The 72,089-nt window shown below is 39.3% G+C and overlaps 4 protein-coding genes and 1 non-coding gene across 5 annotated transcripts; 2 read left to right on the plus strand and 3 right to left on the minus strand.

Moving 5' to 3' along the window:
* Nucleotides 1-28,600: 28,600 nt before the first annotated feature.
* LOC104236955 (uncharacterized) lies at nt 28,601-30,493 on the minus strand. The gene is made up of 2 exons (XM_070155066.1): nt 29,846-30,493; nt 28,601-28,693 (listed from the first exon to the last, which is right to left on the minus strand). The coding sequence occupies exons 1-2, from the start codon at nt 30,491-30,493 to the stop codon at nt 28,601-28,603; spliced, it is 741 nt and encodes a 246-aa protein (XP_070011167.1).
* A 1,728-nt stretch (nt 30,494-32,221) lies between these two features.
* On the minus strand, nt 32,222-33,534 carry LOC138876164 (uncharacterized). The gene is made up of 2 exons (XM_070155067.1): nt 33,297-33,534; nt 32,222-33,246 (listed from the first exon to the last, which is right to left on the minus strand). The coding sequence occupies exons 1-2, from the start codon at nt 33,532-33,534 to the stop codon at nt 32,222-32,224; spliced, it is 1,263 nt and encodes a 420-aa protein (XP_070011168.1).
* A 962-nt stretch (nt 33,535-34,496) lies between these two features.
* Nucleotides 34,497-34,603, plus strand: LOC138876624 (small nucleolar RNA R71). Its single transcript, XR_011401968.1, has one exon. It is a non-coding gene; the product is annotated as a small nucleolar RNA R71 (small nucleolar RNA).
* Nucleotides 34,604-45,742: 11,139 nt separating this feature from the next.
* LOC138876165 (uncharacterized) lies at nt 45,743-47,275 on the plus strand. The gene is made up of 3 exons (XM_070155068.1): nt 45,743-45,823; nt 46,432-46,824; nt 46,928-47,275. The coding sequence occupies exons 1-3, from the start codon at nt 45,743-45,745 to the stop codon at nt 47,273-47,275; spliced, it is 822 nt and encodes a 273-aa protein (XP_070011169.1).
* Nucleotides 47,276-59,944: 12,669 nt separating this feature from the next.
* LOC104236953 (expansin-A1-like) lies at nt 59,945-61,594 on the minus strand. The gene is made up of 3 exons (XM_009791006.2): nt 61,294-61,594; nt 60,850-61,171; nt 59,945-60,494 (listed from the first exon to the last, which is right to left on the minus strand). Exons 1-3 carry the CDS (start codon nt 61,433-61,435, stop codon nt 60,185-60,187), a joined length of 774 nt encoding a protein of 257 aa, XP_009789308.1. The 5' UTR covers nt 61,436-61,594; the 3' UTR covers nt 59,945-60,184.
* Nucleotides 61,595-72,089: the final 10,495 nt, after the last annotated feature.

Raw genomic sequence — 72,089 nt, forward strand, 5'->3', positions numbered from 1 at the left:
GAACACTCACAAAGATAAAATTCATGTAGCCAATCAATCGGACTACTGAGATTTTCCACCTTTCTGAGATAAATGGAGGAGTTTTTGCGACACTACAAAGATAAAAATCTCTTTGGCAGTACTGTGAACAAGGAATTAAAAAAATGCTGAAATAGCACCGTTAAAGTTGAACTTACCAACTAAAATATTTTTGGACCTCCTTTACTATTACACTTGAAACTTAACTACATTGTATATATTAATGGGATTAAACAATCAAAATATATACATGTCACGACCCAATTTCACTGCAGGTCGTGATGGCGCCTAACGCCGTTGTCCGACAAGCTAACGTGGAAATATTAATAAGTTTTAGTTTTACTTTACTAAAACAATTACAACAATTTCTTAATTTAAATTTAAAACAAGTGATAGCAACGTACAATAATAATTATACAATCCCAAAAGAATAGTTTACCAATGTGTGTGCCAAGACCTGATGTCACAAGTATATGGGCATCTAGTAGAATATACAAAAGAATAAATCTATCCTACTGTCTGAAATAGAATAGACAGCCAGAAGCAAAGAGAGACTCCATCATGTTGCTGAACGGCATAGGAAGGGAGCAGCTCATCGTGGAATCTAGGACTATGATCAAGAATGCGCACCAGACTGGTAGCCAAATGTACCTGCCTCAGATCATATACAATTAAGTACAGAAGCGTAGTATGAGTACATAAACAATATTTACCTAGTAAGTATCCCGTCTAATCTCGAAGAAGTAGAGACGAGAGGTCGACTTGACACTTACTAGGGTCAAATAATATAAAAAAGTGTTATACTAAGCATGGATGTCACAAATAAATAACAATTTATAGTAAAAAGTGATAGGTCATTTCCTAGATAATATTGCAGTTAGCCATTTACATTTTAGGGCATTTAACAAAGTAAGTCGTGAATAAGATTTCACATAGATATCATGCGCACATTATGCCGAGGTCGTACGGTCCGGTCCAACAGAAAAGAAACTGTGCACTGCCAGAGGGTCGAATGTCGCGAACCATAGATGCGTCTATTTCTACCGAGGCTATCGGCTCGATCCACAAATATCAATTATCATCAAGAAAGTACATAAAGGCGCATTCATAGTCAAATAAATTCATACAAGTGTTCAAGCAAGTGCATACGTTCACATATGTTGATTTCCAAATCTCTAGCATATCCTAAGTGATCTCATTAGCATGAAAGGATATAAACATTTACAAGTATGGCATGATACAAGTCCTAAACTACCGGACAATTAACATAATAGCAGCTACGCACGGACTCTCGCCACCTAGTGCGTGCGTAGCCCCCGCATTTAGTGGCAAATTATTCAATTATTTTACCTATGGGGACAATTCCCTCTTACAAGGTTAGAAAAGAGACTCACCTCGCTCCAAAGCGTACTTCCAATACTAAGAACGTGATCAAACCCTCAATTTGGAGCCGAACGATCCAAAACTAATTAAACAAGGTAGGAACTAGTCAATACGAGCTCACAAGTTTGCATTCTAACTATTAAGGTAATTTCCCAACCCCAACCACAAGTTTCCTAAAATCCACCCCCGGGCCTACGTGCCCGGATTCCGAAAATTTTTGGAGAAAGTTGTTCTCTATAATCTAAGGATCAAGGATATATGATTTCTACTTTATTCCATAACAAATTTCATGGTTAAATCTTGTTTTTTATCAAAACCCTTTTTACTCTAATCCCATGATTTTTCACTAATCTTTGTGTGTTAATCTACCCAAAACCCAAGTATTAAACTTAAAATAAGTAGGAATAACTTACCTCAAGATGCTAGGTGAAAATCTTCTTTCAAGAGCCCCAAAATCTCCCAACTTATGAGCGTAAATGAGCCAAAAATGGCTAACGCCCGCAATAAATGAAGGTCACTGCTTCAGTGATTTCCGCATCTGCGGTCCTGGGCCGCACCGTGCCCACCGCATCTTCGGAAAAGTGTCCGCTTCTGCGGAAATTCCGCTGGGCCGCTTCTATGGGGAGAAAATCGCTTCTGCGGAAGATTAGCCGCTTCTGCGGCTTTGGGCTGGGCCTGCCTTGGCCACTTCTGCGAGAGCACAACCGCTTCTGCGGTCTCGTACCTGCGGCTAACCAACCGCATGTGCGGTTATGACAGAAGACTGGAGCTTCAACTCCTTTTTCAAATTTTCCAACTTCGCTCGAGCCTTGTCCGATTGACGCTTGGGGCCCCCGGGCCCCGCTCGAATATATCGACAAGTTTGAAATTATAAAACAGACTCGCTCGAACCCTCGGAACGCTCGAAACAACGTTAAATCTAAGAATCACCCCCTAAACCGATTTAATCAAACTTATGAACTTCAAGTTCTTTAATTTACTTCCAATGCGACGAAATACACTTATACTACTCGGATTGACGCCAAATTTTGCGTGCAAGTCTTAAATGGCAATACGAAACTATTCCCGATCTCGGAACTCCGTTCGGACCTCGATAACATAAAAACCTGCTCCAAACCAAATACTTAAGAACTTCTAAAATCCTTAAGGAATCAACTTCCACTATTAGGCGCCAAAACACTCCCGGGTCATCCAAAACCCGATCCGGACATACGGTCAAGTCCGAAATCATCATACGAACCTATTGGAACCGTGAAATCCCGATTCCGAGGTCGTTTACTCAAAATGTTGACCGAAGTCAAACTTGGACTTTTAGGCCAACTTTAAGGAGTCGATTGTTCCGATTTCAACCCAAACTCTTCCAAATCCCGAATCAACCATCCTTGCAAGTCATAAATCAATTAAAGCAAGTACGGGCAGTCTTAAATAGGAGAACGGGGTTCTAGGAAGCAAAACGACCGGTCGGGTTGGAAAAAAGATTAACTTATGCAAAATGTGATTTGGCGACAAAATGGATTGACAACTTATTCAGCCAATGTGGCTCCTCCATAGAGGGAGGGTGTGAGGAAAGGACTGAAGGCCTAGGTCTAGCTCGAAATTGGGTCTAATTTTTGGTTCTAGCCATGTAGTCGAGCTAACATCATTTCTTACTGAGCTCACAATTAATAGTTTTATACTACCAAAAATGATGGGCTTCAAAGTATGGAGGTCATAAATTTTACTATAATTGGTTCATTTTTACATTATTTGGTTTAGTCAAATAAATTTTCTGGATATGACGAACTCTCATATGCAATTCTACTTATCAACGTCAAAAGAAAAGTAAACGTACTCAAATTCATTTTTCATTTATCAAATAAATGAACTTGATATTCTGTATTAATTGGGTGGTTGAATAATATTCCTTTGATGATTGATGCCATGTTGTTTCCTTAAATCATGGTATGCGTAGAAAAAAAAAAAGGAAGAGAGAGGTGACTTTATCCTTTAATTTGGTCTGCAGATTATAGTAATAGAATAATATTATCGTCAAACAAGTACAGAACTAATCATCTTTACGTACGTAACTTTCAGCAAAGTGGCCATGTGCTTCATGCATTCTCTCCACCGTCAAACATAAAAGCAAGTTAATTATTCAAAACTTAATTTACTCTTACATAGATGCGGCCAATAGCCTTTTTGGTCAAAACTGCTTTCTTTTTTTTTGCCAAAAGTACTTTTGGCCAAAAATTAAGGTGTTTGGCTAAGCTTTTGAAAGTAAAAAAAGTATTTTTGAGGAGAAACAGAAGCAATTTTGAAGAATCAGAAAAAAGTAGTTTCTCTCCAAAAATATTTTTGATAAAAATACACTTAGAAACAATTTTTTAAAGCTTGGCCAAACACTAATTGCTGCTTTTCAAACTAATTAGTCAAACACAAATTGATTCTCACCAAAAATACTTTTGAGAAAATCACTTCTCAAAATAAATTGATTTTTGTAGCTTGGCCAAACGGGTAAATGTACATATAATCGTGTTGTTTTAACCTGTTTGCGTGTACATGTTACGAGACTTACGAGTATTGAATGTATATCTTAACTCTATATATGTTTATTTTTGGCCTCTATAGTCTATACATATGGTTTAATTCCGAGAAACTGGATTTTGCCGAAACAGCTAACAATATTTTAATCCATATATAACCGCAAATAAGGAATTTATGCAGAATGCTTCCAAATTAAGGATAGAATATATAGAACAGCAAAGCAAAAGAGTTGACCGTACAAAGTCATTTAAACAACTGCCAACTAACCAATTAATTAGAAGATACTCCACTATATATTAGTAAACGCCAATCATTAGGAAATCATACGACGTTAAACTTGGAATGGTTCAAGGCCTTGTAGCACGCTTGATTTCATTCGCATAGAAAAACGAAACTGTACATAAGTGCGTCAGGAATGACGAGATTAATAAAAATTTGTGATTATAGTGGCCCGAGATCCTATAGTTACTAATAGAAATCCGAAAAAAAACGATCACAAAAAGTGACCAAAGTTGATCGCTTATTGGCCAAAAAGCGACCAAATAGCGACCAAAATGGGCTGGTCGATATTAAGCTGGTCCCTTTACCTTAGGGACCAAAGTTGGTCGCTAATTAGCGACCAACTTTGGTCTCTAAGGTAAAAAGACCAAATATTCATGTAAAGAAAGTAGCGACCAACGTTGATCGCTCTATTATTTTAATAATATAAATTTGGCGACCAACGTTGGTCTCCAAATGTAAATTACGTTTTTTTTATATTTATTATTAATCATAAAAAGCGACCAACTTTGGTCTGCAAAAAATATTATATTTTAAAAATCTGGAAAATAGAGACTAAAGTTGGTCGCTTTATTATTAATTTTTATAAATATTTTTTAAAAAAAGCGACCAAAATTGGTCGCACTGCAAGAATTAATTTTTTTTAAATTATAAGCGACCAACTTTGGTCGCAATATTTCCAGAAATTATTTTTTTTAAATGGAATGGCGACCAAAGTTGGTCGCTTTTTTGAGAAATCTGGGTTAAGTAGCGACCATGGTTGGTCGCTATTGCCCAGAAAATTATTTTTTTAAGTGAAAAGCGACCAACTAGAGACCAAAGTCGGTCGCTTTTCTTGGTATATTTTTGGCAGAAACTGCCTATTTTGGTAGCTACACCACCTGCCAGCTTACCAAAAATCCTAAACAGGCATTTTATGCCAACAACAACAATAATTAAAAGCAACAAAGTATAAAGTTCAATAGAACTAACACATTAAGCTAACAAAACTAAGTTAACGCTTATTACAATCCTATTCGAAAACTGGTTCTATTGTCTAGTTCAAAGTATATAAAGTACTCAAAGAGTATTCTTTCAGCATCCTCGTCCGAAAGTTGGATTGCCTTGCCCGACTCATTAGGTGGATGACTGCATATGAATTCCCCCACATCAGCTGTGAAGCGAAACTATAAGAAAAATTATATTGAATTAGTATTTCAAAATTTATATAAAAGTAAATCAAAATACTTAATGAAAAGTAAAAAAGCTTACATGTATAGTCGAGGCTCGACCCTCGACCCACCTTTTTGAATCAGTCTCTTTCTTCTTCTTTACAATACGAGTTTCATTGAATAGCTCATCTTGCTTCATTGGCATCATAAAGCTGTCTGGTGGCTTTGGTGATTATCCTCGTGGTACTATTACTCGGGATGAACTTAGATACAGAGAATAACTTTGATACAGTACCTGACAGGGTGTGTCTTTGATCAATTGTTGTTCTCATTAGCGACAATGATGATGAGAAGACAATGGCATGTGTTTCAAATAGTGATGGTGTAGGTAGAAATTTAACATTTCCTAAGTAGATAAAAGAGGTTATAGAGGAATTCTCTACTTCATTTTCCAAGAGGAAAAGAAGTTTAATTAAGAGTGACAAGGTTGATGATGATGAAATGTTTTTCGTTGGTCGTGGCAGTTCCCATAAAACGGGGATCATAAGACTCTATGATGACAAAGACGAAAGGAAATTTTATTCTCAACTTTCTTCCAAATCTGATCCGTACAAGCTTAATGGGATTGGTGATATTTCTTCAGATTCAAACAATGATTTTGACTCACAAAAGTATGAAAATGCTAATAAAAAGAATTAAAGGTAAAACGTTTTTCTTGGTAGAGAAGGATGCTAAACTCTGCATGAACGTGAGGCATCCTACTCTTCCAAGAAAAATATTTTACCTTTAATTCTTTTTATTAGCATTTTCATACTTTTGTCACTCAAATCATTGTCTGAATCCGAATAAATATCACCAATTCCATTAAGTTTTTACAGATCAGACTTGGAAGAAAGTTGAGAATAAAACTTCCTTTCGTATTTGTAATCATAGAGTCTTATGATCCCCATTTTATGGGAACTGCCACGACCAACGGAAAACATTCCATCACCAACAACCTTGTCACTCTCAATTAAACTTCTTTTCCTCTTGGAAAATAAAGTAGAGAATTCCTCTATAACCTCTTTTATCTACTTAGGAAATGCTTCCTACCTACACCATCACTATTTGATACACATGCCATTGCCTTCTCATCATCATTGTCGCTAATGAGAAGAACAATTAAAGGCATACTCTACCGGGTACCATGTCTTAGTTATTCTTGGTGGAAGTTCCATTGCATGTCTAATAAAGTCATCAACCCCTTCTACAAAATCCTCCCGCAATCTAAAATTCCAATACATAAACCAAAATTTCAATTCATATCCTAAAGGTTCAACTCATATCCACAAAAGTTCAAGTCATATCCTAAAATTTCAATTTATAAACTAAAATTCCAATATACGAACCAAAATTCCAATTCATATCCTAAAAGTACAACTCATATCCACAAAAGTTCAAGTCATATCCTAAAATTTCAATTTATAAACTAAAATTCCAATACATAAACCAAAATTTCAATTCATATCCTAAAGGTTCAACTCATATCCACAAAAGTTCAAGTCATATCCTAAAATTTCAATTTATAAACTAAAATTCCAATACATAAACCAAAATTTCAATTCATATCCTAAAGGTTCAACTCATATCCACAAAAGTTCAAGTCAAATCCTAAAATTTCAATTTATAAACTAAAATTCCAATACATAAACCAAAATTTCAATTCATATCCTAAAGGTTCAACTCATATCCACAAAAGTTCAAGTCATATCCTAAAATTTCAATTTATAAACTAAAATTCCAATACATAATCCTAAAGGTGCAACTCTTAGGGTTTCTTCTCTTCAAACAATTTCTTCCCCAAATTAGTAGGTACAACTAAATATTTTGGACTAAATGTATTAATAAGAACCCTAAAAATTACAAATAATATATAACTTTGAACCCTAACATGGTTGAGCTAACTTTCAACCCTAACATGGAAAAATTAACTTTGAACCCTAACATGGAGAAATTAACTTTGAACCCTAACATGGTTGAACAAATAATATATAACTTTGAACCCTAACATGGAGAAATTAAACAAAATCATTGTATTTCGAAAAAAACAAAGAAAGGAGAGAGGAACCTACCTTGGGAATGGAGGTCGCCGGCGGTGGAGCTGCTGCCATCGGTGGTCGTCGGTGGCGTCGCTGCTGCTGGGAGTCGGAGGGGGGGGGTTTGAGTGTGAGAGAGAAAAGAGAAATTTTGGGGAATTTTTTTGAAAGAATGGGAGGGGAAACCCGGTTTTGACACTGGAATTAAAAATAATTTGGTAGCTAAATAAGTTTTGACCGTTTGACCAAAATAGTGACCAAAGTTGGTCGTTATTTTTTGATCGTTTGACCAAAATAGCGACCAAAGTTGGTCGCTGCTTCTAAAAAAAATTAAATTACTTTTAATTCAATTTAAAATTATGTACATATGTAGTATAAATTTAGGATTTTAATTCAATTTAAGCTCTATATATATATATATATATATATATATATATATATGAGTGAGTTATAAGTCGATAAATCAATTTACAAGTGTATCAATACCTAAAAGAATCTGTCCCTGTGTTCCGAGCGCTTCATATTCTTATATATATATATATATATATATATATATATATATATATATATATATATAGAGAGAGAGAGAGAGAGAGCGCTTATATACTATACTATATTATACTATATATATCGAATATACCTTGATGTATAATAAACTATACTATATATATAGTATAGTGTATTATATAATACACTTAGTATATATATACTATACTATACTATGCACTAAGTATTAGTGCATTAGCTAATATTATATCAAATATAGCTTATATATATATATATATATATATATATATATATATGCATATGAGTGGGTTATAAGTCGATAAATCAATTTACAAGTGTATCAATACCTAAAAGAACCCGTCCCTGTGTTCCGAGCGCTTCATGTTATATATATATATATATATATATATATATATATATATATATATATATATATATATATATATATATATATATAGAGAGAGAGAGAGAGAGAGAGAGAGAGAGCTTATATACTATACTATATTATACTATATATATCGAATATACCTTGATGTACAATAAACTATACTATATATATAGTATAGTGTATTATATAATACACTTAGTATATATAATACACTTAGTATATATAATATACTTAGTATATATATACTATGCATACTATGCACTAAGTATTAGTGCATTCGCTAATATTATATCGAATATAGCTTTTATGTATATATATATATATTGATATAAGTTGAAACATTTTAATTCATTGTTTATATATATATATATATGCATATGAGTGGTTTATAAGTCGATAAATCAATTTACAAGTGTATCAATATCTAAAAGAACCCATCCCTGTGTTCCGAGCGCTTCATGTTCTTATATATATATAAAGAGAGAGAGAGAGAGAGAGAGAGAGAGAGAGAGAGAGAGAGAGAGAGCTTATATACTATATACTATATTATACTATATATATCGAATATACCTTGATGTATAATAAACTATACTATATATATATAGTATAGTGTATTATATAATACACTTAATATATATATATACTATACTATACTATACTATGCACTAAGTATTAGTGCATAATTAGCTAATATTATATTGAATATAGCTTATATATATATATATATATATATATATATATACAAATATATACACAGAAGCGATTTTTAATTTTGACCATTGTTGACCTGAAAAGAGACCAACTTTGTCGCTAAATATACATAAATTTAAATTAGCGACCAAAGTTGGCCGCAAAATTTAAATCAGATTTATTTATATTTTATATAATATTTAAAATAATAATATAATTGTTAAACATTAGAAATGGGTCCCAGATTAGCGACCAAAGTTGGTCTCTATTTTTTTAAGCGACCAACTTTGGTCGCTAAATTTGAATTATATTTTATAATTTTTTAAATAAAAATATAATTATTAAAATTTTATAACTGTGTCCCATTTTTGGCGACCAAAGTTGGTCGCTATCTGCATACCCCTTAATTGGCGACCAACTTTGGTCTCTAATTTTAAATTATATTTATTTATATTTTATAATTTTTTTTAGATAATATTATAATTATTATAATTTTATAAGTGGGTCCCCCTGTAGCGACCAACGTTCTCAGTATACCTTTGACCAAGCAAGTCTGACCAGTCCGGTCAATATTTTGACGAAATTAGCGATCAAGTAGCGACCAACCTTGGTCTCTAATCTATATCAAATAATTATTTTATTATTTTCGCCAATTAAGCGACCAACTTTGGTCGTTTTTCTTTACAGACCAACTTTGGTCGCTAATGTTTGATCGCTTTTTTCCGGAATTCTAGTAGTGAGTCCATCATTTTACAAACGCAACTAATACAACTTCTCTGAAGCATGAAGACGGTCATCTAATTACTGGTGCTTTCTCACCATGATAATCTAGTTTATAATTACTCCGTCGATAGCCTATAGATCAACGTCTCAATATCTCAAAGCCCTGATCAATCCTTTTGCATTTAAATCCTTTTGCATTGAACTTTATCTTCTAGGCCATATTTGGATTGGATATATCCAACCCTATACGAAAAATGCATGCATATGCTTGTGCATCTATAGGTCATGTCCGATACAGTGACGGATCTAGAGTAAGATGCTAGTTTCCGGGAACCCAATAGCTTTTGCTCAAACTTTATATTTGTTTTAAATTATTCATTAAACATCTATAAATATTGACTGTGAATTCAGTTATTAACTTAAAATTGTTGGAGGAACTTATAAACTTCAAATCCTAGATAATCAGTATCTGGTCCAATATATTAATTGTTAGTACCAGTGTTTTAAAAGGCATTTTTGGGGCGAGCCCTGGGGCGAGGCGCACCCAAAATGCCCCGAGGCGATGATGTGGGGCAAAAGTCTCAAGAGGCGTCCGCCCAGCAATTTGGGGCATACGCCCGGGCGTTCGAGGCGTACGCCCCGGCGTCTGCGGCACGTTTTTGTAGTGAAGCGTAAACCCCAGAGACTTTTTCAAATTAAAACAAAATTTGTTGAATAAGTCCTTCATATGATATCCAAATCCTCGAAAGTCAACTTGTAATTATTCAAAAGTTTTAAAAAGGAACTGAAATGTATTGAATTTAAAAGTCAAGACCTTTTTTATTGATTGAAGCCCTAATTTATGGTATTTCCCAATTCTTTATCTTGTCCGCTAGTTTGCTAATATCTTCCAAAAGCAATGAATAATTTTTTTTTACAAATACAAAGAGAACTACATTCTCCTTCATAGCAGCAAGTTCAAAGTTCAAATTGCAGGTTAGTCATCCTTTTTGTTCCTCCATGTAGAAAACTTTATTCTTTTCGACTCAAGTTACTTGTGCTTGTAAGTATCATATAATAGATTATTTTGACTAGATTTTTATGGGGATGGAGCACCTCTGTCTATATATTTTTCATATATTTATAGTTTTCTTCAATTTTTATGCAATTTTACTTGTTTGTAAATATTTACTGTAATTATATTATTTTATAAAATATTAAAAATTAAATACCATGGGGCTTGCACCCCATGCTTCGGGGCTTAGGCCTCACTGAGGCATATGTAAAATACCTTGCCTTACGCCCACGCCTTTTAAAACACTGGTTAGTACCATTTCACGTGGGAGAGGACTCCTCTCCTTTACAATTCGATAATCAAAGTTGATAAGATTAAAAAAAGATTGTGCATGACTATATATACGGGCACATACCTAATTAGGTATGTAAAGGTATTCGAGTTTAATTAATTTGTCTAATTCTGAAGGTGAACATTTGCATCCTAACGGTATGAAAAGTGAGTGGGAAACTCTCTCTAGAATGAGCGCTCCTCCTCAGTGAAAGCTGACCATGGAGAGGAACACAAAATCCATAGGGGAAAAAAACACACAAAGTGGAGGCAATCAACAGTCAAGGAATAGACCTCAAACTGCAGATGCGAAGAAATTTAAAAATCAGATTGTGTTACAAGGGATAGCACTGGTGCCGATTGAGTATATAGTTACCTAGTAGGAATCAATCACACAAGGGAATTGTCTCAAACACCGGGACAACAATCATGGGCAGATCTAGTAGAAGCGGAGGCGAAAAGCTCAGGACAAGGTAAATCCCAAACCCTAGGATCTTCATGGAGTAAAATTGTTAGGTCGATCCCAGAGGAAACTGATAATGACTTGCATTAGGGGGAACAAGGGGTAATCAATGTGAAAATAATAATGGATGACATCCAGGAAGAAGTAGAATACTGGAATAGAGCAGCGATTTGCCATGTGCTTGGTTCCAATCTTCCCCAAATTGTAATGGAGGGGTATTTCCGCCGCATATGGGGTACATTAGGAATTGACAAAATTGCGCAAATTAGTAGGGGGTGTTAAGATTTTATAAGGCAGAGAATCAGAATAAGGTAGTGGATGGGGGAGTACAAATGTTTGATAGAAAACCAGTTGTGGTGAAACCTTGGAGGCAAAATATGGAGTGTACCAAAGAATCAATTGAGCCAATTCCACGCGGGTACGCTTAATGGCTTTAGATATCAAATATTATGGAAAAAGTGCTCTAACAAAAAAATTTGGTCTAATTGGCAACTCTCTTTGCATGATAGTGCAACCACAAAGAAGGAGAGGCCTACATTTGCAAGGGTACTGGTTGAAATGACTCCAAATCAACAGTATCCTTCCAAGGTGATGTTTGAAAATGAGAGGGGGGAAATAGTGGAGCAAAAGGTAATATATGAATGGAAACCGGTGTTGTGCACAAAGTGCAATAACTTTGGGCACACCATGGAGGAATGTAGAAGGAATGAAACAATGCAACGACAAAAACAAGTACACAATACTAATGATGGAGGCACAGCAGTGGCGGAAGCAAGGCTTTTGGTAAGGGGGTTCAAAAAAGGCTTAAGTTAAAAAAATTAATGAGATTGTAGCTTGTGGGAATTGAACCAATGGCCTCATAATGATTTTGAACCCCCTTGACCACTAAGCCATGCTTTTGGAATGTATGAAGGGGATTCAAAACATAATATATAAAGGTAAAAACCAGATTTTGTCTTATATATACGGTGTAATTTTTCGGCGAAAGGGGTTCGGGTGAACACCCTTGCGCCCCCCTAAATCCGCCACTGAGGCACACATAAGGAGATGATGAACCAGAAACGTGGGGAAAGTCATGCACAGGTAGAAGAAAGACACGAGAGAACAATTGATGGCCAGGAAACACAGAATAAATGTAATGTGAGGAATGAGAAGCAACAAAGAATGTAAATGAGATACAGCAAGCCATAAAGAAGCAACAAGTAGGGACAGATAAAGGCAAATCTCAGATGCTGTTAAATTGGCAAGTGAGGAGAGCAATAACAATAGGAAACACCTTTGATGCAATTGAAGAACACAGAAGAAATAACTGGAGGTAATCAAAAGTTTCAGGAAACAGGTACATCAAATTCAGGAGAGACTCAAATGGTAGATGGTCCAGGAACTGGGGGGGGGGGCAATGGATGTAACGACCCGACCAGTCGTTTTGCTTTCTAGAATACCATTCCCCTAAATGGGACTTACCGTACTTGTTTTTACTAATTTATGACTTGCAGGGATGGGTAGTTCGGAATTTGGAAGAGTTTGGATTGAAATCGGAACACTTGGTTCCTTAAGGATGGCTTAAAAGGCTAAGTTTAACTTCGGTCAACATTTTGAGTAAACGGCCTCGGAATCGGGATTTAATGGTTCCAATAGGTTTGTATGATGATTTTGGACTTGGGAGTATGTTCGGATCGGGTTTTGGATGGCCCGGGAGCGTTTCAGCGCCTAATAGTGAAAGTTGGTTCTTGAAGGTTTTGAAAGTTTTTTAAATTTGGTTTGGAGCGGATTTTTGTGATATCGAGGTCCAAACAAACTTTTGAGATCGGGAATAGTTCCGTAATGTTATTTAATACTTGCACACAAATTTTGGTGTCATTTCGAGTAGTATAAGTACGTTTGGGCGCATTGGAAGTAAATTGAAGAACTTAAAGTTCTTAAGTTTGATTCAATTGGTTTTAGGGTGTGATTCTTAGTTTTAATGTTGTTTCGGGCATTTCGAGAGTTCGAGTGAGTCTGTTTTATGATTCTAGTTTGTTGGTATGATCGGGTGGGACCCCGGGGGCCCCGAGGACCAATCGGACGAGGCTCGGACCAAGTTGAGAATTTGGAACAACAACTGAATGCACCAGATCTGTCATAATCGCACCTGCACTTGGCCCGTCGTAGGTGCGAGCCAAGCCTCACAGAAGCGGCCAAGGAAGGGCAGCCTAGGTTCCGCAGATGCGGCCCATCCTCAGCAGAAGCGGGACCGCAGAAGTGGTGCCCGTCCACAGGTGCGACGCCAGCCGGCCCAGGCCTTTTCTGCAGAAGCGGACTTTTATTCGCAGAAGTGAGGGCGCAGGTGCGGCCCTTTGACCGCAAGTGCGAAAATCGCTGAGGCAGTGTGCCTCATTTAATATGGGACTTAGGCATTTTTAGCTCATTTATTCGTTTTGGGGCGATTCTTGAAGCTCTTAGAGAGGGGATTTCACCTAACACTTTGAGGTAAGTAATTCCTACTTAATGTGAGTTTAATACATAGATTATGGTTATATTTTAACATGAAATTTTTTGAAAATCAAGGGTTTAGAGGAAAACCTAGGTTTTTGATAAAAAAAAAAGAGATTTGACCACGAAATTGATTATGGTACTTAGTATAAATCATATATTTATGTTCCTTAGGGTATGGGTAACAAATTGCTTCGAACATTTTCGGAATTCGGGCACGTAGGCCTGGAGGTGAATTTTAGAAACCTTACATCTAGGGTTGGGTAATCACTTAAATAGTTAGAATGTAAATTTTTGAACATATATTGATTAGTTTTTACACTATTTGAATAGTTTCAAATTTGTTCGGCTCCGATTTGAGGGTTTGAGCACACTCTTGAATTTGGAAGTAGGCTTTAGGATGAGGTAAGTCTCCTTTCTAACTTTGTAAGAGGGAATTAAACCCGTAGGTGAATTAAATAAACGTGTATACCTATTTGTGGGGAGGCTACGTACGTACGAGGTGACGAGAGTCCGTAAGTAGCTACTATTATGCTATTGTTCGGGTAGTTTAGGACCTGTATCATGCTTTACTTGAAATGTTTGTGCCCTTACTTGCTAATTTAATTACTTGAATCATGTTTGGATTTGATAAGAGAATTCGTAAAAGGTTAAATTCACTTATTTGAAGAATTGAATGGAGTACTTGACTGTAAATGAGAAATTTGTGTTTTCCTTAAAAATAATTGCTATTTGTGGATCGGGCCGAGCGCCTTGGTAGTAAATAGATACATCTATGGTTCGCATCTTTCTACCCTCCGACAGTGCACATTTTAAATATTATGTTGGATTGGGTCGTACGACCTCGACATAACTTGTGCTTGATAATTCTTTGGAAGCTTCCATGATTTATATTGCTTGAATACCTTGAAATGTAAAATGTTAAATGATAATACCGAATTTGAAATTGTCACGACCCAGTTTCTCCCTCCGTGAACTGTGACGACACCTAGTCTCTATGACTAGGTAAGCCTAATATTGCGGAAATAAAATGAAAACACAAATATGACAGCTAAGAGATATTGCTAATAAGCAGAAACGGTGCCACTCGGCATGTACAATAATCATTTTCCCAAAACCAAGAATGTCGCAAATCACAAGCTTCTAAGAGTTTCTATCTGCTCTATACATTAATGTCTGAAGAAAACAAGGGGGAAATTTAATACAAGGGGATAGAAGGGGACTCCGAGGTCTGCAGACGCGATCAGATATACCTTGAAGTCTCCTGAAGCAGCAACCACACAACTAGACTCGAGGCTGATAGTTAGCACCTGGATCTGCACACGGAAAAATATGTGCAGGAAAGGGCATGAGTACACCACAACGGTACCTAGTAAGTGCCAAGCCTAACCTCGGTCGATTAGTGACGAGATTAGATCAGGGCCCTGCAAGTATAAATATAATGAAATAAGACAGAAAGAAATATTACAGTAAAATAAATACGAAAATCTAACAGGAATAGAATTCAATGAAGCCAACAGCTCAGAACACAGTAATAACAACATGGGATCTCCCGGGATACCATCCCGTAGTTCCAAACATAAATATGTAGGGGGATCTCCCGGAATACCGTTCCGTAGTCCCAAAGCAAATAAGCAGTGCTGGGGGATCTCTTGAAATACCGTTTCGTAGTCCCAAAGTAAATATGCAGTACATGGGGATCTCCTGGAATACTATTCTGCAGTCCCAAAGTAAATATGCAGCTCAACCAATATAAACAACAGTTACAGTAAGGAAATCTATAGTTTAAACTAAGTTCACGTCAAAGAAAACAGGTAATTTCACTAAACATATTGCACAGAGTTCAAATAGGCAGTTAAAATAGGCATGCTTTTCTAATCTAAACAAAGTAGTTACATATGCTAGCGTAGTTCAAACAAGGAGAAACATGTTATGACTTAGTAAAAAATAGAGTTTTACAACAAATAACCCGTGTACGTACTTGTCACCTCACGTACACGGCGCTCATATATCAAACAATACCAAATTCTATGGGGAGTTCCCCAACATAAGGTTAGGCAAGCCACTTACCTCGAACCTAGCTAAATCAATTTGTCAAAATGCTCTTTCCACGAATATCCGGCTCCGGATGGCCCAAATCTAGCCAAAACCAATTACATACATAAATATAGCGACAAGAAACTAATCTAGCTAACGAAAGCAAAGGTAAGGAAAGAAATTAAAAAACGTCAAAAAAGCTTCCCTGGGCCCACGTCTCAGAATCGGGTAAAAGTCACAAATTATGAACACCCATTCACTCACGAGTTCACTCGTACCAAAATTATCCAAATTCGAGGTATAAATCCCACTCAAAATTCAGAAATTCGATTAGGAAACTTTTCCCCTATTTTCCCAACTTTCTCACTCAAAATCCTTGATTAAATGAAGAAAACAATAATAGATTAATGAAATATTGCCAAAACTAAGTAAGGAATCTTTACTCACAAGCTTCCTCTGAAAATCCCTTGAAATTTTGCCTCAATTCGAGCTCTCTAGGTCCAAAAATAGAGAATGAAATCAAACATTCGCATTTAGCCCTTTTCTGCCTAGTTATTCCGCATCTGCGGACTTCTCATCGCACCTGCAGAATTTCCATCACAGGTGCAGAAAATCACTTAAGGGACTGGGTCCGCATCTACGGACAATTAGCCGCACCTGTGCGTGCGCACCTGCGGGCCCATGTCGGCTTATGCGGTCTTCTTCCACTTCTATGGGTCCTGGAGCGGCGTTTCCCTCGAACCTGCGACCCCTGACCAATCCTTCCAAATCCGTTTTTGTGCCTGATCTTTCGCACATGCGAGTCCACACCTGCGGTCTTCCCTCCGCAGGTGTGAAAACACCAGAAACCAGCAAATCTCAACAATTGCATAAGTCCAAATTTCAATCCGTTAAGCATTCGAAACACACTCGAGGCCCCCGGGACCTCAACTAAATATGCCACCAAGTCCTAAAGTACCATACGAACTTAGTCGAGCCCTCAAATCATGTCAAACAACGCTAAAATCATGAATCACCCTCCAATTCAAACTTAAAGAACTTCAAACTTTAAATTTCCACAACCGATGCCGAAACCTATCAAACCACGTCTGATTGACCTCAAATTTTGCACGCAAGTTATATTCAATACTACGGACCTAATCCAACTTTCGGAATAGAATTCTGACTCCGATATCAAAAATTCCACTACCGGCCCAAAACTCAAAAAATTCGACTTTCGCCATTTCAAACCAAAATGAGCTACGGACCTCAAAAACACAATCCGGATATGCCCCTATGCCCAAAATCACTCAACAGAGCTAACGAAATTGATGGAACTCCATTCCATATTTGTGTTCATACAGTTCTGACTTCGGTCCAAATTTTAAGTCTTTAGCCTCTGTTTTAGGGACTAAGTGTCCCAAACACTTCCAAAAACCAAAATGAACCTCCCGGCAAGTTACAATAGTAGAAATAGATACGGGGGAAGTATTTAATAGGGGATTGGGGCTTTAACTCTCAAAACGACCGGCCGGGTCATTACATAAATTTATATTTGTGAAAGGACTTATTATTTCCTGTTTGACTTTTCAGTATTATTCACGCAATCCATGCTTAGCATAACCTTTTCATATATTATTGTCAGCCTTAGTGAGTGTCAAGTCGACCCCTCGTCACTACTTCTTTGAGGTTAGACTGGATACTTACTGGGTACATATTGTTTATGTACTCATACTACACTTCTGTACTTAATTGTACAAGATCTGAGACAAGTGCATATAGTTACCTGTCTGGTCCGCATACTTGATATTGGACCGAGATTTCACGGTGAGTTTCCCCCTTCTGAGCCATTCAGCAGCATGCCGGAGTCTCTTTTTTGTCTATTCTAGTATAGGCAGTAGGATAGTCATCATTTGTATATTCTACTAATTGCCCACATACTTGTGACACTAGATCTCGGCACATATTAGTAGACTTACGATTTTTGGATTGTATTTCTATAGTTATGATTTCCTTTAGTTGTTTCTGCCTTTGTTTGCCTTGAAAATCTGTTATTTATCAAATGCTTTAAATTAAGTAAAGTTAGTTGTTGGGATTGCTTAATAAAGATGGGAAATCACTAAGTTGTTCCTTGTTGGCTTATCTAGCAACGGTGCTGGATGCCATCATAGCCTGCCATGAAGTTGGGTCGTGATAATATGGTATCAGAGCCCTAGGTTCACGTAGGTCTCACAAGTTATGGGCAGACCTAATAGAGCCTTGCGGATCGGTACGGAGATATCTGTACTTATCTTCGAGGGGCTATGGGGTGTTAGGAAACTACTTTTTGCTCATCTTTTATCGTGAAGTTGATGGTATACTAAATTCTCTCTCTTATTATCTCACAGATGGTGAGAACGCATGTAGCAGACATTTCAAACCCTGGAAGAGCTGCTCCCCCTTTTGCTAGAGGTCGAGTCAAAGGTTCGGGGAGGCTACCGGCCCGAGGTAGGGGACGAGGACGTCCCGGAGTTGCCTCAGTTACACCACCACCAGATCTAGTAGAGGATCCCATCATTGAGGAGCAAGGCGAGGTTACTACAGCAGAGCCTTCCCCGGTAGATTTCATGACAATGTCGGGCTTTCAGGAGGTCATGGGCCGTATGCTTCGGTTCATGGATTCTATGACCCACGCTGGTTTATTTCCAACAGAACCAGCCACATCTCAGGCGGGATGGGGAGCACAGACCCCTACTACCCAAGATCTTGGCCATGCAGCTGCAGTATATCAAACTCTGGGTGCACTACCCGTGGGCGGAGCCCAGCCAGTTGCAACAGCTGCACCTAAGCCTAGACCAGCTACGAACGACGAGCTGTAGAAGCTATTGGATAGGTGGACTAGATTACACCCTCCTGTCTTTCGAGGCGAGCGTCATGAGGATGACCAAGACTTTATTGATATGTGCAGGGATAGACTGCACAACATGAGGATATTTGAGTCTCATGGGGTGGATTTCACTACTTTCCAGTTGGAGGGCAGAGACCGTAGATAGTGGCAGTCTTATCTTCTTGGTAGACGAGAGGGTTCTCCTCCCTTGACTTGAGGCAAATTCACACAACCTTTCTTTGGATAGGTATATTCCATCCTCTGAGAGGAAAGAGTTGCGGTATCAGTTTGAGCAGCTCGAGCAGGGTCAGATGCCAGTGACCGATTATGAGGCGAGGTTTTTTAAGTTGTCCCGCCATGCACTTATGATACTTCCTACTGACGCAGAGAGAGTGCGGAGGTTTGTTGCAGTGTTGTACTTCGGTATTAGGGCTAATATAGCCCGAGAGGTTGAGATAGGGACTCCTTATCAGCTGGTAGTGGTGATTGGTCGGAGGATTGAGGGTTGCCGTTAGAGGGGTAGAGAGAAGATGCAGCAGGACAAGAGGGCCTATTTCTATGTAGAGTTTAGAGGTGCTCCAGCTAGGGGCAGAGGTTAGTTTGGGAGGGGTCAGCCTAGCAGGCCCCCATATTCAGCACCACCACCTCCTCGAGGTGCTCCAGCACGCCCCTATTTCAGTGCCATGCTAGAGAGTTCTTACCGCCCACCAGCCATCCAGGGTTCTTCCAGTGGGTACTCAAGCCACCAGGGTTCTTCTAGCTCCTATTTCAGTGTCATGCCAGAGAGTTCATATTGCCCACTAGCTATTCAGGCTTCTTCTAGTGGGTCTTCAGGCCATCAGGGTCAGATATCAGGGCAGCAGATCACTACACCGAGAGGTTGTTTCGAGTGCGGGGATCTTAGTCACATGAGGAGATACTGCCCCAGGCTTCGAGGCAAGGCAGTGCAGTAGGGCCAACAACCCATGATTACAACACTGGCTGTCCGGTCGCCTAGAGGCGGAGGGTAGACTGGTAGGGACCGTCCTAGAGGTGGAGTCCAAGTAGGGAGAGGTCATCCAACTACTGTTCAGTCAGGCGGGGGCCAGCCAACCGGCGCTCCAACTAGATTCTATGCTTTTCCGGCTAGACCAGATGCATTGGCCTCAGATGCCATGATCACAAGTATTATTTCTGTCTGCGGTTGGGATGCTTTGGTGTTATTTGATCTAGGATCTACCTATTCATATGTATCCTCTCTGTTTGCTCATTTCCTGGATATTCCTCGTAAGTCCTTGGGTACTCATATTTATGTGTTCACTATTATGGGTGATTCTGTGGTTGTGGATCGGATCTATCGGTCCTGTGTAGCCATATTCTGTAGTTACGAGACTAGATCATATCTTCTATTGCTTGATATGACCGACTTTGAGGTCATCCTAGGCATGGACTAGTTATCCCCACATCACGACATCCTTAATTGACATGCCAAAACTGTTACTTTAGCGATGCTAGAGTTGCCGAGATTGGATTGGAAGGGTTCCTCTGTTAGTACAGCTAGTCGTGTCATCTCTTTTATGAAGGCTCGACATATGGTCGAGAAGGATTGTTTGGCTTATGTAGCTTATGTTCGGGATACCACTGTAGAGTCTCTGATGATTGATTCAGTGCCAGTAGTCCGAGAATTTGTCGATGTGTTTCCTTCTGACCTTCCAGGCATGCCACTAGATCGTAATTTTAATTTCTGTATTAATTTGGCTCCAGGTACCCAGCCTATATCTATCCCACTATACCGTATGGCTCCGAAAGAGTTGAAGGATCAACTTGAGGAGTTTTTAGCAAAGGGGTTTGTCAGACCAAGTGTATCACCTTGGGGTGCACTAGTGTTATTTGTGAAGAAGAAAGATGGAACTATGCAGATGTGCATTGATTACCACCAGTTGAATAAAGTTACCATCAAGAATAAATACCCGTTGCTGCATATTGATGATTTGTTTGACCAGTTGCAGGGTGCTAGGGTGTTCTCTAAGATCGACTTGAGATCAGGGTATCATCAGTTGAAGATTCGAGACTCGGATGTTCCGAAGACTGCTTTCCGTACTAGGTATGGCCATTATGAGTTCCTGGTGATGTCCTTCGGCTTGACTAATGCCCTGGCGGCATTTATGGATTTGATGAATAGAGTGTTCAGGCCTTATATTGATTCCTTTGTTATTGTCTTCATTGATGACATCTTGATTTACTCACGTAGCCTGGGGGAGCATGAGCAGTATTTGAGAGTGGTACTTCAGACATTGCGAGAAAAGAAGCTGAATGCTAAGTTCTCCAAGTGTGAGTTTTGGCAATGTGGACCCCAAGAAGATTGAGGTAGTTCAGAGTTGGCCTCGTCCCACTTTGGTGACTGAGATCAGGAGTTTCCGGGGGTTAGCAGGTTATTATCGCCGATTTATGCAGGGTTTTTCATCCATTGCAGCATCTCTGACTAGATTTACCTAGGAGGGTGCTCCGTTCCGTTGGTCCGATGATTGTAAGGCCAGCTTTCAGAAGCTCAAGGCAGCTTTGACTATAGCACAAGTTATAGTGTTGCCTTCCAGTTTGGGGATGTATATGGTGTATTGCGATGCTTCACGCGTTGGCTTGGGTTGTGTATTGATGCAGGAGGGGCGGATTATTGCATATGCTTTGCGTCAGCTGAAGATTCATGTGAAGAATTACCCTGTACATGATTTTGAGTTAGTCGCGATTGTTCATGCTTATAAGATATGAAGGCATTATCTGTATTGGGTGTCATGTGAGGTTTATACTTGTTGATACCCAATTTTTTCCTCATATTTTAAATATATATATATATATATATATATATATATATATATATATATATATATATATATATATATATATTACCTTCAAAATAGTGCATATGCATCATCATTTAATTTATGAGCATACACAAATATTTTTCATAATTTTTAAAGACTTTAAACCAATTTATTCTTGTATTTTATTATATATAAATATCCAATAATTATCCTCTATATAATTTTATAATGATTTAATCATCTTAACTTATCATTTATACCAACATGAGGTTTTAAATATTTTCAGTACATTTTTTATAATTACATTTTATTTTTTTAAGGCTAACTGCACATTTTTGCAATTATGCCCCATATGCATGTATAATTACATTATTAATGCAAAAAATGACTTTTTATATTTTTATAATAATAAGTAATTATCTTAAATCATTTTAGTGCACAAATGATATTTTTATTATTTATTAATTGCTTTTATAAATTATTTATTTATTAAATATTAGGTATTTAAAAACTAGCCTAAATTCCTACTCAATTTCGGACCTAATAACCCAGCCCAATTACCCCATACACTAACCCAATTACCCAGGCCCAAAACAAAACCCTTTATTTTTTAACCCAACTGGTAACCCATTTACACGACCTGCCCCAGTCCCATTTTAAAATTGTGGTCGTTGATCTTAGAGTCCCATTTTAAAATCGTGGCCGTTGATCTCTAAGATTAACGGCCTATAATTAACCTACCTTTTTTATTACCCCGTTTTCACCTAAAACCCTAACCCATTTGCCCCTTTACCTGCCGCCCTCATATGCTCTCTACTCTCTCTTATTCTCTGAAGAAACCGTAGCCACTGTCACCCTTAATCTTCTTCGATTCCGGTTCGAACATGGAATCAACCCATGATTTACTTACCTATTTCGTAATACTCTATCATTATACGTATGATTTTGGCATCACTTAGTTCTTGACCTATTTTTGGGAAGAACTACCTCTCAAGAATGGGCTGATTCACTTTGATTCTGTGAAGATCTGGATGATCTTCCGTCACTATGCATGATATATTGAACGATCCCTTGTATTTTGGTCCGATTCAAGGCGTTAGTCTCAACTAGGGTTTGAGATTTTTCCCTATTCTTTACTAATTTCTGATTGATACTCTTCCTTTTTTTGTGTGTGTTTGACTGATATTTTCCTTATTTTGTTTAACCCACTGTGTTTCCCTTATTTTTACCATATTCTGCCCTAAATCTGACTCTAATTGATCTTTGTATAATATTTTCCTTATTCTCTATTGTATTCCCTTATTTTTAGTGTTATTTGTGTGATTATGTTCTCTTATTCTTTGTTAATTTACTGAATTCCCTTGTTTTATGCATTATTTACCCTAAAATTGATTCTGACCGATTCTTGTATATCTTGCCTATTTGTATTTGAATAATTTATTTCCATGTTTACTTGTTTGATTTTTGCTATATAAACCCCTCTCAGAAGAGGTTTAAGGGTGCAGACTTTGACGACTGTTTTCCTACTACTCCCTCGTTCACTCACTGCTACTTCCAAACTCTCTAAAACTATTGAATAACCTCCTCCGGTGCAAGTACTACTCAGAGCCCATTATCGAGGCTCTTGTGAACTCTGAAGCATCGGGGATTTGGGATCTTTAGTTTTACACTCTGCATTCTTTTAGCTTGATACTGGTTAGTGTTTAAACCTTCATAATGTTTAATTTCTTTCCTTTTTCTGCACATGTATCTAAACTTTGATTCAACTGTGATGGTGTTCATCTTTGATATCATTCTATTTATGTCATGCTTCACCGTAATTTGTATCCTGTGATCTCTTCTATACCCAAATAGCATCTTAACATGTCAATTTGGACTTCAGTACTGTGGTTGTATGCTGAGTTGCATGTTATGCTTAAATAATGCGTTAGCTCCATGAGAACCCTTTGATTTGAATGAACTTTCAATGAATCCTGTGTATATTGAAATGTTTTAAGACTTGTTCAAACTCGTTTCATGTTGTCCTGGATTTCCAACTCTATTTTCTAAGACTCTTGTGATAACATGTTTCCTAGTATGTCTTGGTTTATCTATTGTGCTCTCCTTTATGTGGTTATAAACATGTATATCCCTCTATTGTGTTCAAGTATTGATTAATGTGGCATTAGGTGAGACTAAGTTTAATTTAGATCCTTATATGTCCACAAGTGCGACCTGTGCATGTTTGCAAATATGTCTCTTCTCCTAGTTTCATATGATGTTCGTTTATGTGGTACTTTGCTATGTGCACCTTGCTGAACCTACTAGCTTGCTTGACTATTTGTGTTGTATGTTCAGTTCAGTGATCTCTATATACCCTCCGTACTTATTACATTGACCTTCTAAATTCTTATTCTTACCCGGCTGAAATCCAAGGCTATCTAGGTTCTGTTATTGGTCTCCCTAGTGTGAGCACTGCTCGGGATCCAATTGAGGCCCTTGTGAACTCTGACACACTAGGGCTTGGTCCTTAGTTTCCCCCTTTGAATTATCTCTGCTAACCTCCCTAGTGTGAGCACTGCCTTGGGTTCTTGAAGCCTTTGGGAACTCTATCACACTAGGGTCTTGGTTATATATGTTCAACTCTGTTTTAAGACCACTAAGGGAATCCCTCAAATCCTGGATGCCTTATGTCCATGAACATGTAATTTTGGGGTTGTTGTGAACTGTGGGAATGAAGGCCTGGCCTGGTCAGGTGTATCTTTGGGCCTGTTGTAGGCTCACTATAGTTATCTACTTTGTAATTTATTCTTTTCATTCTGGGTCTGTAATAATTCTTGTAATAACATTTTGGGGTATTAGTGAAATTGGGGAAGAGGATTTTATCTTATACTTGCATTGAAATGGGTATAAATCCTGCCTATAAGTTCATTACTTAGTTAAAATATGCTATTATGTTCAAACATGTTCAACTATTATGTGTTATAAATCATGCCTATAGGTATTTTATCTATGCTCAAAACGTGTTACTTTCCAATTATTGTAGAAATCCTGCCTATAGGTTCTTGATTTGGTTCAAATATGTTCTATGCCTATTTGTTAGAAATCATGCCTATAGGATCTTGATATCGCCCAACTATGCCTTATAAAAAGACACGCAGACGTTGCAAATATAATCTGAGTAATTCTACCCAGAGTCGAACCACAAGGAATTAACCTATCAATTACTTTTGTTGTACTTACTAAATTCACAGAATCAATTTCCCCAAACTTTGTGATTAACAAGTGATAGTATTTCTAACAGCTAAAAACTAAAAATAATTAACAGCTGAAAATTAACTATGCTTGATGTGTAAACAATTGGAATAAGGTCTAAGGTAATGGTTTCCCCTGTTGTTGATTCCCTTGGTTGTATATGTCTTATAAATGTGATTTAGCTGTCTCTATGAATCATGAACTCTCCAGCTATCATAAATCTTTCTCAAGCAATTATGATAATTTACTAGACATACTCTCTCAAGTTACACTAGCTAGATTCGCATTACAATTCACTTAGATTGCACCTGAGGTATCGTTATCTCTAATCCAACCTCTAAACCCTCGGTTATAACTCTCGTCTATACTCTGGGAGTGATGTTGTTCAAACAACTACCTAAATAAGAACTCTTTCTCAAGCAGATACATACAAAATAGGGACGGATAATTGAGGGCCCTTTCAATTAACCACAATCAAAATGTAGATGAACAAATAGAGATTAACAACTAATTCAAAACTATATTAATATAACAACCAAGTCATCCCCAACGGGTTTCACCAAAACCTTAGAGTAAAGTATTTAGCTACTCATAACGACGATAAAAACTACAAAAGATTTCATAGTCATTGATAGAAGAATGAAGTAAGGAGATAAAAAAATCGTTTTCCGAGTTGCCTCCTTGCCTCTCTTGCCTCTTCGCCAAAAACTCGAACTCCCTTCTCTATTGGATATGTTAAACCTTTTATAGTTTATGTGGATTTGCTTGGACTTCCGATCTTGCCCTTTTTAAAACATGGCTTCCGCATCTGGACTAGCGCGAGTGTGCTACTGCTCGCGCTAGTGGGGTTTAATTTTGTTTTGGACTGCTGAACTAGCGCGAGCGCGCTAAGGCTGCGCTAATGCCCGCGCTAGTGGGGTTTTCCACTGCCAACAAGCGTTGTTCCCTTTTTTCGTCCATTAACCCCAATTTTTGCCCAGATCACCATCATAAGTCCTCATTTGATTACTGCACTCCTGTGAAACATAAAAGTCACCATTAGAGCCAATTTTTGCATTATTTACACACTTACAACAGTAACACATCCTTAAGTTCGAGCCCGAACGTAGCCAAACTATCCATTTTAGCCTATTATCAATACCCCACACTTAATTTATTGCTAGTCCTCGAGCAATCCACTACATCCTACAAGGTTTCTTTTCGAAGCTTTTCCTTTAACGACTCACACCATGAACATTTTACAAAATTTGCAACTAGTAGTGAGCACTTTACCTCAAGAATCAAATCTTTCGTACCATGCAATATTCACACTTACTCAAACCACTTTATACAAGAGTCAAGACTTACCTTCCCGTTGTGAATCATATGCCCTCACATCACACAAGAGAGTAGTTCCATATACAATGATATTTAGGACAATTAGGAACTAAGATAGAAAAAAAATTCGCTCGCTCTCAAAAAGAACATTAACATGCCACAAAGATGCACCATAGGCTTGCTCGTAGTGTAGCACTCTACTAATCGAGCCCCACTCAATCTAAGATCAATAGGTCTTTATTTGGTTGTAATGTAGGCTAAGGGACAGGTAGTATATATTTGGATATAGTAGCTAACCTCCCTAAGCACTTTTAATACAATTACCTTAAACTTTAAGATCATCGTTTTGGCAGCCGACACTCCACCATACATCCCCATACATTAGGTGCAATTTGTACAAGCTACCACTTATCAATCATTATACAATAAATTTTTTTTTCGTGGTGCTTCTCTTTTTATACCTCAACATTCTGCACCTTTTCTCTATTTCCATGGTTCCACTTCAAAAACCAAACCACCACCCCACACTTTGCTTTTGCATATTTCCAATACCATTCTAGTGCTTAGTGAGAGGAAAAAGGGTTCAAACAACAGGCTATTCAAACAATTGGGTAAGGTTCACATTGTGGTTGCCAAAGAAACAGGCTTATAGGCTCAACGGAGTTAACTAAGATGTAATGCATTCAGGTGGATTTACTTTATATGCCTGGCTCAACAAAGAAATGCCTATATCCCTTCTAAAACTGAATGAAGCTACTATTCCGTTTCGCAAACACACAGGGCAAGTTCTAGGCATCAAATGTAAAGCATGGAATACAGTAATACTCACACGCACATGGCACATGACTCACTCCAGATTAATTTATCAAGACATTCTCTTTTTGAGTGTTCAAGTTAGGTACACACATACAATTTTTAAGGCATTTAACAAGATTCAACCCTTGGAGCTAAGCGTTACACTCTAGTGTCTATCGTGTTTAGGTGTAGAAATGCTACAGGTTTTTTTTTCTCGACTTAGTCCCTCAAGAACCCCGTCAAAAGAGATCCGTCGTTAGGACAAGACATTTACTATTTTCACTTACCTAATGACTATTGTTCTAACACCAACACAATCAAAGCAAGATAAAACAATCAAAGAAAAAAATAGTTAATTGTTACAATTACAAACATACAATGAAGTATCCCTATCCCCACCCCACACTCAAATTGAGGACATGTCCTCATGGCCAAGTAAATCAAAAGAAGGGAAAGGGAACTTCCCTGACTGCTCAATCATGGTCGAAAACAGAGCCGGCGTTGACATTGCATGCCCGACCCAATGAACGAGCCAACCCATGATGCGTTTTTCTGATTTCTTCTGATGGGTGGCCATATCATCAACACGAGTCCCCAGGTCAATCACTGAGGTTCGTATTCTAGCTATCTCTTGCTCCATGCGGTCTAACCGCTGTCCCTGACTGGCCCTAGACAGGCCTGCAGCATCATCAGCCCGTGGTTGAGCGGGCTGCTCATCACCGACCATCTCTACTTCATCGACTACCTGTTGTTGTTCCTCCTCCTCCGCGTCATCACCATCATCTGAATCATATCCAATCAATTCCTCATTTGCTACCACTTCCTTACCAGTGGTGATCCTCTCAGCCGTGAAAGGATTTACCATAGGAACTCAGCCATTTAATGCAAGGTTGCTCAGCACATTAGCTTGAAGGCACAACCGGGTGACAAGAGACGGGTAGTATAACCCGTAGCGTTGAACCCGAACCCGCTGGAACATTTCATCGTGTATGACTCTAGCTACGTCAAATAGGGCATTATTCATGAAACACCAAATTAGGCACCCTCGAGGGATGTTCACCTCTGACAGATTCTTGGAGGGTAGGAGTCTGATATTGATAAAGTACAACAAGCATTTGGCCTCAAATTTGAGGGTCGAGGAGTGGAATTTATTTCCATATTTGTACCACTGGCTCCCGGTTGACAGATGGTGTCAGTGAATGTGGACCAGGAAGTATGTTTGCCACTGTATGATTGGTATGCATCCATGTACCCCTGATCTGGTGGAGGAAGCCTGTATAGAGCCCGGATAGTCTCCAAAGAAGCATTGACCGGTTTCTTGCGCACTGTGACCGTGTAGTCATTATGTTCCGGTAGGTTTGCATAGAATTCTCTAACAAGCATGATATTTGCAGTGATAGGCTCCTCAAAGAATATGTCCAGGTGCCGCCGCCTCAACTCGAATGGTATATTGGGGCAGGTAGTTCCCAGTGCATTGGGATCCATGGCCTATTCCGGCACAATTATTTTGGCCTTTTTTTGTTAAACCTGTCATGTGCCTTGACGGACACGAACTTTTGAGTATTGAAGGGCCTTGTATCAACCGACTTTAAGGCCTTCCCCCAGTGTTGGCTGTAGCCGGGCGGCTGGAGGAGGAACCTGTTGCTTGGCGTTTACGAGGAGCCATGGTACCTGCAAATAGGCCAATGTCAGTTCTATTCAATCGAGTGACCAAAACGTGGCTACTCAGACTTCACCAAGGAATGGTCACAATACTTTCTCCAAAGAGGCATTTTAACAAACACATGGTAGCCAATGGATAATTTTAAGCCCCAACTATCCCTTCAACACAAGGAACACCACCACAATAACCCAATAAACACACCACACATCCACAATTTGTATGTTTTCAATTTTCAGCCCAACCTAACTACTAACATATGTTTCTACCTAAAATAAGACTACATTCTACTATACAAAGGAAAAAGAAACAAGAGAACTAAAACAAAACGAAATTAGAGAACTACAACAAAATTAAAGGGAGAATTACATACCAGTAGAGGGAATGAGAGCAAAAGTGGAGGGATTGATGAAGATAGGGAAGGTGATGCTGTAAATGGTTGGGTATGGAGGAGGGGGAATAGAGGAATAGATGAAGAAGAAGAAGAAGAAGGGGTGTAGGTGTTAGGTTATCGTGTGAGAGGAGTGGAGATTGGGGGAATTAAGAGGGGTGGGGCGGGTATGTGTAAGTTAAAAGGGTTAAAGGAATAAAAAAAGAAAATAAAATAAAATAAACAAAATTAGGTGGAACTTACCTGGACTAGCACGGGCTGCGCACTGGCTTAGCGCGTCCGCGCTAGTTCAATACCGCGAGGCAGTTTGAAACCCAACTAGCGCGGCCGCGCTAGTTGGTTAATGGTGAGGCAGTGTGAAACTCAACTAGCGCAGGCTGTGCGCTGGCTTAGTGCGACCGCGCTAGTTGGTTAAATCTGAGGCGTTTTTTTTAATTCATGAAGTTACATACTATACTCAACAAAACATTCGTAGGTTGCCTCCCATGCAACACCTGATTTAACATCGCGGCACGACGCAAGTATTTGATCATCACTCCTCATTCGCGTACTGGGGTTCTTTCAAATTGATCACCACAGCATCCCCTTTTTCTTAAGCTATTCCAAGGTAATGTTTCAACCTTTGCCCATTAATTGTGAACTTGTTTGTCCCATCTTCTGATTCGATCTCTACAGCTCTACTTGCGAACATTTAGACCACTCTGAATGGTCCTGACCATCGGGACTTTAACTTACCCGGAAACAATCTCAACCTTGAATTATACAATAATACCTTGTCATCGGGTTTGAAATTTCTGTCCATAATGTGCTTGTCATGCAACCTTTTCATTCTTTCCTTATAAAGCCTCATGATTTCAAAGGCTTGATATCTAAATTCCTCCAACTCATGCAACTCTGTCAGTCGATTTTCTCCAGCTGCATCGGGGTCCATGTTCAATTGCTTTAGTGCCCACCAAGCTCGATGTTCCAGCTCCACAGGCAGGTGACAGGCCTTCCTAAATACCAACTTGTACGGTGACATACCTATTGGTGTTTTGAATGCAGTCCTATAGGCCCAAAGTGCATCGTCAAGCTTCTTCGCCCAATCAGTTCTTGTGGCGTTCACAGTCTTGGTTAGCACACTTTTTATCTCTCTGTTGGACACTTCAACCTGCCCACTAGTTTTCGGATGATAAGGGGTAGCCACCTTGTGGCGTACATCATACTTTGCAAGCAATTTCTCAAAGGCTCTATTACAGAAGTGAGTGCCTCCGTCACTGATGATCGCTCTTGTCCCAAATCGGGTGAATATGTTCTTTTTCAAAAATCCTACCACTCTTGCATCATTAGTGGGCAACACTGCAGCTTCTACCCATTTAGACACGTAATCCACAGCAACAAGTACGTACTTATTGCCAAATGAGCTGACGAAGGGACCCATGAAGTCAATCCCCCAAACATCAAACACCTCTACCTCTTGAATCGGGTTCATGGGCATCTCATGGCGATGAAAAATGTTCCCGGTTTGTTGACATTCATCACAGCCCTTCACCCATAGGTTTGTATCTCTAAACACTGTTGGCCAAAAGAATCCGGCCTCTAGCACTTTCGCAGCTGTCCTGACCCCTCCAACATGTCCTCCATATGCTAATGCGTAACAAGCCTACAAAAGAGAAGATTGTTCTATCTCGGGGACACACCTCCGGATCATATTATCAACATATAGTCTAAACAAATAAGGCTCGTCCCAATAATACATGCGGCAATCACGATAAAACTTTTTCTTTTGGACAAGTGAAAGGTCATAGGGAACTATACCGCAGGCCAGGTAATTTGCAAAGTCTGCATGCTATGGTGCTTCCTCAAGACTAGCTGCGAGAAGCTGCTCGTCTGGAAAGGTTTCTAGAATCTCTTCGACCTCGACTGCTTTTTCAGCTCCTTCAAGTCGTGATAGATGATCAACGACTTGATTTTCGGTGCCCTTACAGTCACGAATTTCGAGGTCAAATTCTTGCAACAGCAGCACCCAACGAATCAGGCGTGGCTTAGACTCCTTTTTCTCAATCAAGTACCTGAGAGCTGCATGGTCAGTGTATACAATTACCTTGGAGCCAATCAGATATGATCTGAACTTGTCAAAAGCAAACACCACCGCCAACATCTCCTTCTCCATCACAGTGTAATTGAGTTGTGCACCACTTAGCCTTCTGCTTTTGTAGTAAATCGGGTGCATCAGCTTATCCTTTCACTGCCCCAAGACTGCTCCTGTGGCATAGTCGCTTGCGTCACACATGAGCTCAAATGGTTGCTCCCAGTTGGGTGCAACAATGATGGGTGCAGACACCAACCTCTTCTCTAGTTCCTCAAATGCCAACCTGCAATCATTAGAAAACACAAAGGGCTAATCCTTTTCAAGGAGTTTGCATAATGGGTTAGCAATTTTGGAAAAATCTTTTATAAATCGCTGGTAGAACCCGGAGTGTCCTAGGAAACTTCTCACCGCCTTGACTGAAGTGGGTGGTGGTAGTTTTTCAATCACGTCAACCTTAGCATGGTCGACTTTAATTCCTTTACTGGACACTTGATGTCCCAGGACTATCCCTTCATGTACCATAAAATGGCACTTCTCCCAGTTTAGCACTAAATTTGTCTCAACATATCTTTTGAGCACTCTTTTTAAATTGTGAAGACAGTCTTCGAATGAATCTCCTACCACGGAGAAATCATCCATAAAGACCTCCATAATATCCTCCACCATGTCTGTGAAAATGGCTAACATGCACCGTTGAAATGTCGTCGGTGCATTGCAAAGCCCAAAAGGCATTCTCCGAAAGGTGAAGATGCCATACGGACAAGTGAAGGATTTTTTCTCTCTATCTTCGGGGGATATTGATATCTGATTGTACCCCGAATATCCATCTAAGAAACAGAAGTGCGATCGCCCGCCCAGCCTGTCCAACATTTGGTCAATGAAAGGCAAGGGGAAGTGGTCCTTGGTGGCTGTGTTTAATTTTCGATAGTCCATGCAAATCTGCCATCTCGTGACTGTACGAGTTGAGATCAACTCATTGTTCTCATTATGCACAACAGCCTTTCCCCCTTTTTTCGACACACATTGGACAGGGCTGACCCAATTGCTATCAGAGATGGGGAAGATGATTCCCGCATCTCACCATTTGATCACTTCCTTCTTTACTACCTCTTTCATGTTTGGGTTCAGCCTTCGCTGATGTTCTCTGGAAGGTTTGTGCCCTTCTACCAAGAGAATCTTATGCATACAAAAGGCTGGGCTGATACCCTTTATGTCTGCCATGGTCCAGCCAATGGCAGTCTTACTTTCCTGCAGTACCTGTAAGAGTTGTTCTTCCTGTACATCTAGCAAACCGGATGATATAATAACAGGTAAAGAAGAATTAGGGCCTAAGAAAACATACCTAAGGTGATCTGGGAGTGGCTTCAGCTCCAGCTTGGGTGGTTCCTCTATTGATGGCTTTGCTGGAGGTGTAGCCCTTTTTTCTAACTCAAGGGACTCGAACTGAGGTTCCCTTGTCCAGAATCCTCGGCCCTCAAGTGCCATGACCCATTCAGCTAACCCTTCACCATCCATCTCTTCTAAATTTGTCAGACATACCTCTAATGGATCTTTAACAGTCAGGGTCACATCATCTTCTTGCAAGATCACATCTACTGCCTCCACCAGAGAGCAATTAGCATATTCGCTAGGTCTCCTCATAGATTGCTGAACATTGAATATGATTTCTTCCTCGTTCAGTCTCATTTTTAATTCCCCAGTCTCACAATCGATCAATTCTCTTCCAGCGGCCAAAAATGGTCTACCCAAAATGAGAGGTATCTCCTCATCTACCTGACAATCCAGAATAACAAAGTCTGTAGGGAACACGAACTTCCCCACTTGCACTAACACATCATCAAGAATACCAGTTGGCCTTTTCACCGTGCGGTCAGCCAGCTGTAGTAGCATCAAAGTCGGCCTAGCTCTGCCAATGCCCAGTTTGGTGTACACAGCCAGAGACATCAAATTTATGCTGGCTCCCAAATCACATAATGCCTTTGCAAAGGCATAACTCCCAATTGTGCATGGAATAATGAAGCTACCTAGATCAGAATCTTTTGAGCCATCAGTCTCGTCACTACTGCGCTGCAGGTCTGTGTCAGAGTCACAGTGGAAAGATCCTGAAAATCAAACTTCCGTGACGTTAGATCCTTCGTCATCTTTGCATAACCGGGCATCTCCCTCAAGGCATCCATCAAAGGAATATTCAACTGAATTTGATGCAACATCTCCATGAATTTCTTGTATTGATCTAACTTCTTTTGCCTTACCAGTCTCTGAGGGTAGGGTGCAGGTATCATCCTTTGTGCACTGCTTGCTGGCTTCTCTCTGTTGGAATTTTCTGGCACAAGAGGTGCCTCATGTTCTACAGCTTGCTCATTCATCTTATCTTTGCCTTTTTTCCTCATGACTCTGTTCAACCACCATTTCAGTAAGTTATGTTGGTTCCTCTACCTCTAATGGAACTGGAGTGACTGGCGTACTCTCCTTACTGGCCTGTATAATCTCTTGCTCTTTGTCTAAATCTCTCACATTCCGGAGACTTACTGCCATCAGCTGATTCGGGTTTTGCTCCTTGGGGTTTATGTTTGTGTCTGCAGGCATGGTTCCCTGAGGGCGGTTGTTTAAAGCCATAGACAGCTGTCCCAGTTGCATTTCAATGTTCTTTATAGCTGAATCATGCAGTGCCAACTTTTCCTGCACTTTATTATTTGTCCCAATGAGTTGCTGAAGCATACCCCTGATTTCCATCATGTTGTGATCTTGCTGCTGAGGAGGTGGTTGATATGTTAATTGCTGCTGATTTTGCTGAGGATAGCCCTGTGGTCTCTGATATGGTACTGGCACCAATTGGCCTTGAGGGTGCATACCCCCAGGCTGTTGCATGTTTGGCTTGTACTGCTGATTTTGTGGCGGTCTCCACTGTTATCCTCCTTGTCTCTGACCCCCAAAGTTGTTGACATAATTCATATCTTCTCTTGCCCATTGACTTTCACCTTATCCGCTCCATGAACACCCATAAGACTGATTAATACAAGGTGTACACAGTCCTCCATTTGTTGTATCAACAATGTGTACCTATTTTGTACCCATCTCATCAATCTTCTTTGTTAATATGCTCATCTGGGTCATGAGTGTGGCCATGTTCTCTGCATGCGAATTATTTGGGTCAAGAGGAACTGAATGCACTATGGGTGCCAGTGTTGTACCTCTAGTCATCCACCCCGAATTTTGTGACATCTTATCAAGAAGGACTTTGCACTCGGTGAATGTCTTCCTCAAAAATGCACCTCCAGCTGAAGCATCCACATTTGCCTTTAGATTGTCAGTTAACCCCATCTAGAATCTCTGGCCGAGCATCTGGTCTGGAATGCCATGATGAGGATACTTCACAAGCATCCCTTTAAATCTCTCCCATGTTTCTTTCAAGGTTTCAGTCGGCTGCTGCTTGTATTGCAATATTTCATCAATCTGCCTTGCAGTCTTGTTGGGCGGGTAGAACTTATTCAGGAACTGCTTTACTAATTCCTCTCAGGTGACAATGGAATTGATTGGGAGCGAATTCAGCCAGGTCTGAGCTTCCCCAATCATAGAGAACGGGAACAGCAATAGCTTGATAGCTTCTGGGGGTCACATTTGGTTGCCTTTGAGTCACATAGATTGACAGGAAATTTTTCAAATGTTGTTGAGGGTCCTCAATGTGTGACCCGGAGAACAGTCCCTTATTCTGTAGCAGATGCAGCATGTTGTTGGTGATCTGGAATGTCTCCGCTTGAATTGTGGGCACAACTATGACAGTTGCCAAGTTGTCAGCTGTGGGCTGTGCCCAGTCATAAAGTGTAGCTTCGGGCACAAGAGGTGCCACTACTCTGACATTGGGGTTTGTTGGCAGATCCCCAACGTTTCCAATGACGTTTTCTGTGTCACCCATGTCAAATTCGAGCTGGTGTAGTTGTTGGGATTGTTTGTATCTCTTGTTGGCGCGGTTCAATGCCCTGAATGTTTTCTCGGGGTTTGAGAGTCCTTCTAGCAGTTCTCCAGTCCTTAAAGAATTTTTAGGCATACACCTGAATTCCACAAGAGTTCAAACGTTAGAATTTCAATAAAAAGATTGGGTATAGAGAAAACTGACTACACTAAGATTTTTTTTTACTTCTTTCAATTGTAATTGACAACACCGTTAATTCCCCGGTAACGGCGCCAAAATTTGATATCGCCCAACTATGCCTTATAAAAAGACATGCGGACATTGCAAATATAATCTGAGTAATTCTACCCAAAGTCAAACCACAGGGAATTAACTTATCAATTACTTTTGTCGGACTTACTAAATTCACAGAATCAATTCCCCAAACTTTGTGATTAAAAAGTGATAGTATTTCTAACAGCTAAAAACTGAAAATAATTAATAGCTAAAACTTTACTATGCTTGATGTGTACACAATTGGAATAAGGTCTAAGGTAATGGTTTCCCCCGTTGTTGATTCCCTTGGTTGTATATGTCTTATAACTGTGATTTAGCTGTTTCTATCAATCATGAACTCTCCAGCTATCATAAATCTTTCTCAAGCAATTATGATAATTTACTAGACGCACTCTCTCAAGCTATACTAGCTAGATTCGCATTACAGTTCACTTAGATTGCACCCGAGGTATCGTTATCTCTAATCCAACCTCTAAACCCTCGGTTATGACTCTCGTCTATACTCTCGGAGTGATATTGTTCAAACAACTACCTAAATAAGCACTCTTTCTCAAGCAGATACATACTAAATAGGGGCGGATAATTGAGGGCCCTTTCAATTAACCACAATCAAAATGTAGATGAACAAATAGAGATTAACAACTAATTTAAAACTATATTAATATAACAACCAAGTCATCCCCAACGGGTTTCACCAAAACATTAGAGTAAAGTATTTAGCTACTCATAACAATGATAAAAACTATAAAATATTTCATAGTCATTGATAGAAGAATGAAGTAATGAGATAAAAAAAATCGTTTTCCAAGTTGCCTCCTTGCCTCTCTTGCCTCTTCGCCAAAAACTCAAACCCCCATGGACATGTTAAACCTTTTATAGTTTATGTGGATTTGCTTGGACTTCCGAACTTGCCCTTTTTAAAACATGGCTTCCGCTTCTGGACTAGCGCGGGCGCGCTAGGGCCGCACTACTGCCCGCGCTAGTGGGGTTTAATTCTGTTTTGGACTGCTGAACTAGTGCGGGCGCGCTAAGGCCGCGCTAGTAGGGTTTTCTACTGCCAACAAGCTTTGTTCCCTTTTTTCGTCCATTAACTCCAATTTTATCCCGGATCACCATCATAAGTCCTAATTTGATTATTGCACTCCTGTGAAACATAAAAGTCACCATTAGAGCCAATTTTTGCATTATTTACACACTTACAACAGTAACACATCCTTAAGTTAGAGCCCGAACGTAGGCCAAACTATCCACTTTAGCCTTTTATCAGATCTAAAATCAGTTTTAATTATGGAAATCATGCTTATAGGATTTAAAATCAGTTTAATTATAGAAATCATGCATATAGGATCTAAAGTTAGTTTTAATTATAGAACTCATGACTATAAGGTCCGAATCAATTTAATTAATTGTCCTACTCATTTCTTTAATAGTCTTCAATGTTGTGCTAATTATCGTTACTAGAAACCATGCCTATAGGACTCAATCAACCAATTCTGAATATGATCCTGTGATTGCCACTATTAATTACTGCATAAAAATGCCTAGATATCATGCTTATAGGTTTAATCTCTTATACCTGTTATCGATAGGCAACCATGTAGGTTTCAGAGATTGTAAACCGCCTGCTTGTTAAATTCAAAATCACATAGAGATCCTGCCTATAGGTTTTTGTAACTTCAACTTGTTAAAATCTGCAATTGTCTTTGTTTATCAGGTTTGCGTGCATTTGTTGTTTAAGTGTGGAGACCAACTTGATCCCTATATATGAAAGTTCAAAATGTTTTGTATGTCACCTAGTATTTTTCATTTTTGAGCAGCCTAAGTTAAAGTCTAGAACCACCCTGAGATAGAGGTCCAAATGCCTCTTGGACCGTAGGCATGGGATGGGCAGTGCACGCATAGGATACAACTTAGAATTGACTAGTGCACCTTAGGTAAATAACTTAAAGATAGTAATCGGGTAGCAGGAAATGATAGTCTGTGCCCGCTGAATAATATGAGTAACACCCCATCTCGAGGGAGTTACGAAGTATTATTTATGTTGCAGAGGGTGATCCTTTAGGCTAAAAAACTTAGGACACCCCCATCTTTGTTTTAAAATCAATCATTCTATTTATTTGTCCTTCCACTTAGACTAATTCATATAATTCAAGTTCGGTCGGGACCCACCATTGTGGACCTCGAGCAGTACCTAACACCTTCTCCTCAAGGTAATTTGAGACCTTACCCGATCTTTGGTGATGCAACTAGTTAATCCGGAGTTATCTGCAAATAGGTGCCCTAACATACCTTAATCCGTTAGGTGGCGACTCTCTCTTTTAAACCCTTCCTTAAAAGAGTTGTCAATGTCGAAACCTGATTTCGCGAGAAAAAGGGGCGCGACAACATGGAGACTCTGTTGGAGATATTTTTAGGCTCTTACAATTGCAAACTTGGTCTACATGAATTAGTTTCTCTCTATAAGTATGTCTTTGTTATTTTTCCTGTACTTGAATATCCCGCTCCCATTTTTCCTTTTTATTGCTACATCATCTTACCTACTTTCCTTTTATATGAACTCATATGCAACTCTTCGCTTAATTTGATTACAACTTGCACTTCCCCTTATTTCCTGATCATGTTCACTTGCTCCAAATATTTTAATTTTGCTATATCATGTCTCTCCCAAATCTTTACCCCTTTATTTGCTTTATTACAATTCTGTCATTATACGAATTAACTTCTTCCCTATTTTTCTTTCTTTTATGTCTTTACGTTTATTTAACACTGCATTTACTGCTTTCATCATGCAAAATACTTGACAGTGTGTTGTTTTATCTTTGATGCTCCATCATACTACACTCGTGCGTAACTAATACCATAGCTGTAACTCGCTAAGACAAGCCTTGTCCAAAGTCTGTCGGGATTATGTGAATTGTTTGGAGAAAATGTGCCGATATGCTAATCATTAATGTGTAAATAGTCAAATCTAGAGGGGAAAAGGGCTAACTTTATCTGTTTTACAGAAATGAGGCACGAAGTCCCCAGGTTCGGCATAGTTCGAAGTATCCCACCTTTGTTGCTGGATTGGTGAGAAAATCTCTCGCCATCCGACAAAAACCATGTGAAAAGAGTTCGTGTGAATTTACCTTCTTTGCTAGACATTCAGCCAAATAATGTACTGATCGAGGCTGCTATGATGTTCTGGGATGAAAAGAGGGTTGTTTTCTGTTTCGGTGATATAGAGATGACTCCCCTTCTAGAGGAAATAGGGGTTTTGCTGGACTTCCTTGGGATAGCCCTGGTCTACTGGTACTGAAAAATCGCACTTCTCAAGGGTTTCTGAAAATGATGGGTTTTAGAAGGAATGATAAGTTAGTCTGCCTGAAAAAGTCTTATATACCATTCGACTTCCTTTACGAACGTTATGGGCACAACAAATCATACCTCCTTTACCATGACGAGTTTGCCATTACTTCTTTGGGTTGGACCCACCACCGGGTTTTTATGTTAATTGTCTATTTTCTGGGGATGCTGGTATTCTCAATACAAAGGGAAATGATTCACACTCGCTTAGCTATGGTTACCAAGACCCTAATGGAAGGAATTGAGGGACAAACATACATTATTGTCCCAATGATCATAGCAGAGATATACCGAGCTTTGGACCGCTACAAGAAAGGATATATGCATTTTGAGGGTTGTAATTTGCTACTACAAATATGGCTGTTAGAACATCTTCAAAAGGGACAATACCGGCAAGAATTTCCATAACGGCCATGGAATGACCACATAGCTTTTCACCACCCGAAAAGAATGACTTTTATCCCAGATAAGTTTGCACAACTAGGAAACACTGTGGGCTGGGTACACTTCTTTAGCAATTTGACTGACGACAAGGTTCATTGGATGTTCAAATGGTTCCCTACTAGCGAATTCATCATCATGTCAAGAGATGTTCCTCATTTAATTTTAATAGGATTAAGGGGTATCTATCTTTATGCTCCTATCAGAGTCATGAGGCAAGCTAGGAGGAAACAAGTCATACCCCGAGTTTCCAAGATGGATCACTACAAAGCAGATTTCTAAGGTGATGCTATTCCATTTAAGTACAAGGCACAACACATGTGGCACCTAAAAATCATTGGGGAAAAGGATACCATCGAGCCAGATCGGTATCATACCGGCCATGTGTATTTCTACCCATCATGGTTGGTCGATGACATAGCATGAGAAGTCAAGCCGGGGATTGATTTGGGAAATAGGGTCATAAACGAGACTGCCGAGGCGCAAGTCAAATATAGGAGGTTACGCAAAAAGATTTTTGAATCTGAGGCCATATATTCGGAACAACACAAAGTAGACATGGAAGCCATCAATGAATGGAGAGGAATCGCTAGTAAATCAATAGAGAGGTTGGAATATTTAGAGTAGGTTCTGATAGAGCTTGAGGGGAAGATGAGGAAAAGGATCATGGATTGTCAGAATGCAGAGGGTAATGAAGGAGGACATCTAGCAAAGGTGTATCTGCTATTGGACATGCGCGACCTAGGGAATCTGATCGATGGGTCTAAGAAAGCCAAGCTTGGAGAAGGTCCCTATGGGACCGAGTAGATTAGAATTGATATTTACTTGTTTTCTAGAGTCATTTTAGATTTCGATTGTAATAAGGCAAATGCCACTAGTAACTCTTTATAATTATTGTCATTTTAATAGAGATTTGGTCTATTTATCATATTAATGAAATGACGTAATTATCGGCATTGAATTTCTCCAAATTTATATGTCGCTAGGCCTACTTCGGGCACAATGAGGTCCCCCAAACTAGGACGCTAATTTATAATTCCGCAATACATATTTAAATACTACAAATGTCCTTTCAAACTCCCTACTGACTTGTTTACCTTTTGCTTTTTCTTTCTTTATTTATTCCCACCCCCTAAGGTTGGTTCGTGCATATTGGTATTATCAGTATATCATACCAGATCTAGAGGTCCTCCACCTCTTCCTCCTCCAAGTAACCTTAAAAGCAAAGGAAAATCCAGAATGGATGACACAAGCAATATCAGGAAAGACAATGCTACGCATGAAGAGAATATCGAAACTTTAGATGGCAAAGCACTCCAACACAGAATGACTTGGTTTTATAGTTGGAACAAAAGATATTGGAGTTACAAGGAGAACTCAAGCAGGTCCATAACTTGGCAAACCTCTCCCTTACCTTGAACGTCCCCGACATCAACCAACAAAACACCAAAAGCCCAACACCTCCCCAAAACGCACCAAACCAGCATCCACAAAATCCTCCCGGACCCCATCAATACGCCATGCCTCCTTAAAACCTAATCCTCCACTGGTACCAACTCCTCCTCAACATCAACATCATCCAATCCAATACCCACAAACTACTACCTACCATACTCCTCAAAATACACTACATCCTATGTCTGATCCACAAAACTCGACCACTGATCACCACTACACCCAAATCCTTGGAGCCCATCAAAGCAAGCCCATATATGTGGAAACCTTACCCCACACTCCACAACAAACCTTATACATACCAGAATCCACCGAGAAGAACCTGCTCATCAAGAATATAGTGGATGAACTTAAGAAGCTCACAAGTTGAGTCCAAGGCGTTGAAGGGGGTAAAGGCATTGAGGGTTTGAACTATGAAGATTTGTGTATTCAGCCGGACATAGAGCTGCAGGAGGGCTACAAACCTCCCAAGTTCGAAATATTTGACGGAACAAGTGACCCAAAGGTGCATCTAAGGACATACTGCGACAAGCTCGTAGGAGTTGGTAATGACGAAAGAATTCGCATGAAGTTATTCATGGGGAGCCTCACTGGAGATGTCATATCTTGGTATATCAGCCAAAATCCAAAGAAGTAGGTTAACTGGGTAAGCATGGCGTCAGATTTCATGGATTGGTTTAGATTCAACACAGAGAATGCACCAAATGTCTTCTACATCTAGAATCTCAAGAAAAAGCCAATAGAGACTTTCCGCAAGTATGGTACTCGATGGTGGTTGGAAGCAGCGAAAGTAAGGCCGGCTTTTGAAGAAAAGCAAATGAACAAATTATTTGTTCGGGCACAGGATCCGCAATACTACGAGAGGTTAATGGTTATCGAAAATCATAAATTCTCCGACATTATCAAGTTGGGAGAAAGAATAGAGGAAGGAATAAAAGGCGGGATGATAACCAATTTCGAGGCATTACAAGCTACCAACAAGGCCTTGCAATCATGAGGCATATCCAAGAAGAAGGAAGTAGGGGCCGTGGTGGTAGCCCAAGGCTCGAAGTCTCCTCTCACATACCAAACACCTCCACCCACATATCAACCATCACCTCCCAGATATCCAAAACCCGCCACTGCCTACCATACTTACAATACCCAACCAGCATATTACCACTCACCGCCGGCCCGTCAAAACTACCAAAAACCCAAACCAAATTTCGATTGTAGGCCGCCCAAACAATACACCCCTATTGCTGAACCCATCGATCAGTTGTATGAAAGACTGAAGGCCGCTGGTTATGTCACTCCTATTCCCGCAGTTGCTATGGAAAATTCCTTTCAATAGGTCAATCCAAACAAAACATGTGCCTACCATTCGGGCATGAAGGGACATACTATTGATGAATATCGCACTTTGAAGGATAAGATCCAAACATTAATTGATACCAAGGTTATACAAGCAAAGGAGGCTACACCAAATGTCTGCAACAACCCCCTCCCGGATCACAGAGGTGAAGGGGTAAATGTGATAGAAACCGACGAAGAATGGGATCCAGAAGGATCAATTGGGCTCATTCGTGAAGGGGATGAACCTAAAATATCTCCAGTCGTTCTCACGCCTATTATGGTACAGACTCAGTCACCAATTGAGGTTGAAGTAGCTACACCAACCCCGTTTGAGTTTGAAATAACAACGCCTTCAGCCACGCCAACTCTGTTCGAGGTAAAAGTGACCACACCCTTCACTATGACGGTAGCACCCACACCGTTCTTTAATTCTAATGCTATAGTATGGAACTATATTGCAAAGGCAAGAAGGAAAGGAAAAGGGAAAATGGAAGAAATAGGTGCCGCACAAGGCATGACCAAGACCGGTAGGGTTTACACACCAGAGCATTTGAGAGGAACAAATAAAGAAACCACTCCCAAGCAACCTATCATTAAAACATGCACGGATGATCTTTGGAGAAAGGTGCAAGCATGAGAATATTCTGTGGTTGATCATCTGAACAAAACCCCTGCTCAGATATCCATTCTATCACTATTACAAAATTCTAAGACGCATAGGAATGCATTAATGAAAGTGTTGAACGAAGCTTACGTACCCAACAATATCACCAGTGGAGAGATGGACAATATGGTAGGGAAAGTATTGGAAATCCACAAGATCACTTTTCACGAAGACGAACTGCTACCTGAAGGACTGAGTCACAATAGGGCACTACATATCACAGTGCAATTTGAGGACAAATTCATTGCTAGGGTCCTAATAGATGGGGATTCAAGCCCCAAGATTTGTCCATTGACTACTTTGAAAAGATTGGGTAAAGGTTTGTATGAAATACGAGCAGGAATCATGAACGTAAAAGCATTCGATGGGTCCCAAAGGGCCACGATCGGGGAAATCAATCTATGTTTGCAGATGGGCCCGACCTGGCTCGATGTTGAATTTCAAGTATTGGATATATCCACCACATACAATTTGCTGTTGGGATGACCTTGGATACATGTTGTTGAAGCCGTAGCTTTTACGCTACACCAGGCCATAAAATTTGAATGGAACCATCAGGAGGTGATCATTTATGCAGACAGAAGTAATCCCATTTACACCAATCAAACTTTTCCAATTATTGAGAATAGAAGGAAGTTGGGTGGAGAGACGTACCATCGCATTGAGTGTGTCAACACAATTGAAAAAGACAAGTGGTGAGTAGCAAGATAGAAAGTATATTGGCATGGACATGGTATGAACTCGGCAGGGGTCTCAACAAGAATCTCCAAGGGATCACTAAACTGATACAACTAAAGTACCACGACATAACCTTTGGGCTTGGGTATGAATACACCTAACACGATATCAAAATTGGTCACCACTATGGCGTGGCCCTTATTACCCCCTTGAATAGCCAATACCGCATCTACACTAAACATTTCAACAAACTAACGTGATATGGGGATCTGAAGAAGATAAAGCCTTAGTTGGCCTGAGGAATCTATTTCTGGACAATGAAGATATGGAATGCAATGCAATATTTGAGGAGGAGGAGGAGAAAAACCTTACCATTCAGACCATGGAAAAAGGAGTTGTTCTCAAGAACTGGACTGTTGCACCATCCCGGGCCCGTCGAGCTCCTAGGTAGCCTGGCAATTAACATGATCTATTTTTAAAAAGAGCAATTTTAAGCATTTAAGACATTTTAAATATCTTGTTTAGACGCATTTTTTTTGAAATAATTGCTCGAGTCATCAGGCCGTACTTGTTTTAATGTTCTTAAGATTTATCTAATGCGTTGCTATTTTAGTATTTATTATTATCCTTTACATTTTCTCTCTACAACATTATTATTACTTATACTGATGAACCAACGACTATGACATGTAATGAGATAACGCAACATAAGGATAGTGACTCGGAAGAGATAGATGAAGAGGATGTGATACCTGAGGAAATTGTAAGAGAAGTTGAGAATTTTGAGAATAAGCCTAAGTCCAACCTGGACGAAACTGAGATAGTCAACTTGGGAGATTCCAAAACAGTTAAAGAAACCCACATAAGCATTCACTTGTCACCATCAGAAAAAGCAGAATACACTTGTTTCTTGAAAGAATATGTAGATATTTTTACATGGTCATATGATGATATGACCAGGTTGAGCACATCCATAGTGGCTCATAAACTGACCACCAATCCAATGTGTCCGCCGGTAAAGCAAAAACATAGAAAGTTCAAGCCAGATATGAGTCTCAAAATCAAAGAAGAAATCACCAAGCAATCAAAGCTAAGGTTCTCAGAGTGGTTGAATATCCGACTTAGTTGGCCAACATTGTGCCGGTTCCGAAGAAGGATGGGAAAGTCAGGATGTGTGTCGACTATCGGGACCTAAACCAGGCAAGTCCTAAAGATAATTTCCCGCTACCAAACATACACATACCGATCGACAATTGTGCCAAACATGAACTCCAATTCTTTGTAGATTACTTCACGGGTTATCACCAGATCTGGATGGATGAAGAAGATGCCAAGAAAACAGCCTTCATCATACCATGGGGAGTGTACTGCTACAAGCTGTTTGGTCTAAAGAATGATGGGGCCACTTATATGAGGGCCATGACAACTATTTTCCATGACATGATACACAAGGAGATAGAAGTATATGTGGATGAAGTCATCAACAAATCCAAGAAGGATACAGACCACATAGCAGATTTAAGGAAGTTCTTCGATCGTCTTCAGAGGTAAAATTTGAAATTGAACCTCACAAAATGTGCCTTTGGGGTCCCCGCTAGAAAGTTGTTAGGATTCATCGTAAACCGTCGAGGAATTGAGCTAGATTCATCAAAGGTCAAGGCTATTTAGAATTTGACGCCACCACAGAACAAGAAAGACGTAATGAGTTTCTTGGGCATCTCAATTACATCAGTCACTTCATAGCACAATCAACTGTGATCTGTGAGCCAATTTTCAAAATGCTGAAAAAAAGATACAGCAACCAGTTGGACCGAGGACTGCCGAAAAGCTTTTGACAAAATGAAAGAATACTTGTCCATACCACCAGTCCTAGTCCCACCAGAGCCTGGTGGTAGACCGCTGCTACTCTACCTCTCCGTATTAGATGGGGATTTCGGTTGCGTTTTGGGACAACATAACGAGACAGAAAGAAAAGAATAGGCCATATATTACTTGAGTAAGAAGCTCACACCCTACGGAGCACGGTATTCTCTGTTGGAATGCATTTGCTGTGCTCTGACATGGATAGCCCAGAAACTGAGGCACTACTTCTGTGCCTATACCACATATCTCATATCAAGGATGGATCCCTTGAAGTACATCTTCCAGAAACCCATGCCTACAGGGAATCTAGCAAAATGGCAGATATTGTTGAGTGAATTTGACATTATTTACATGACTCAGAAGGCGGTTAAGGGACATGCATTAGCAGATCATCTCGCGGAAAATCCTATTGGAGGATAATACAAACCCCTAAAAACGTATTTTCCTGATGAAAAAGTGTCATTCGTAGGAGAAGATATTGCCGAAGCTTATGACGGTTGGAGAATGTTCTTTGATGGAGCTACAAATTTCAAAGGAGTGGGTATTGCGGCTATTTTGGTGTCAGAAATCGGTCAACATTACCCGATATCCGCAAAACTCATATTTCCGTGCACCAATAATATGGCGGAATATGAGGCTTTCATATTGGGACAATTTGGCTGTTGACATGAATATCCAGGAGTTGTTGGTAATTGGTAATTCAGATCCGCTGGTACATCAGGTGCAAGGAGGATGGGCTACAAAAATATTAAAATATTACCATACCTATATCATGTGCAAGAGCTGATAAAGAGGTTCACAAAGATAGAGTTCAGACATATCTCGAGAATCCAGAATGGGTTCGCAGATGCATTAGCCACTTTGTCCTCCATGATACAACATTCAGATAAGAATTTCATCGATCCCATTCCGGTAAGGATCCATAATCAGCCAGCTTATTGTGCTCATGTTGAAGAAGAAACAAACGGAAATCCATGGTTTCACAATATCAAGGAGTATTTGGCAAAAGGAAAATATCCGGAGCATGCAAATTATACTCAGAAACGCATACTCCGAAGACTGTCCAATCATTTCTTCTAAAGTAGAGGAATTCTGTGTAGAAAGATTCTAGACCTAGGGTTATTACGGTGTGTTGATGCCAAAGAAGCTTCCAAACTACTCGAGGAGATACATGCCGGAACCTGCAGACCACATATGAATGGTTTTGTCCTAGCCAAGAAAATACTTAGAGCAGGATATTTTTGGATGACTATGGAAACAGACTGCATCAGCTATGTCTAAAAGTGTCACTAGTGTCAAGTACATGCAGATATGATACAGGTACCACCAAATGAACTCAATGCAACAAGTGCACCTTGGCCTTTTGCCGCTTGGGGAATGGATGTCATTGTTTCGATCAAGCCCACCGCTTCCAACGGGCATAGGTTCATTATAATGGCCATAGACTACTTCACAAAATGGGTTGAGGCCGCATCTTACAAGGTTGTAACCAAGAAAGTCATCGCAGATTTTGTCAGGGATCGTATTATTTGCCGATTCAAGGTACCAGAATCCATTATCACCGATTATACCGCCAATCTCAACAGTGACTTAATGAAAGATGTGTTTGAAACCTTCAAGATCAAGCACAAGAATTCCACAGCATACACACCTCAATTGAATGGAGCCATGGAAGTTGCCAACAAGAACATCAAGAAGATACTAAGGAAAATGGTAGACAACCACAAGTAATGGGGCAACTCCTTATTTGCTGGTCTACAGTACCGAAGCCGTCATTCCCGCCAAGGTAGAAATTCCTTCTTTAAGAATCATATAGAAAGCCGAACTCAGCGATACAGAGTGGGTAAAATGTCGATATGAACAATTAGCTCTCATTGACGGGAAAAGAATGAATGTAGTATGTCATGGTCAACTTTATCAGAACAGAATGTTCAGAGCTTTCAGCATGAGGGTCAAACCTAGACAGTTTGCACCAGGGCAGTTGGCGCTGAAACGGGTCTTCTTATATCAAGATGAAGCCAAAGGAAAGTTCTTACCCAACTGGAAAGGACCCTACATGGTCCACATAGTACTTACAGGAGGAGCACTCATACTTGCAGAAATGGATAAAGAAGTTTGGCCAAAACCCATCAACTCAGATGCAGTTAAAAGATATTATGCTTAAGCTGTTTACATTTATTCGATCTGATGTAACTAAACTACACTTGATCTGATTCCCGTTTAAGAGAGGATGCGTAGGCAGCCCTGTGGGTTCGATCACATCTTAATAAAATTTTCATTTTCCCCACAGTCAAAAATTGGAGCAGAATTTTGAGGAGGACCCTCAAAATTCCGGACCAGAAAACTTCTTCATATGCAGAATGGTTAAAGAAGCGCTTATTAAACTGGAGTAGAATTTTGTAGAGGACCCTCAAAATTCTAATGCAAGGAAGTCGCAATATCTCTAAAAGTGTCACAATCATTGATTCATCTAATTTACTTGATATCGCATACTGCTATGTTTTTAAACAATTATATTTATCAAATGCATGCATATTTTTCAAAAACTTTATCTCTATGGCAGCCAGATGTTACCCAGGGTAACTCAAACAGGACCTCCAGAGCAAAGCAAGCAGGCGAAGATACGAACCAACCTTCCCCGCAAAACTCACGATTTTTCTTTGGATGCAGGCACAATGAACATAACATGAGTATTCACAAGTATACACATATCAAAATCACTATCTTCATAGTAACCAAACTAGCAAATGCAAATATGTATCCAGATAAGAAATACTCTGCTATCACTCATTGTCTTTCTTTGCACGAGGCTAAACCTTATCTCTTTAATTGCATTGAGACTAAGCATTGTCTCCATTTTGCATAAGGCTAAGCCTTGCCTCCTTGACTGCATTAAGGTTAAGCACTGCCTTCCCCTGCATGAGACTAAGCATTGTCTCCATTCTGCATTAAGGCTAAGCACTACCTTCCCCTACATGAGACTAAGCCCTGTCTCCTCTTCTTGTATGAGGCTAAGCCCTACCTCCTCAACTGCATAAGGCTAAATATTGCCTTCCATTGCATAAGACTAAGCCATGTCTCCTCTTCTTGCATGAGGTTAAGCCCTGCCTCATCAACTGCATAAGGATAAGCATTGTCTTCCATTGCATAAGACTAAGCCCTGTCTCCTCTTATTGCATGAGGCTAAGCCCTACCTCCTCAACTATATAAGGCTAAGCGTTGCCTTCCATTGCATGAGACTAAGCCCTATCTCCTCTTTTTGCATGAGGCTAAGCCCTTCCTCCTCAACTGCATAAGGCTAAGCATTGCCTTCCATTACATGAGATTGAGCACTGTCTCCTCTTCTTGCATGAGGCTATGCCCTGCCTCCTCAACTGCATAAGGTTAAGTATTGCCTTTCCTTGCCTAATACGGAATGCTACGCTACTCACAATCTAGCACTATTTTGCCTTCCCGGGGGCTAAGCTCTGTCCTAATCTTATGCATGACTAAGCTCTGTCTTGTTTCGCTTATATGACCCATCATGTATCTGCATTTCATGGGCTAAAACGTTGCCATATTATCCAAATGCGTCATAATCCGAAGGCATCATCCTCATAGCCTGAAGACATTAGGTCATAGCCTAAGGATCTCTCAATATTGCACATCATTATTCAAAGGTGTCATAGTTCAGAGGCACCATTCTCATGGCCCGAGAACATCATTTCATGGCTTGCAAATCCCTTGTCACATGATTTATGGCCGGACGTCATGGTCTAAAGACATCATCCTCACCGTCCAAAGACAACCTTCATGGTCCAAAGGGAATTTGCATCATGTATAAATTGTCGCAATAACCCATATATGTTTTTGCATGCATCATGTTTTAAATTTTGCAGGTAATTCAGGAAGTAACCGTTCTTCAAAGGTAGCAATCTTTGCTCTGATTTCCATTTATAACGTTCACATTCTACAAATGTTTTAAATGTAACTGATTCCCATCAATTACTCACTTTTTTCTATGGCTATTCAGATACTTACTCTATAACACATCCGTAATGTTTCAGACTCAGATTCACGATTTCGTATAAACTCATCTGATATTGTCCTACCTAAAAGAACCCTTTCCAAAATACACGACCATTTCTATAATGACTCCATCGGTTTCATTCACTGTTGGTTCCAGAACTACACATGGCCTAATTCTTGTAAAACCAGGGATATGTAGGCAACTCAAAAACCGGAGTTCGGCCTCTATTTTTTTAAATCATCCCATTCGGTCAAAATCCGTCATCATTTCTTTACCCGATAATTCTTTCATCATTCCCGAGTAAAAATGGGCAGTTGTTGATACCTAATATTCCCTCATATATATATATAGTGCATATGCACCATCATTTTATTTATGAGCATATACAAATATTTTCATAATTTTTCATAATTTTTAAAGACTTTAAACCAATTTATTCCACATTTTATTATATATAAATATCCAATAATTATCCTCCAAATTATTTTATGATGATTTAATTATCTTAACTTATCATTTATACCAACATGAGATTTTAAATATTTTCAGTGTATTTTTTATAATTACATTTTGCATTTTTTAAGGCTAACTGCACATATTTACAATAATGGCCCATATGTATGTATAATTACATTATTTATGCAGAAAGTGAATTCTAAATTTTTATAATGTTATGTAATTATTTGAAATTATTTTAGTGCACAAATAATATTTTTATTATTTATTAATTACTTTTATAAATTATTTATTTGTTAAATATTGGGTATTTAAAAACTAGCCTAAATTCTTACGCAATTTCGGACCTTATAATCCAGCCCAATTACCCCATACACTAACCCAATTACCCAGGCCCAAAACAAAACCCCTTTATTTTTTAACCCAACCGGTAACCCATTTATACGACTCACCCCAGTCCCGTTTTAAAATCTTGGTTGTTGATCTCTAAGATCAATAGCCTACAATTAACCTACCCCTTTTAATTACCCCCCCTTCACCTAAAACCCTAACCCATTTGCCTCTTTACCTGCCATCCTCATATGCTCTCTACTCTCTCTTCTTCTCTGAAGAAACCGTAGTCGTCGTCACCTTTAATCTTCTTCGATTCCGGTTCGAATATGGAATCAATCCATGATTTACTTACCTATTTCGTAATACTCTATCATTATACATATGATTTTGGCATCACTTAGTTCTTGCCCTATTTTTTGGAAGAACTACCTCTCAAGAATGGGCTACTTCACTTTGATTCTGTGAAGATCTGGACGATCTTCCGTCACTATGCATGATATATTGAACAATCCATTGTATTTTGGTCCGATTCAAGGAGTTAGTCTCAACTAGGGTTTGAGATTTTCCCCTATTCTTTACTGATTTCTAATTGATACTCTTCTTTTTTTGTGTTTGATTGATATTTTCCTTATTTTGTTTAACCCACTGTGTTTCCCTTATTTTTTCCCTATTTTTCCCTAAATCTGACTCTAATTGATCTTTGTATAATATTTCCTTATTCTTTGTTGTATTCCTTTATTTTTAGTGTTTTTGCATGATTATGTTCTCTTATTCTCTGTTAATTTACTGAACTCCCTTGTTTTATGTATTATCTACCCTAAGATTGATTCTGACTGATTCTAGTATATCTTGCCTATTTGTGTTCGAATAATTTGTTTCCATATTTACTTGTTTGATTTTTGCTATATAAACCCCTCTTAGAAGAGGTTTAAAGGTGCAGACTTTGATGACTGTTTTCCTACTACTCTCTCGTTCACTCACTGCTACTTCCAAACTCTCTAAAACTATTGAATAACCTCCTCCAGTGCAAGCACTGCTCGGAGCCCATTATCGAGGCTCTTGTGAACTTTGAAGCATCGTGTATTTGGGGTTTTTAGTTTTACACTTTGCATTCTTTTAGCTTGCTACTAGTTAGTGTTTAAACCTTCATAATGTTTAATTTCTTTCCTTCTTTCTGCACACGTATCTGAACTTTGGTTCAACTACGATGGTGTTCATCTTTGATATGATTCTGTTTATGTCATGCTTCACCATAATCTGCATCCTGTGATCTCTTGTATACCCATATAGCATCTTAACATGTCAATTTAGACTTTAGTACTGTGGTTGTATGCTGAGTTATATGTTATGCTTAAATAATGCCTTAGCTCTATGAGAACCCTTTGATTTGAATGAACTTTCAATGAATCCTGTGTATATTGGAATGTTTTAAGACCTGCTCAAACTCATTTCATGTTGTCCTAGATTTCCAACTCTATTTTCTAAGACTCTTGTGATAACATGTTTCCTAGTATGTCTTGGTTTATATGTTGTTCTCTCCTTTATATGGTTATCAACACGTATATCCCTCTATTGTGTTCAAGTGTTGATAAACGTGGCATTAGGTGAGACTAAATTTAATTTAGATCTTTAGATGTCCACTAGTGCAACTTGTGTATGCTTGCAAACATGTCTCTTCTCCTAGCTCCATATGATGTTCGTTTATGTGGTACTTTGCTATGTGCACCTTGCTGAACCTTCTGGCTTGCTTGACTATTTGTGTTGTATGTTCAGTTCAGTGATCTCTATATACCACCTTACTTCTTACATTGACATTCTAAATTCCTATACTTAGTCGGCTGAAAGCCAAGGATATCTAGTTCTGTTATTGGCCTTCCTAGTGTGAGCACTGCTCGGGGTCCAATTGAGGCCCTTGTGAACTATGAAACACTAGGGCTTGGTCCTTAGTTTCCCCTTTGAATTATCTCTTCTAACCTCCCTAGTGTGAGCACTGCCCTAGGTTCTTGAAGCCCTTGGGAACTCTGACACACTAGGGTCTTGGTTCTATATGTTCAACTCTGTTTTAAAACCACTGGGGAATCCCTCAAATCCTGGCTGCCTTATGTCCATAAACATGTAATTTTGGGGATGTTGTGAACTGTGATAATGAAGGCCTGGCCTGGTTTAGTCAGGTGTATCTTTGGGCCTGCTGTAGGCTCATTATAGTTATCTACTTTTGTAATTTATTCTATTCATTCTGGGTCTGTAATAATTCTTGTAATAACATTTTGGGGTATTAGTAAAATTGGGGAAGGGTCTTTTATCTTATACTTGCATTGATATGGGTAGAAATACTGCCTGTAGGTTCATTACTTAGTTAAACTATGTTATTATGTTCAACTATTATGTGTTAGATATCATGCTTATAGGTATTTTAACTTTGCTCAAAACGTGTTACTTTCCAATTATTGTAGAAATCCTGCCTATAGGTTCTTCATTTGGTTCAAATATGTTATATGCCTGCTTGTTAGAAATCATGCCTATAGAATCTAAAATCATTTTTAATTATAGAAATCATTCCTATAGGATTTAAAATCAGTTTAATTATAGAAATCATGCCTATAGGATCTAAAATTAGTTTTAATTATAGAACTCATGCCTATAGGGTCCGAATCAGTTTAATTAATTCTCCTACTCATTTCTTTAATAGTCTTCAACGCTATGCTAATTATCGTCACTAGAAATCATGCCTATAGGACTCAATTAACAAGTTCTGAATATGATCCCGTGATTGCCACTATTAGCTACTGCATAAAAATGCCTAGATATCATGCTTATAAGTTTAATCTCTTAGACCTATAATCGGTAGGCAACCATGTAGGTTTCAGAGTTGTAAACTACCCGCTCTTTAAATCCAAAATCACATAGAGATCCTGCTTATAGGTTTCTACAACTTCAACTTGTTAAAATCTGTAACTGTCTTTGTTAATCAGGTTTGCGTGCATTTTTTGTTTAAGTGTGTAGGCCAACTTGAGCCTTTATTTGCTTATATTTGAAAGTTCAAAATGTTTTGTATGTCGCCTAGTATTTTTCATTTTTGAGCAGCCTAAGTTAAAGTCTAGAACCACCATGAGATAGAGGTCCAAATGCCTCCTGGACCTTAGGCATGAGACGGGTAGTGCCACATCGGGATAGTCTCATCAACCAACTACATGCTTAATAAACAAGTCTAAATAGTCAAGATGATTAAGGTAGAAAACTATATTATACAGTTGTTCATCATTTTCAATCAAGACAAAGTCATTAGATGTCAGATTAATTAAGTAGAAACCCTCTACCGTAGCATACCCCATATCCTTTGTGTAGGACAGAAGCTCAAAAAGCAAAAAATGATCCTTGTCTATCATGTGACCATCTTCACCCCTCTCCTACATATCTCGAGTCAGGATCCTTGATAATTTGTCCACCATGGTAAAAATAGACAAAAATATATTTGTCTGCAGACATGACCAGATTTACCATTGTATTAAAAAACCAAAAAGTGAAACAGAGGAGGTCAGTAGATTCCTCGACCTAAAATTATAAAAAAAACCTAATTTAAACTCCAAGAAACTAAATTACAACAACCAAAAACAACTAAATATTCTGTAAGTAAAAGCTTACCACAAAGGAAAACTTCGATTGAAAGAGCATAAACCACGAAACTTCAGTCACGACCAACTCCAATCACCACCATGGTCGAAAAACGCAAACGATTTCGCGCATTAGTAATATAATCGACTAAGTTGTTGACAAATAGTTGAATCTAACTCAAAATCGATGAAGATTCCACCTGGAATCGGTCTCGATGTAGTTCACTAGGGTTTATTAGGCTAAGGAAAGGGGATTTTAGGTGGAAGATCGATTAATCGAGGCGGGGTAAAATGTGGGTAAGGTAAAAAAAAGGGGGAGGGGGTTTATCTGACATGGTTAAATAAACACGTGTAAGCATTTTATTGGTATATTATTCCACGTGGGAAGCGTTTAAAAATACGCACTTAAGTTTTTACAGCCCGTTCATGTGTTGTGTTTAAATAGTATAGTCCAAAATACAGTTAAAATGTTCAATAAGAAAAACGCTAAGTTAAAGTGTCAAAATGAAAACTTGAGCCAAATTTAAGGGGTCGTACACCTATTTGACCAAAGTTTTTCAAATAGGATCTTCCACATAGTTAAGGAGGGGCACAATGCATGCTACAAGTATTATAATTTAAATGGTCTGAATTATCTTGATGCGCTTTAGTTGCTACTTAATTACTCACTGGCATGGAAATTCCAAACAGATTAAATTTAAAGCGAAATGGCTTCGTGGCCACTTAAACTTGTATTGGATTTTAAAGCCGATATATAAACTTTTAATTTTCCCATTTTAGCACCTCAACTCAACCAATTGAGTATAAATAAACCCCTTCGTCAGAGCGTGTAGCTCAATTGCCTGACAGGAAGAACACGTCAAATTCTAAGACCATTTATTATTTTACATGTATCATTTGTGGGTCCCTTTTCCTTAAACTAATTTATCAAAATTTCTTTCTTATTTTACTTCTTTCACTGTTTCTTCTATAACTTTTAGCACTGCAGTCCGAGAAAAAAAATCTCAGCCATAACCTGACCACATGCCTCAATCACCCATGAACTTCCATAAAATCCATAGAATTCATACCCCATGTCATAGAGCCGATGGGGCACCTGTTAAAATTTCGTCAAGGTATCAAGAGAGCCTGCGAGGCTATGTCCAAAAAGGACATTAATGGTGAAATTAGAAAGAGAGAAGAAGTCGAACTCCGTAAGTGGAATTTTCCGGCTAAAACTCGACAATTTTCCAATGGTCTTTCTCTTTTATCTATCTATCTTCTAGTCTGAGATGGATACAAAAAAAAGAGATGGAGTTAATGTGGGAGAAAGGATTGATAGATTTTTTTTGACAAAATTCATTGCTCTTTTTTTTTGTTTTTTACTTCGCTGGGTTTGAAACAAAAAGAGGAAGAAGCGAGGAAAGATTGGAGTTGGGTAGAAAGAAAAGGAGGGGAAGGTGTGGGGAAGATGACAATGGGAAAGGGGAAAAGAAACAGGAAGAGGTTAGGGGGGTAATGGTATTACTGATTTGGGGTGGGGGTAAGGAGGGGTGAGGGCTTATTTTCTTTATTTTTCATTTGCAATTATTTTTTTTATATTTTAGATTTTTTAAAATCAAAATAATTGTAGTCACGCGTCTAATTTACATGACTTGCACACTGATTGTCCACATCACCTCTGTCACTACCACATGTGCATGGTCAACGGTCAAATAGGTTTATTAGTTATCAAATACGTGAGTTTGAGTGTTCAAATGGGAACGGTGTAAGTTTGTGTATCGGCTCCACAAATGAGAGCAAGTTTAAATGGCCAGAAGGTCATTTCGCCTAAAAATTTAATGTTTCAACTTTCAACCCACTTCGACCAGAATCACATAGGAATAAACATGAGATCAATAGTCTCCTATAATTGAAGTCAACAATCGGATTAACTTTTAGCGATCACTTTTTAATTGAACGAATATGAATACGATCAGTATAACTGTATGCCACGCCCCAACTTTGAGGAGAGAGATCGATACTCACCCGAGATATCCCAATCAAGCAAACCTACTTGATGCATACTACCCAACCTTGCCCATGAGTGATTCAAGAATAAATGATAATAGATAGTCAATCAAGGAGATAAGATGTACAACACAAATTTTACATTAATTCAAGGCGTTTCATTAGATAGATGACAAAATAATTACAATTCTTAGATTGTAAGTGCAAATAAGTGTCCAAAATAGCATTTAAAGTTTTCTTCATACTAATATAACCCGTAGCACATCTACAGAGCCTCTAAGTAAACATGATAGTAATATAGAATTTGTCGGTGAGAAGGCCCCGACTATACCTCAAAATGATAAACAAGAGACAATGCAACAAAGCCCCCAATATGAGGTAGTTAGGGCTCACCAAGTCAGCTGAGAAGAGGGTACTATAGAGATCCTGCACCACCTGCTGAGTAACCGCCCACATCCATTAAAGATGTGGCATCCCCATCAAAAGGGATGTTAGTACATATAGACTAGTACTATTATGTAAGCTAAGTACTCTTACATTGAATGGAGTGCCAATATAAAAAGAGAGAAACATGAGAACAATGAAAAAATAATAATATTTAAATGCCAAGTTAAAACACAATCAACTTTCAAATAAGTATTTACATTTTTAGTTGGGAGATCATTGGTTACTGACACACCACCATGCACGTGGCATAGAGTACAATCTTGGCCCGATCGGTTAGGCCGTCTCACCCCAATGTATGTGGGTTGACAAAGAAACACGAAACCACCACTATGTGCGCGACACGACGTCCGATCTCTGCTTGATCGATTAGGCCGTCCCACCACAATGTTGTGTGGATCGACATAGTCTTTGCTAGCTATCAATTCATCTCAATCAAAGGGAATAATCTCAACATATTATAAAGGAGATCTTGTCCCTCAATCAAATCCTATACCGACAAGTTTATTTTCAGGATTAGGCTTTTACAACTCACCCTTACCCGACGACCTAACGATACTCCCAAAAGTATTTTTATATAAATAAAAATATATCTGTCTCATAGCTTTCATAAAATCTTTCATTTCATTGGCACTATTGGTCATACATGATATTCTTTATTCTTGGCACGATGATGATATTTCATATTTCATACTTTTATTCCTTTACTTGTCATGAATCATCATAAAATATTAAAGACATTTAAAATATTTGGAAGATTATAGTTTCAATCCATAAGTACATAAGAGCTCAAAACATATTGGAAATAATTACAAAGAGAGAGCATAGTGATTTCAATGGAATTATGGATTGAGTTCAGAAGCGCTTTATAAATCAATCATTTGTGGCATTTTTACACAATAAGAAAAGAACTTGAACAAATCATACCTGGAATTCATAAGGAGATCACGAAATCCAATTCTAAAGAGGGAGTAGCCAACATACCTGAATTAATTAAGCTTTTTTAGGATTACTACAGCGTTTCACTATTCTTAGCAACATCAATCTATAGAAATATAATCAAATTGAACCATTATTAGGGAGGTGTTCATAGTCTAGGTCATATAGGAATTTCATCAAATACATAGTGTGCATACTTGACTATATCTCCTTACAATGAATTTCTTCACCCCACAACCAATCCCGAAATTAATAATTCACCAATTAATAGTTCAACAACCTCCATACAACCTTTATCGGCATATGCTTGCCCAATGACTAACTCACAGTTCAAGAATCACACCTTACATTCTTCACATACACCCCAAATTCGAAATTAAGGGTTTATGGCTTCCAATCATCATCCCATAACCCTCAACATAATAATCATACTCATAAACTGATTATAAAACATTGCATTTGAGTTAGAATTAAAGTCTTACCTCTTTAGTAGAAGACCTTGTGAGTTTTTCTTCTTGAATCCCCAACATTTGAGTAAGAATGTGAAGTGTAGAAGTGATAGAGCTTCTCCCTCTCTATCTAAATTGCTCTCCTCTCTCTAAAATATCAGGTTATACCTTCTAAAATAATCCCTTAAGTATATCAAAATAGAGTTGGATTAGGAAATTTTCAAAAATAACCCCGATATCAAATTCGCAATCGCGGAATGCACTGCGTAAAGGATATGCAGTCCACGAAATGGATAGCTAAATGGTCTTCAGAATCTGGGTTGGGTCTGGTTAGGTATGCGATGGATATGCGATCTGTGAGACAATTCTGCGGTCGCACACTAGACTGCAAAGTCTCCCTCCAAAAATTCTCATTCTGATTATGCGACGGATATGTAGTCCGTAAAAATGCTATGTGGTCTGTATAATCCACCGCGAAATGACTCTCAAAATTGAGTTGCTTCTAACTCATTCCGCGATGATTCTATGGTTGGCGGAACAGAACTGTGATTGCACAATGAACCGCACAATTGCCATTTTCTGCAAATTTTTCTACCAACTCCATAAAATATTGTACAGTCCAAAAATCTGTACTACGGCGAGCTTACTTTTCTACAATCTTCCAAACATATAAGCTTATCTTGGTACCATAAAATCTTAAATCCTTAGCGAACTTTTACGGGGGCTTAGAGTATACGTGTAGTGACTGGATTTTATGGCCATTCAAATTTTAGTTCAACAATAATGAAAGAAAAATATATGGTTGTTATAAAACATGTCCGGTTATTAAAACTAGTACTTACTTCCTCTTTTTTTTTTGGGAGCCAGCTTTATAAAAGTTTCACTTCAGACATTCTCCTCCTCCTCCTCCTCCTTTTTCTGATTCTGATGTGGCACTCCTCTCTTTGATACTGCTTAGGGATTCTTCTTCTTATTCCTCTTAGTTACAAAATAGATGACAATTTGATGATTGGGGTTTGTTCTTTATGATATTTGAAAGTTATGTTTCAAATTTGAGCTTATTTGGAGTAGATTTGGGTGTTGAATCATACGTTGGATTATTTAAATTCAAAGAATAAATTTTTGTTTCGGGCAATTTGCCCTTTAGACTAAAAAGTCTTAAAAGTGCATGTAAAAATTAGCTGCACTAAGTCTTAAGTATAATTTTGGCACTTCGGACTAAAAAAGTCTTTAGTGCACGCGAAAATTAACCGCACTTCAAACTAAAACTACCTTAAGTTGTGTCTTACGCAAAAATTGTATACTTGAATGATGACCCTAAAACTGGCTATATATGCAAATCCCCGCCTGCTTATGTTCCCGATTTTTGCCCTAAGTCCAGCCCTCCCGCCCAAACCACCCACTCCCAGGAAAAAAAGAAAATTCCTTTGATAAATTTTTAATTGCCTGTTTTTGCCTTCCCCGCTTAACTAATTCCTGCAGTAGCAGTCTGGTTTTCCTTCTTCTGCTTTTTCTATGCTTAAGTAAGGTGTAGATTTGCGTTCTCTATGTCTTGCTAATGAAATTTGATTGCATCTTGCTGCGCATTTTGTTTGATGTTTTAATTTAGATGCATTTTCAGCATTTTTAATTGGATTTATGAGCTTAGAATCTCAAATTGGCTATTGAGACCATAGAGTTGAACGATTTAGGCTTCAATTATGACTTCCTTGTTTGCTTTGACTTGAAAATAGGTCCATGTTTGTAGTTCTCGCCGAAACCCTAAATTCAAGTCACAAAAATTTAAGCTCGTTGTTGCTGGCCATTTATGCTAATTCAAGAAGTATCCGATGCTTCTTTTATTTTAAGAATTTGGAGTCTGAGTGTTTTCAACTGGCAATGTGGTTAAGCAGGAATTGATTTTGAATTTCGGAATTTAGGATTAATATGTACTGATTATATGCCATTTCTTGAATTTATGTCTGCTATGTTATTTTGTCAATTGTATTTCCTTGTTTGCTTTGACCTGAAATCAACTTACAGACATTGAAGCTCGTTGTTGATGACCATTTAGGATTCAAGAATTGTCGGGACCTTTTTTTATTTTAAAAGTTTTGAGACTGTGAGTCTTTCAGTTGGTAATAATGTGGTTGGAGTAGGAACGGTTAAATTGATTTCGAATCTCAGAACTGATTATATGTGATTTCCTGAATTTATTGTCGACTCTGTTATTTTGTCAATGTTTGATTCCTACTCCATTGTTCTTGCTTGCTTGAGTAGAAATATTAAGTTTTATGTTATCAGGTAACTGTTAACAAAGAACATCCACCAACTTGTCCAATATCTGGTGTTGTTGCATTAAAGATATCACCAACTATGCAGACTCTTTCTTTTGCCAATATCGCCCATTAAATCATACCATGGTAATTATCTTTAGTTTAACACAAATTATAGGTTCTTCAGTGTATGTCTCTTTAGACTATTGTCCGCTATTTTAATTTTGGTGCATTGCTGAGTAGCACAAATTGCTTCATTTTGATTTGATTTCCTTCCATATTTTCGTTGTCTGAGATTCAATTTGAGGGGCAAGTAAAAATGGCACAATTTGTTTTACACCAGACAAATAAAGAAAACCATGCATAAAATGAAAGACCTACAAAAAGAGAAACAGTATCATTAATCTTCTGTGGACAAGGGTATGTTAATAATTGGAAGTATACATTTCCATCATTTCTTCTTATGTTAAAGCAAAAAACAAAAAAGAAAAACAGAAAAGAGGGCATGGCTGCTTCTGGTAAAATATCTAAGCACACCACTGCCTATGAACAAAAGAACTCTAAAATCCTCTTCCTTGAGCTTTTTCTTTACGAGAACTGAGTGGGGCTTGAGAATGTCTGCCCAAATCGCCAATTGGCTGGAACGATGTCTAGGAATGTTTTTGTGACACCATCTGTTGCAGTGACCCTGAAGGACAGGGATTGTCCATTGAGATAAGCAGTGGATTGAAAATTGGCTCCCCAGTTGTTAGACATCGTCATCCAGTTTGTTCTTGAGCCTTTGATTTGAACAGATCGAACAGATCCAGCCCCTCCTACATTGCTTACCAAGACTAGCTCAAAATAATCCCTTCCATTGATTGTGAATCTAACTCCACCATGCTTCTTGCAAGGAACCCTGCTCCAGAAAGCAAGAAACGCACACTTTGTCAATTTAGCAAATTCCTTAATAACTTTATAATAACTGCCAAGAATCATGTCCGTAGTTGAACTAATAAGTTGTAACTTTTAAGTCATTGAAAGTGCAAGTGCACATAACTGTCAAGTGCACATATTTATAGCTGTTAACATGCCTGATTTTATATGTTACTATTCCACTTTTATGGACGGTTACATGTATATGTGATTTGATAGTGTAAAAATTCTTATAGCTGTCCGTGTATAGATGTTAGACTCATCTTTAGTATTGTTATTGTTCAAGCAAGAACCTTAAATCCAAGCAAAACTATTATTGAATGAAAGCTTTATTCTACCTTTGATAGATTACAGGGACAATGCCACCTCTGTAAATGGCAATCTTTTCCCAAGCAGGTTGAGCCATATCAAAATGTTGACGAGGGGGGTTACACCAGCCTCCGTTGTCGCTAGGAAGGGCATAATTTGGTGGGCAAAAGTTTGTGGCAGTGATGGTAACAGATACTCCCTTCTTGCACCAGCGCGGTTCTGCTTTGTAGTCACAGATGATCTTGTAGCATTGCCCACAAGATCCTCCACTGTTGAACAGGGCAGTGCTCAATGCTGCACTTCTAGTTCCATACCCTGTTGTATATAAGTTGCCGTATCCACAAGCACCCCCTGCCGCACGTTACACAAAAATACTATATTCATATAGTCGACCTGAACTAGTTTGAGGTTATACGTAAATAGTTGATATAATATGGTAAAGGTTGAGTAGTTTGGAAAATATTGGTACTTACCCATTGTGCCAGAAGCATCAGCCCCACCATAAAAGGTGGCATGAGCTCTCATCCATCCAGAAGCTTTGAAAGCAGTTGCATTGAAGAAAAGGCTAAAGAAACCAATTATGAAACCCAATGCAAGAATGCCACATTTGGCCATTTCCTTTGTAGATGCAAGTAGCAAAAGAAGAAATAAAATTGAGGAAATGGAATTGGGATGAATTCCAATAATTTGATGGGTTAACCAAGAAAAGTAGCTGCTACTTAAATAGGAGCTCAGTTTGTTTAATGCAACCACCTCACATGCAATCAGTGCAAGTGGGGGTGAGGTGGCTGAGAGAAAAACAATTTGTTTTCTATATTGAAATTGAATTCTCCCTATCAGCTGAGAACCTCATTCAATTATTCCCACGTTCGTCACCTTCCCCTCAAAGTCCACATTGTTTTCGCAAAAGATAAGCCGTGAATCGTTCTATATTTCATCTCAATTCTATTATGAAACATAAGACTAGCATCTCACTTGCGACATAAAATATAATTTTTGCCTTGAATTTGTATGCAAACTCACATGTCTTTGCTTTGACTTTACATTCTTTAATTAGTCCCATCATTCTCGTATTAATGCACATGCATGTTGGTGAAGTCCTATTTACTTGTCTTACAAGTCTAATAATACTATGAGCTCATTCTTTTCTCTACCAGATATGAGTTATACCTTAGCAACAAAGATGTGACCCGTTTGTCATAGTTTCCGGAGAAAGTTAAGTGTACGGAGTCGGTCTCACATGTTGTACCGTGGTAATGTTCTTGGAAAACTTACCACCTTAATTACTTTAATTTAATTTCCTTTGTTAGGCATGCACGTAGGCATATATATATACCATTAGTTTCTTCGCATTTATTTTTTTTAATTTTTTTTTTTGTAAATTCCCTTGATGAAATTTTTGCTTCAGCCACTGCACGTAGGACCAAAAAGATTAAGCATGTTGGATGTTTGAATGACAAGGAAAAGGTTCCAAGTCCTAGGTTCGGAATTCATCCTAGTGTTTGGATTCGAATCGTTATGGCCATTTGGGTTACAAAATTATTTTGTACTAAATTCAGAAATAGTTTTCATACTTAAAAGAATGACGGGCTTTGAAGTATGAAGATATAAATATTAGAGGATTTAGAACCGGCGGCGGAACAAGGATTTTGTGTTTATTGGTTCTAGTATCTAGAAAAGATAACTTATAGTGTTCTGGATAAGTTATCTATACATATTAAGTGGTTTTTATAAAATACAAATACAAAGATTGGATCAAAGTTAGTGGTTGAATAGTAGCTGTGTGCCTCTGCCCCTGTTTAGAACTATGTAATGGTATAGTTCCAGTACGGAGTGTTTAGAATTATACATACTCTCTTCGTCTAATCTATGTGATAGTGTTTGAGGAGGCAAAAGAAAGAACGGCTTTTGAAACTTGTAGTTTAAAATAACTCAAACAAATTTTGAAGGCTATATATCATCTCATTAAGAATTAAATGGGAGGTTTAGGATTAAAATCTAACTAAATACAAAAATGTCATTTTCTTGAATTCACCAAAAAGAAAAGAGTGCCATAGAGATTCAGACAGAGGGAGTATAATGTATCATTAATTAAAATTTCTATAATTAAAAACATTTGTAGTCAAAAGTAGCCCAAGAAAAAACCGTAACAGAAAAGTACGGCTCTCAGCACAAAGCTTTCTGGGAAATGACGATGCCCGATATGTAACTCCAAATATCATAGCCAAAACAAACAAAAAGAAAAGTAAATTTAATCAGATTCATTTATCAAAGTGGTGAATTTTATTATTTGGTCTTTATTGGTTGGCTGATAATATTCGCTCATGATTAATTCCATGTTGTTTCCTTGAATCATGGCGCATGTAGAGAAACAAAGAGAGAGGTGTCTTATCATTTGATCTTCAGATTTTAGTAATTGAATAATAGCATCCTCAAACAAGTACAGAATGCGTACGTACGAACTTCAGAATTCACGAAACTAGCCATGTGCTTATCCTCCCCACCGTCAACCAAAAGCGCGAAGTTAATTCAAAAGTCTACTCTTAGAAATTCCTTTAGGATTCTTGTTTATTGCTAAGCTAACTGTTAGGATTGAAAAATCCGGTGTCACGTGGAGTTGGTAAAATAAATCTTGAACGATGATGCATTAGACAAACAACAACAATAATATACCAATATTATCTCACACCGTGGGTTCTGGGAGGGTAGTGTGTATGCAGACCTTACTCCTACCTTGTGAGAATAGAGAGGTTGTTTCTAATAGACCGTCGGCTCAGGATAGTATAAGTACCACATTAATGAAAATATAGGCAAGAAGAGACAGTATCAAAAAGCCATATAAAAGCAGAATAACACAACAAGACAGTAAAGTGATCAACAATGAATGAAAACAACGGTTAATCATAAAAACCTACTACCAACAGAAAATAATACTGCATGCCAATAATAATGTTATGAACACTCTACACTACCTACTGTACTACCCTAATTCTCGACCTCTATACCTTCCTATCAAGGGTTATGTCCTCGGTCAGCTGAAGCTGCGCTATATCTTGCCTAATCACCTCTCCTCACCTCTTCTTTGGCCTACCTCTACCTCTCCGTAGGCCCTCCAATGTCAACCTCTCACACCTCATCACCGAGGCGTATGTGCTCGTCCTCCTCACACGACCAAATCACCTAAGCCGCGCTTCCCGCATCTTGTCCTCAATAGATGCCACCCCACCTTATCGCGAATAACCTCATTTCTGATCATATCTAACCTGGTGTGCTCGCACATCCATCTCAACATCCTCATCTCTGCTACCTTAATCTTTTGGACATGAGCAATCTTGACTGGCCAACACTGTGACGACCCGGCCGGTCGTCTTAAGAATTAACGCCCCGATCCCCTATTAACTGCTTCTCAAGTTTAATTCTGCTAATTCAATTCGCCGAGATGTTCGGTTTTGAGTTTCGAAGAGTTTTGGGACACTTAGTCCCTAAATGAGAGCTTAAGCATTGGAAAGTTGACCGTAGTTGGAACAGTGTGAAGACGGCCTCAAAATGGAAATCTGATGGTTCTGTTAGCTCCGTTAGGTGATTTTGGGGTTAGGAGCGTGTTCAGATTGTGTTTTGGAGGTCCGTAGCTAATTTAGGCTTGAAATGCCGAAGTTTGATTTTTGAAGTTTCCGGTCCGATAGTGAAATTTTGATCCGAGGGTCGGAATGGAATTTCGAAAGTTGCAGTAGTTCCGTCATGTCATTTGGGATGTGTGTGTAAAATTTTAGGTCGTTTGGACGTGGTTTGGTTAGGTTTTTGATCGAAAGCGTATTTTGAGGAAAAATTGGAGTTCTTAGGATTAAATCTTGATACATCTTCACGGCACCCGGATGAATGGAATACCGCGAGCTATGTGCCTCCTCCAGAATCAACTCCCGAAGCCCCTCAACATTGGGTACACAAATCTGACTACGCCAAATCTTCAGAGCGTGAACAATGGCAGCTAACTCAAGGTCGTGGACAGGGTAGTTCTTCTCATGTATCTTCAACTGTCTGGACGCGTAGGCAATCACCCTACCGTCCAACATCAACACTGCTCCGAGGCCAACCCTTGAGGCATCACAATAGACTATATAAGACCCCGAACCTGTAGGCAGTATCAAAATTAGGGCTGTGGTCAAAGCTGTCTTGAGCTTTTGGAAGCTCGCCTCACACTACTTCGTCCACTAAAACGGAGCACCCTTCTGGGTCAACTTGGTCATAGGGGCTGCAATCGATGAAAACCCCTCCATAAAACGATGGTAGTAACCCGCCAAACCAAGGAAACCGTGGATATCCGTAGCTAAGAATGGTCTGGGCCAACTCTGCACGACCTCTATCTTTTTCGGATCCACCTGAATGCCCTCACTCGATACCACGTGGCCTAAGAATGCCACTGAATCCAACCAAAACTCACATTTTGAGAATTTAGCATATAACTTCTTCTCTCTCAGAGTCTGAAGCACAGTCCTCAGGTGCTGCTCATGATCTTCCCGACTCCGGGAGTACACCAGAATATCATCAATAAAGACAATGACGAACGAGTCAAGATACGGCCAAAACACACTGTGCATCAAATGCATAAAGGTTGCTGGGGCATTGGTCAGCCCAAATGACATAACAAGGAACTCGTAATAACCATATCGAGTCCTGAAAGCATTCTTCGGGATATCTGGCTCCCGAATCTTCAACTGATGGTAGCCTGAGCGCAAATCAATCTTAGAAAACACTCGTGCGCCCTGAAGCTGGTCAAACAGATCATCAATACGAGGCAAAGGATAACGGTTCTTCACGGTAACCTTGTTCAACTGGCGATAATCAATACACATCCGCATAGAACCATCCTTTTTCTTCACAAACAAGACAGGAACACCCCAAGGTGATACACCGGGCCTAATAAAACCCTTATCGAGCAATTCTTGTAACTGATCTTTCAACTCCTTCAACTCACGAGGAGCCATACGATACGGAGGAATAGAAATGGGCTGAGTGCCCGGCAACAGATCAATGCCAAAATCAATATCTCTATTAGGCGGCATGCTTGGAAGGTCAACTGGAAACACATCGGGAAAGTCCCATACTACTGGAACTAAATCAACTGAAGGAGTATCAATACTGACATCTCTCACATAAGCTAAATATGTGTCACACCCCTTCTCAACCGTACGCTGAGCTTTAAGAAAAGAAATGACTCTACTGGGGGTGTAATCTAAGGTACCCCTCCACTCAACACGCGGTACACCTGGCATAGCCAGCGTCACGGTTTTGGCGTGACAATCAAGAATAGCATAATGGGACGACAATCAGTCCATGCCCAAGATAATATCAAAATCAACCATGCTGAGTAACAATAAATTGGCTCTGGTCTCAAAACCACTAAGAGCAACCAAACACGACCGATAAACGCGGTCCACAACGAGAGAATCTCTCACAGGAGTAGAAACATAAATAGGGGAACTCAAAGAATCCCGAGATACCCCCAAATGTGGAGAAAAATAAGAAGAGACATAAGAAAAGTAGAGCCTGGATCGAATAGAACCGATGCATCTCTGTGACAAACTAATATAATACTTGTGATGACAGAGCCGGAGGCAACAACCTCGGTACGGGCAGGAAGGGCATAGTATCGAGCCTGGCCTCCCCCTTTAGGGTGACCTCTACCTCCCCGACCTCCACCTCTAGCTGGCTGAGCAGGTGGGGTAGCAACTGGAGCTGTAACCATAGCCTGAGAACTCTGCGGGGCACGCTGTGGCTGGGAAGTCTGTGGAGGTACACTCCTCCCAAGTCTAGGGAAATCCCTCACCACGTGGCGTGTGTCATCACACTCAAAACAAGCTATGGGAGGATGTAGTGGCTGTGACTGGCTAGGGCCAGGTCTACTGGACTGACCTCTGAAAACACCCCGCGCAGGAGGCGCGCTAGAAACCGGAGGTGCATAATATGGTTCCGAAGGCATAGGAGGAGCTAGAGCACTGCTAGCTGCTGGAAGAGCTGAATGAATGGGGAAGCTCATATAACCCCTACCATGACGACCGGAAGCTGGGTTACGGGCACCAGAATAATGGCCCGACTCTCGAGACCTCTTGGCCTCCCTCTTCTCTCTCTCCCTAGCATTCATACCCTCAATCCTCCTAGCAATGCTCACCACCTGCTGATAAGAGATGTCCATCTCCAACTCACGAGCCATGCTAGACCTGATGCTGGGAGTGAACCCCTCAATAAACCAGCGAACCCTCTCGCGAACAGTGGAAACCAAGGCTGGCGCATGCCTAGACAATCTGGTGTAACGGATAGCATACTCTGAAATAGTCATAGCGCCCTGGCGCAAATGCTCAAACTCTGCACGCCACGCGTCCCTAAGGCTCTAAGGAACAAACTCTCTTAGGAACATCTCTAATAACTGAATCCAAGTCAGTGAAGCAGCCTCGTCTGGACTGTTTAACTCATAGGTGCACCACCACTCATAGGCGGCTCCTGAAGCTGGAAAGCAGTGAAGGAAACCCCGCTCGATCCTGATATACCCATAGTGCGAAGGATACGGTGACACTCCTCCAGAAATCCGAAGGCATCATCTGATGCTAGTCCACTGAATAGCGGAGGATCATACTTCTTAAACCTCTCAAGTCTCCGCTGCTCATCCTCTGAAGCAGCTGCCCCATCCTCGGGCTGAACTGGCACTATAGGCGGTGTTGGAATCATATCTGGGACATGCTCAACATGCACTCGCTGCTCAAGAGTGCGGGTGGCAGGAGTTTGTGCTCCTCCCCCAGCCTGGGATGTAGCTGCAGCAAGGGGAAGCAACCCTGCCTAAGCCAATGTGGTGTACATACTCATGAACTGTGCCAGAGTCTCCTGGAGAGCTGGAGTGGTAGTAGTAGTAGGCGTGTCAGGTGCCTGGGCTCCGGCTGGATCCATTGGTGGTACCTCGGCAGCAGCTCGCGCAGGTGCTCTGGCTGCACCACGAACGCGTCCTCGGCCTCTACCCAGGCCCCAGCCTCTGACGACTGCAGTATGGGGCGCGGGTGCCTGATCATCTCGGGTAGCACGTGTCCTCACCATCTGTGAGAGAATAAAATATAGAAGTTTAGAATTGTGAATGTCAAAAATTATCGCACGACAAGGAAATCAAATGAAGGGGAATTTTCCTAACAGTTACATAGCCTCTCTCAACGATAGTAGGCCTGATCAGCGGTACCTAGATCTGCACATGGAAAAGAAAAAAAAAACATGCTCAGAAGGGGCATGAGTACACCACAGTGGTACTCAGTAAGTTCCAAGTCTAACCTCGGTTGGTTAGTGACGATCGCGGATAAAATGACTTATAAACTTTCTGCCCAGGGATTTTCGCACCTGCAATCCCACCACCGCTCCTGCGGTACTGCTTCTGCGGTAATTACTCCGCATCTACGGAAATCACTTAGGGGGCCAGGTTTTGCATCTGCGGTCCACGAGCCGTTTTTCCTCCATAGCTAAGTATTTTGGGAGCTTTAGGCGATTTTGAAGAGATATTTCAAGGGAACTTCGATAAGTAAGGATTTTGGACCTAAAACACACTTCTATGGTAATATTTCATGGATTGGGACTGAAATTTAAGAAATTCTTGGAACTTAAGCTAAAAATGGAAGAACTAGGTCTTGGGATTTTGAACTTTTGAATTGGGATTTGAAGGACCATTTGAGGTCGAAATTGAGAAATTTTGATATGTATGAACTCGTGAGGAGATAAGGAATCTAATGATGTAAAAAATTTTGAGTTTCGGGAAGTGGGTCTGGGGATCGGGTTTTGCTAATTTCGGGATTTTTGATATTTTCGATTGTTTTCGCTTGGGATTTGTTCCTTTAGCATATTGTGACGTATTCGTTCTGATTTTGGATAGATTCAACATGCGTGAAGGCCGATTCGAGGGGAAAAGGCGTCGCGAGCTAGAGTTGTAGCCGGTTCGAGGTGAGTAATGATTGTAAATGATGTGCTGGATGATGTGCGTGAAGTCTTTTACTACTGGGGATTGAGACTTGGTCCATCCCGACTAATGATTTTACCGCGTATTTGACTGAAACTTATTTGTTATCATCATAATTTGGGCTAATTGTCATATTTGGGCTTCGTGCCAACTATTTGAACCCTTCGGGGATTTTGATTGATTTCTCCTCACTATACTTGTTAAAAATTGTCGCACCTCCTTTTTACTACACCCCCGAAAGGGTATAAAGGAGTTTTTCCAATTAAATGACAATCGAAACGGAATTTATTGTTAAAAGATTCAGAGTCGCCACTTGGGAAATTTATGGTGTCCCAAGTCACCGGTTTAATCCCGAATCGAGGATAAGTTTGACTCTGTTTAACAATCCGCGAACCAGAAATCCGAGTAAGGAATTCTGTTAACTCGGGAGAAGGGGTTAGGCATTCCCGAGTTCTGTGGTTCTAGCACGGTCGCTTAACTGTTTATTTGGCTTATTTATCTGATTTTAAACACATTTTAACCTATGGTTCAATACCAACTTTAACCACTTTTATTCATTTTTAAGAAGATTGCAACGTTATTAAAACACGTCTTGAACCACGTCACATAAATGCACCCGCAGCGTTGGACATATTTTAACATTGTTGAGATTTAGATTTGGGTCACATAAATGCGCACCCGAATTTAGGAAAGTAATTTTATTAAAACAACGCGCCTAGAGCAACTACGCGTTTTTAGCTTTGCCAGGGCCATGGAAACTTGCTATATGGCGCGCATCGAATTCTAAGTATTTAAATATTAACTAAGCGAGGGCAATGCATCTCAAGATTTTATTTGACACTGCCCCTCAATTCCGATTTTGAAAGGGAATTCGAACTAAACTTCAGAGGGCCATAAACTATATTTTGTTTCAATATGGTACGCCTCGCTTATAAAGGAGTTATTCTGAAATCACGTAAGTTTGGGCTGTTGCTTGTGCGTACATCGTTCACATGGGGCTTCAGGCCCTTGAGCCATACCTATCGCGAACGAGACTGGCAGCAACAGTCAAGTAAGGACTGGGCTCAAATTGGTCCCAGGAATGAACTGCACGCACTTACTCAGACGTGGGCTTCGAGTCCAGGCCTAGGTGCGCTGCAGCGTGCTATATGTTCAGTAGTAGTACCGATGGAGAGATCTGGGCTTTAGGCTAAGCCCAAGGGTAAAAGAACATACGCTACAACCCAATGCCAAATCAGGCTCGAGCCAACACGCTGGTCAGAAATCATGCGCCTTTAATCATCTCCATAAAAGAAAACAACAAGGTGCAAAGAACTAAACTAATCTGAGAATTCTCAAGTTAAAAATTAAACCCTATATTTATTTGAAAAGCCTTTGTGAGTTCACTCATGGGCTTAGCAGGGCAAGGCAACAAATTGAAGTGACTAAGCTATTCAAAAAGCTTATGGATGGACATCAAAACACAAACTATATTTGCTAAGGAGGGTTAGTCATCAACTCATATATATCATCCTGATCCTAAGAGCATTCTTGAATCCAAGCATCATTCAAAAGAAAACTACAGATTCAAGCCTTATAATGAAACACCATACTAATACATGAATGAAATGTACAGAGTAAAGCTGAACTAAAAGACACATGGACAAAATACAACACATTCGACCAGTTATTCGACCATAGAAAGCTAGCTTTTGCCATTTCTCTTCAGTTTAGTACATGGCTTCATATTTGCACTTCATATGTTAATCAAGAGTCGATACATACCTGGGAATAAAAGAGAAACAAAAGAAGTGAATAAATCAGTAGCCAGCAACAACAGAGAAGCAATGTAACAGTGTTGAAATCAGCCAATTCAACCCCAAAGAATTCAAGCTGAAACCACAGCTATACAGTACTTCACGCGAGCAAACTCAAACCAAACTTTCAAACCCAAGAATAAGGTGCAAAAATCCAAAAGACCCAATTTCATTCGAACAAAAACCCAGCAGAAATCAAAACCAACAATGAAATCAGTCCAAAAGAAAAGAACCAATTCCCCAGCTTAAGGCAGGGCTTTCATTATCCAAGTTCAAGCCATTTTGAACGTCAAATAGAATCAGTCATTCTTCAGTAATAAAAAAACTTCAAAGTTCTAAGCAGAATTTCAATGAAACAGTAATTTTCAGCTGTTTGTTTTTTTCCAGAATTTTTCTCTATTCAGTCTTTTTGTCTTCCTTGAAAAGCAAGGTTAGAATACCTTTATAGGCAAGCAAAGTAGGGCATATCAGATTTCAGTTTTACCACTTAGGTCCTTTTTTAATTTCTGCTTTTTGCTTAAAAGTCCCTAAAATTCCGACTTGTTGCCCAAGTTAAACCATCCTACTCCTAAAATTCAATTAAAACCCTTACTAGAAGCTTCCCATTCTGTTATGAAAAGATTCCCCAACCTAGACTACCCAAACTACCCTTACAACCCCTGAAATTTACATTGTACTCAAATGGGCTATGGGTCAAATTGACCCTGGGCCGAGTCCACTAGACAACTAGCCCAAAACTGGACTGAAAGATATAAACCTCCAGCCCAAACACAATAAAACCAATGTTTCTGAATTAACATGAAACAAACAGAAACAATTCGAGCCTCTTTTTTTCTTTATCCTATTATTGAACTAACATTATTGATTGTTGAAACAAACTATTTAAACCTACTAACTAAAAACGAAAAGCTTCTTTAAACTAATCGTGCATAGGAAAAAAAGACGATTTTAAAACACTAAGAAGTCCAGAAGAAGAGGAAGAAACAGATGGCAATAAAAGAAGAAAAAATGAAAGAAAAGTAAAGAAAACCAGGGAAATACCTCAAGGCACAGACAAACTTGGAACAGCTTAAGAGCCTTCTTTCTTGATAAGAACAGTCTTTAATCGGGTGTTTTCGTGTGAAAACACACGATTAAAGGCCATTATGGCCTAGAACCGTCAGAAAACCCCATTGGATTAGATTTGTGGAACTAGGGTTTTTTCTGATTTGAGATTCGAACAGCTCCGGGGATATTCGAGGGAAGAGACTTCTTGATTCGACATGAGGGGGTCGTGGGGGTCTCAGGGTGTTAATTTGGGAGTGATTGGGAAAAGTCGAGTTTTGGTCTAATCTTTGATCTAATATTCGAGACGAACCAGTGGGATTTGAAGGACGCCGGTTAGGGATTTGGTAAGAGGAGATGAAAGGGGTCTTGGGGTGTAAGTTTGGTGGCAGTTCACGGTGGCGCCACCGGCTTGGAGCGGTGGAAAAAAGGGCGGCGGGCTTATTGG

The sequence above is a fragment of the Nicotiana sylvestris genome, chromosome 8, assembly GCF_000393655.2.
Source record: "Nicotiana sylvestris chromosome 8, ASM39365v2, whole genome shotgun sequence".
NCBI classification, from domain to species: domain Eukaryota; kingdom Viridiplantae; phylum Streptophyta; class Magnoliopsida; order Solanales; family Solanaceae; genus Nicotiana; species Nicotiana sylvestris.

What these genes read in the sequence shown, in the direction of transcription:
- LOC104236955 (XM_070155066.1), bottom strand. Translation starts at nt 30,493, where the DNA reads ATGGGTCCCTTCGTCAGCTCATTTGGCAATAAGTACGTACTTGTTGCT. An exon ending in ATTTCAAACCCGATGACAAG is followed by an intron (nt 28,694 to 29,845) that starts GTATTATTGTAT and finishes GCCTATTTGCAG; the next exon opens with GTACCATGGCTCCTCGTAAA.
- LOC138876164 (XM_070155067.1), bottom strand. Translation starts at nt 33,534, where the DNA reads ATGAGGAAAAAAGGCAAAGATAAGATGAATGAGCAAGCTGTAGAACAT. An exon ending in TGCCTTGAGGGAGATGCCCG is followed by an intron (nt 33,247 to 33,296) that starts GTTATGCAAAGA and finishes TTTGATTTTCAG; the next exon opens with GATCTTTCCACTGTGACTCT.
- LOC138876165 (XM_070155068.1), top strand. Translation starts at nt 45,743, where the DNA reads ATGAGGCTTTCATATTGGGACAATTTGGCTGTTGACATGAATATCCAG. An exon ending in TTGGTAATTCAGATCCGCTG is followed by an intron (nt 45,824 to 46,431) that starts GTACATCAGGTG and finishes GATATGATACAG; the next exon opens with GTACCACCAAATGAACTCAA. An exon ending in AGAAGATACTAAGGAAAATG is followed by an intron (nt 46,825 to 46,927) that starts GTAGACAACCAC and finishes AGAATCATATAG; the next exon opens with AAAGCCGAACTCAGCGATAC.
- LOC104236953 (XM_009791006.2), bottom strand. Translation starts at nt 61,435, where the DNA reads ATGGCCAAATGTGGCATTCTTGCATTGGGTTTCATAATTGGTTTCTTT. An exon ending in TGATGCTTCTGGCACAATGG is followed by an intron (nt 61,172 to 61,293) that starts GTAAGTACCAAT and finishes AACGTGCGGCAG; the next exon opens with GGGGTGCTTGTGGATACGGC. An exon ending in GTCCCTGTAATCTATCAAAG is followed by an intron (nt 60,495 to 60,849) that starts GTAGAATAAAGC and finishes TTTCTGGAGCAG; the next exon opens with GGTTCCTTGCAAGAAGCATG.